The 72089-nt window shown below is 43.8% G+C and overlaps 1 protein-coding gene across 5 annotated transcripts; it reads left to right on the forward strand.

The window, feature by feature from the left end:
* Window positions 1-15106: 15106 nt before the first annotated feature.
* Window positions 15107-59154, forward strand: MED12 (mediator complex subunit 12). 5 transcript variants are annotated; one of them, XM_072124964.1, is made up of 44 exons: window positions 15107-15290; window positions 23417-23521; window positions 23614-23805; window positions 24241-24400; window positions 24486-24658; window positions 24739-24849; window positions 24927-25181; window positions 25318-25464; window positions 25794-25893; window positions 26789-26925; window positions 27049-27180; window positions 27269-27398; window positions 27997-28226; window positions 28333-28413; window positions 28665-28829; window positions 31145-31289; window positions 31363-31481; window positions 33197-33340; window positions 33434-33597; window positions 34727-34858; window positions 36524-36751; window positions 36845-36989; window positions 37121-37241; window positions 39131-39232; window positions 39324-39437; window positions 44374-44537; window positions 44652-44831; window positions 45454-45525; window positions 46652-46809; window positions 46898-47059; window positions 47318-47429; window positions 47942-48031; window positions 48726-48835; window positions 49365-49506; window positions 49623-49784; window positions 50637-51014; window positions 51128-51272; window positions 51495-51688; window positions 51777-51854; window positions 52609-52832; window positions 52918-53062; window positions 53162-53326; window positions 56757-56838; window positions 57045-59154. In XM_072124964.1, the coding sequence occupies exons 1-44, from the start codon at window positions 15192-15194 to the stop codon at window positions 57086-57088; spliced, it is 6438 nt and encodes a 2145-aa protein (XP_071981065.1). In that variant the 5' UTR covers window positions 15107-15191; the 3' UTR covers window positions 57089-59154. The 5 variants fall into 5 exon arrangements, with proteins under 5 accessions (XP_071981065.1, XP_071981066.1, XP_071981064.1 ...); XM_072124965.1 differs by having other exon boundaries at window positions 51780-51854; window positions 53159-53326; XM_072124963.1 differs by having other exon boundaries at window positions 15108-15290; window positions 53159-53326.
* The last annotated feature ends 12935 nt before the right edge of the window (window positions 59155-72089 follow it).

Raw genomic sequence — 72089 nt, forward strand, 5'->3', positions numbered from 1 at the left:
TTACTCCTCCAACTCCTCTTCTCCTGTGGCAGTCCTGGTATCCTGTGGCAGTCCTGGTATCCTGTGGCGGTCCTGGTATCCTGCCTGCCATCCGAGGTCCTGCCTGCCATCCGTGGTCCTGCTTGCCATCCATGGTCCTGCCTGCCATCTGTGGTCCTGCCTTCCCGTGGTCCCCGTGTCCCTACCTTGGCTGCCGCTGCTGGACTAGTTGCAGCTACGGAGTGACCTGGTGGCTCCCCTCCTCAGCAAGACCATCACGCTTTGCAGCGGCTCTGGCAAAGACCAGGAGTTCACTTAGACTCCGCTCCCGGGTTATGGCTAGTATTGTTATCTCCCGCGGTGGTCCAGGGAGTCCACTGACTATTCCCCTGAGACTGTGACAGCCAGAGTCCCAACGTGCAACAATTCACTCCCCTCACTGGCCTGACTCTCCATTTCCTCCTCCAACTCCTCTTCTTCTGCCCATACACGCTGAACAGTTGAAAGAAACCTACCATTTCAAATGGTAGGGGTAAGCTGTAAATACCGAGTACCAGCTCAGGGTGAGCTGGTGCCAGTGCTTACTTTCGTTAGTGTTATAAACCGCTGAAATGGTAGGTTTCCTTTAAGGACTGAGCAATGGTTCCCTCTTCTGTGTCGCCAACATTTTCCTCCTTTTCCTCCTCATCCTCCTCCACCTCCTCTGATACGCGCTGAGAAACAGACCGGAGGGTGCTTTGGCTATCAACAAGGGAATCTTCTTTCCCCGTGTCTTGTGACGAGCGCAAAGCTTCCGACTTCATGCTGACCAGAGAGTTTTTCAACAGGCCAAGCAGCGGGATGGTGAGGATGATGATGGCGGCATCGCCACTGACCATCTGTGTTGATTTCTCAAAGTTACTCAGCACCTGACAGATATCAGACATCCACGTCCACTCCTCATTGTAGACTTGAGGAAGCTGACTGACTTGACTACCAGTTCTGGTGGAAGTTGACAGCTGGCAGTCTACAATCGCTCTGCGCTGCTGGTAAACTCTGCATAACATGGTTAATGTTGAATTCCACCTCGTGGGCACGTCGCACAACAGTCGGTGAGCGGGCAGTTGGAGGCGGCGCTGCGCTGCCCTGAGAGTGGCAGCATCTTTTGTCGACCTTCTGATATGCGCACAGATGCGCGCACCTTCGTGAGCAAATCAAGCAGATTGGCGTATGTCTTGAGGAACCGCTGAACTATCAGATTTAACACATGTGCCAGGCATGGCACATGTGTCAGTCTGCCGAGTTGCAGAGCCGCCACCAGGTTACGGCCGTTGTCATAGAAAACCATGCCTAGCTTCCGGTTCAGTGGTGCCAGCCACAGACCGGTCTGCGCCGTGATACCCTGTAATAGCTTTGGGCGGTGTGCCTTTTATCGCCTAGGCTCAGCAGCTTGAGCACCGCCTGCTGTCACTTAGCGACGGCACTGCTGCTGTGCCTAGAGCTATCGACTGATGGTGCCATGCCCACGGATGGTAATTCTGAGGAGGAGGTGGAGGAGGGATGGGAGGAGGAGGAGGCATTGTGGGCCTGAGAGACCGTGACCGAGGTAGGCCCTGCAATCCTCGGCGTCGGCAGAATATGAGCAGCCACAAGTTCAGACTTGGTCCCAGCCTCCACCAAGTTAACCCCATGTGTCGTCAGCTATATATAGTGGCTCTGCTCGGCAGCACTCGTGCACGTGACTACTCCGTGGTTAGGTGGACCTTGTTAGAAACGGCGTTGGTCATGGCACGGATGATGTTGTCTGACATGTGCTGGTGCAGGGCTGGGATGGCACATTGGGAAAAGTAGTGGTGGCTGGGGACCGAATACCGAGGGGCAGCCGCCGCCATGAGGTCGCGAAAGGCCTTGGTCTCTACCTCGCCCCGGGAGCTTCTCTATGTGAAACATTTGGCGCTGATTCACCAGCTCTGGCCCTGCCTCTCCATCTGGCCCCACCTCTTCTAACCTGTTCTCGTGTAGGACTCGCCTCCGTCTCAGAAGCACTGTCTTCACCCAGCCTATCAACCCAGCTTTTGGTCTGTCACCTCATCATCCTCCGATCCCTCAGTCTGCACCCCCCTCAGACTTCCTACCCTTACAACAACTTCACCACTATCTGACAACCATGTCTCCTCATCGTTCTACACCTATTTACAGACTTCTTCCACTACGTCAACAATAAAATCAACACAGGAAAAAAAGGGGGACAACAGAGGACGGCACCTTGGGTAATAACGTCTTGGAAAACCAGCTCAGGAATAGGAGAAAGAGGAGGTGCTCACCTGATATGTTCTTTTGCGTAGGCTCATAGTGCCTTCCTCCTCCTTGTCAGGGGGTATTAATCCTAGGCTAGCAAGGGGTATCTGTAGGGGATGTCCCTGTCTATGCAGTTCCCACAGTCTGGATAACCGGCAACACCACAAGGAATCCGGTGAGAAAATAGAGAGTAAAGGAAAAATGTACCAAGACTATCGTGGGGCGCTGACAGTACACGTTCCCAAAAAACTTCAAATACCTTTAACTTGCAGGAAACTTGTAAATTTTAATCCTTTTGTTAAAAATACATATACATAAAAATGCCCAATCGTGACGCATTTCGGGTGTACAACACCCTTTCTCAAACATAGGAGAATACACTAACAGCCCAATACAGATCTTAAATAGCATGGTGATAAACAGATAACAGGTGACTTACATTAATCAGCGTTTCGGGAAGCCGACTTCCGTCTTCACGTTAGAACGACCTGCGAAAGGCAGCGGGCCATTGCGCATATGTGGTTGCCACTCACGGGCCGGCTGTTTAGCTGGCGTGTCATGGCAACACACACATCGCTCACATGAGTGGAGCATGTGTTTGTGAAAAAGGGGGCGTGCTTTCCTGATGACAGAAGAAGATCACTCTGAGTAGTGGATTAGCTACACTGCGATCACGGCCCATGTAAACAGGTGGGATAAAACAATATTGAAAAATATAAGGATAATTTCATCACACTATAACATAATAATGCATATATATAAATAAATGCATAAAAAATTAAATAAATAATCAATAATTGCATAAAAAAACACTATTAGACGACATGGTATAATGGACATAAAAAGACGATACCAGTGTCCCAGCATAATTAATGTTAAGAAATATATATATATTATAAAGTTGTACTATATGTATAAAATAAATACCTGAAAAAATAAATATATAAACACAATAAAATATATACGCAAGAATGTAACTGTGTCAATGTATGTACACATACAGCATTCACCTCCAAGATGAGGAATGATATAAACAAAGTACAATATGATTCAGATCCTAATTAGCAGCAAAGGAGAATACTCTAGTAGATGTTCTCCAGACTTTCATTTAGCCCTACAGGTACCAGACTCTGAAGCTTAAATATCCAGTACATCTCTCTTCTTTTGAGGTGGTTAAACCTCTGGGGGACAGTGTGGTTGATGTGTTCTATCGGGAGTATGCTGAATTCCTTGATGTTACAGTTGTGGTGGGCAGCTGCGTGGCGGGACACACTATGAAGAGTGAAACCATTTTGGATATTGTGCCTATGTGTATTAAGCCTTTCTCTTAAAGGTTGGATGGTTCGCCCGATATATATTGCAATTTACACTCGCACTCTATTAGGTAAATAATATAATTAGAACCACAGTTTAGAAAACTTTTTATTGGGTAGGTTTCTCTCATTATGTTAGACATAAATGTATTTTGTCTGTGTTTAATCATTTCGCAGCATTTACACCTTGCGTGTCCACACTTAAAGCTGCCCAAGACTTTAGGGAAGAGAGATACTAAGAGATTTTTAACTACCTCAGGTCTCAACCGACTCGGGGCCAAAATATTTTTAAGTTTTTGGGCTCTCCTGAAGGTTAGACGTGGGTTTTTATGAATGATACCTTTCAGGTATGGGTCGTGTAACAGTATGTCCCAATGTTTTATTAGGGTATTCCTGATTTTATTGCTATCAGAGGAAAAAGTGGTAATAAAATTTATATCAAATGATCCTCTTTCCTCTAATTTCTCCCTAGGTTGTAGGCACTCTTTTTGTGTGAGTTTGCCAGCTTTCTTATTTGCCATATTAATCAGAGTGGGTGGATAGCCTTTTGCTCTAAACCTTTTGGTCAGGACCTGGCTCTGGAGAGCATAGTCTAAGTCATCTGTACAGTTTCTTCTGATTCTTTTATACTAGCCATGTGGCACGTTGGTCAGCCATTTTTTGAAGTGGTTACTATCAAACCCTAAGTAGCTGTTACTATCTACCTGTTTAAAAAAAGATTTGGTCTTAATTACTCCTTCAGATGTGTGAAACCCTTCTACATCCAAAAATTCAGCATTATTCTTAGTGATGTTGCATGTAAACTCTAGCCCCCACATGTTTTCATTAATATCTCTAGCTTCGTCCTCACTCCCCTTCCAGATAATAAATACATTGTCTATGAATCTTTTATACAGTTGACACTGCCCAAAATCTTTATGCTGATAGATCACCTGCTCTTCAAACAAACCGACATTAAGATTTGCAAAACTTGGAGCAAACTTGCTCCCCATGGCGGTCCCCCTGTTTTGCAAAAATATTTTATTCAAGAAGGAAAAATAATTATGTTTGAGAATGAAATTAGTAGTCCTCAATATAAAGTTGGTTTGGACATCAGCAACAGTTGGATCATTGTTTAAATAGTGGGAAATGGCATGGATCCCAAGATCATAAGGGATATTGGTATAAAGTGAGCTGATGTCCATTGTAATGAATAGCCACGAATTGTTCCATTTTTGCTCAATTACATGTTTTATTAGATCCGATGTATCTAGTAAGAAAGCATCTAAACCCCTAACGTGCTTCTGGAGGTGTAGATCCACATAGTGGGAAAGGTTGGACGTTAGGGAGTTAATTCCCGAAATAATGGGCCTTCCGGGGGGGGGTTTATCTGGTCTTTGTGAACCTTAGGTAAGTGATAAAAAAGGGCCATTGCTGGCTCCTCTATTTTCAAGTAATGATATTCTTTGGTATTTAAGATCCCCACTGCTAGACCCTCATCCAGGAGTTTGTGGAGTTCGGTCTTAAACTTTAGGGTGGGGTCGTAATGGCAAATTAGACAGGGACCGGAGAGATTATGGATTTAATAACATAAAATACTGGTCTAAAATACAAATAGAGAGGCAGTAAATACAAGGACATACCCATCACATGATAATAAAGGACAAAGTAAGCACAAACAAACAGTCAGAAATAGGAAACATAATATTTATTCAGATTCCCCAAGCGGCCCTATTAAGGGACTTAATAAGAGATATCGGAGAAAGGCTCAGGTCCCAACCAGAACCTTCAAACCTTCCTCTAATAAAACAAAACAAGAATCTAAATTGGAAAAACACCATATAGCGAACCCAGTACATGAATATAAACTTAAAAGCCCCACCACATCTAGAAACTGTATTCTCACAAACACTGATTCAAACTGCGGGTCAAATAGATGTAAATCAGCTTTTGGAGAATTAACCTAAACTTGCACTTCCATCAGGCAAATATCCCACTACCGATCCTAATGACTCCATACTAACGGTTCATGATACCAGCCCCTCTCCTACTAGTCCACGCGTTGAATATAACCAGCAATTTTTTACACCTTCAAATGGGAGCAACACAAAGAAGGCATCACTGGATTATACACAAATTGGGGATGTCCCCCTACTTAATGACACTGTGTCTTTTTTAGGGCTTCTAGGGGGAATAAAAAAAGACCATTACATCCGTATGCCTTAAAAATGGTCCTAAAAGAAACAGTCTTCCGGCCCCCCCTCTGAGCCTAAAAAGAAAAAACACCATAAGAGAGGTACACTCACCGGCCACTTTATTAGGTACACCTGTCCAACTGCTTGTTAACACTTAATTTCTAATCAGCCAATCACATGGCGGCAACTCAGTGCATTTAGGCATGTAGACATGGTCAAGACAATCTCCTGCAGTTCAAACCGAGCATCAGTATGGGGAAGAAAGGTTGAACGTGGCAGAAACTGCTGATATACTATGATTTTCACGCACAACCATCTCTAGGGTTTACAAAGAATGGTCCGAAAAAGAAAAAACATCCAGTGAGCGGCAGTTCTGTGGGCGGAAATGCCTTGTTGATGCCAGAGGTCAGAGGAGAATGGGCAGACTGGTTCGAGCTGATAGAAAGGCAACAGTGACTCAAATCACCACCCGTTACAACCAAGGTAGACAGAAGAGCATCTCTGAACGCACAGTACGTCGAACTTTGAGACAGATGGGCTACAGCAGCAGAAGACCACACCGGGTGCCACTCCTTTCAGCTAAAAACAGGAAACTGAGGCTACAATTTGCACAAGCTCATCGAAATTGGACAGTAGAAGATTGGAAAAACGTTGCCTGGTCTGATGAGTCTCGATTTCTGCTGCAAGATTCGGATGGTAGGGTCAGAATTTTGCGTCAACAACATGAAAGCATGGATCCATCCAGCCTTATATCAATGGTTCAGGCTGGTGGTGGTAGTGTCATGGTGTGGGGAATATTTTCTTGGCACTCTTTGGGCCCCTTGGTACCAATTCAGCATCGTTGCAACGTCACAGCCTACCTGAGTATTTTTGCTGACCATGTCCATCCCTTTATGACCACAATGTACCCAACATCTGATGGCTACTTTCAGCAGGATAATGCGCCATGTCATAAAGCTCGAATCATCTCAGACTGGTTTCTTGAACATGACAATGAGTTCACTGTACTCAAATGGCCTCCACAGTCACCAGATCTCAATCCAATAGAGCATCTTTGGGATGTGGTGGAACGGGAGATTCGCATCATGGATGTGCAGCCGACAAATCTGCGGCAACTGTGTGATGCCATCATGTCAATATGGACCAAAATCTCTGAGGAATGCTTCCAGCACCTTGTTGAATCTATGCCACGAAGAATTGAGGCAGTTCTGAAGGCAAAAGGGGGTCCAACCCGTTACTAGCATGGTATACCTAATAAAGTGGCCGGTGATTGTAGAAGAGGAGGCAGAAACAGACACAGACACAGCTTCGTCCCAAGAGGACTCCCTAGTAGAGACCCCCAAACACAAAAGGAACAGATAGCTGAGAAACCATCATTGAGTACTAGCAGCAAAAATAACCTAGAATTTTTAATTTGTCTAGCCATTCTCTATTGACGCAGGAGACCACATTTCTGGAAAAAGGGCTTTCGTACTGCCCAACGTCTAGATCCAACGAATTTGAACTATTTGTCGATTTGAACAAATTCATTAGAAAATTGACTCTGAAAAGGCACTTTAATCTAACCAACAAGGATAATGGCGTACCTCATTTGATTACTCCAGAGAAGGATTATACTTCTTCTCTATCACCCTCTTCACTACCTGAAATTGACATAGACATACCGCTAACACATACAAACTTAAAACCAAAGTCCACTTTTTATCCGGTACACCATAAAGGTAACTTCGTGGAGACTTTCTACAGCCTAGTGTCCACTGAATTCCAGAACTTGTATACTGTAAACAGTTCAGAATCAGTGAAAAAACAAAAATAATTTATCTTTTAAAGAAAGGGCAGCACTTAAGGATCTTGCAACCAGGCAGGATTTAGTAATAAAATCAGCTGATAAAGGGGGGGGGGATAGTTATCCAAAATAGGACTGATTACGTCCTTGAAGCAGACTGCCTTCTTGCAGATAAGGTATTTTACTCTAGGTTACATTACGACCCCACCCTAAAGTTTAAGACAGAACTCCACAAACTCCTGGATGAGGGTCTAGCAGTGGGGATCTTAAATACCAAAGAATATCATTACTTGGAAATAAAAGCCAGCAATGGCCCTTTTTTATCACTTTTATCACTTTTTTTATCACCCCCCCCCCCCCCCCGGAAGGCCCATTATTTTGGGAATTAACTCCCTAATGTCCAACCTTTCCCACTATGTGGATCTACACCTCCAGAAGTACGTTAGGGGTTTAGATGCTTTCTTACTAGACATATCGGATCTAATAAAACATGTAATTGAGTAAAAATGGAACAATTCGTGGCTATTCATTACAATGGACATCAGCTCACTTTATACCAATATCCCTCATGATCTTGGGATCCATGCCATTTCCCACTATTTAAACAATGATCCGACTGTTGCTGATGTCCAAACCAACTTTATATTGAGGGCTACTAATTCATTCTCAAACATAATTATTTTTCCTGCGAAACGATTAAACACAGACAAAATACATTTATGTCTAACATAATGAGAGAAACCTACCCAATAAAAAGTTTTCTAAACTGTGGTTCTAATTATATTATTTACCTAATAGAGTGCGAGTGTAAATTGCAATATATTGGGCGAACCATCCAACCTTTAAGAGAAACGCTTAATATACATAGGCACAATATCCAAAATGGTTTCACTCTTCATAGTGTGTCCCGCCACGCAGCTGCCCACCACAACTGTAACATCAAGGAATTCAGCATACTCCCGATAGAACACATCAACCACACTGTCCCCCAGAGGTTTAACCACCTCAAAAGAAGAGAGATGTACTGGATATTCATGCTTCAGAGTCTGGTACCTGTAGGGCTAAATGAAAGTCTGGAGAACATCTACTAGAGCAGCGATGGCGAACCTATGGCACGCGTGCCACAGACAGCACGCAAAGCCGTTTCTGTTGGCACGCGTACCGTCGCCAGTAAGCCTCTGCCCGCAAAAATTTGGTCTATGCGAGCGGCGGAACTACGCGCCGCTCCATAGACAGAACCGCAGAGTTTTTGCGCATGCGCGGTAATTTGGGAAGCGCTGAAAGTTTCAGTCGCTCCCATAGAAACCGCGCATGCGCATTAATTATCCCGGGCCGCTCCGCTCTGCTCCCTCCCTGTCCGCTCTACTCTGTCCCGGTCCGCTCCGCACTGCTTTGCTCCCTCTGTCCCGTTCCGTAGCCCCCCTCTCCTCCGCTCCGTAGCCCCCCTCTCCTCCGCTCCGTAGCCCCCCTCTCCTCCGCTCCGTAGCCCCCCTCTCCTCCGCTCCGTAGCCCCCCTCTCTTCCGCTCCGTGGCCCCCCTCTCCTCCCTCCGTAGCCCCCCTCTCCTCCGCTCCAGGTGGGAGTGGAGAATGCATACAGCGTAACCTGCATGCATTCCTGGAGAACCTTCCTGTAGAATAAAAGAAAAAAAAGTAAGTTTATCTGTGTATATGTATGTAATATGTATATGTATGTAATGAGTATATGTATGTGTATATGTATGTAATGTGTATATGTATGTGTATATGTATGTAATGTGTATATGTATGTGATGTGCATATGTGGGTGTATTTGTATGTGATGTGCATATGTAGGTGTTTATATGTGTATACATATATATATAATATATATATATATATATATATATTCTGTATGTATTTTATACTACATGGCGATAAGCTGTATGCATTTTATACTACTTGGCGGCATTCTGTATGCATTTTATACTACTTGGCGGCATTCTGTATGCATTTTATACTACTTGGCGGCATTCTGTATGCATTTTATACTACATGGCGGCATTCTGTATGCATTTTATACTACATGGCGACAAGCTGTATGCATTTTATACTACATGGCGACAAGCTTTATGCATTTTATACTACATGGCGACAAGCTGTATGCATTTTATACTATATTACGTATATGGGGGGGGGGCGTCTCTCTATGGCGCGTTTTCTCAATTAAAACCTTGTTATTCTAGTTAAATTTTTGTGTTGGCACTTCACTTCAAGTCAGAAGGGTTTGGGTTGCATTTTGGGCACTCGGCCTCTAAAAGGTTCGCCATCACTGTACTAGAGTATTCTCCTTTGCTGCTAATTAGGATCTGAATCATATTGTACTTTGTTTATATCATTCCTCATCTTGGAGGTGAATGATGTATGTGTACATACACAGACACAGTTACATTCTTGTGTATATATATATATATATATATATATATATATATATATATATATATTTATATAAATATATTTTATTGTGTTTATATATTGATTTTTTCAGGTATTTATTCTATAAATATAGTACAACTTTATAATATATATATATATTTCTTAACATTAATTGTGCTGGGACACTGGTATCGTCTTTTTATGTCCATTATACCATGTCGTCTAATAGTGTTTTTTTTATACAATTATTGATTATTTATTTAATTTTTTATGCATTTTTTTATATATATGCATTATTATGTTATAGTGTGATGAAATTATCCTTATATTTTTCAATATTGTTTTATCCCACCTGTTTACATGGGCCGTGATCGCAGTGTAGCTAATCCACTACTCAGAGTGATCTTCTTCTGTCATCAGGAAAGCACGCCCCCTTTTTCACAAACACATGCTCCACTCATGTGAGCGATGCGTGTGTTGCCATGACACGTCGGCTAAACAGCCGGCCCGTGAGTGGCAACCACATATGCGCAATGGCCCGCTGCCTTTCGCAGGTCGTTCTAACGTGAAGACGGAAGTCGGCTTCCCGAAGCGCTGATTAATGTAAGTCACCTGTTATCTGTTTATCACCATGCTATTTAAGATCTGTATTGGGCTGTTAGTGTATTGTCCTATGTTTGAGAAAGGGTGTTGTACACCAGAAACGCGTCACGACAGGGCATTTTTATGTATTTTTAACAAAAGGATTAAAATTTACAAGTTTCCTGCAAGTTGTAGGTATTTGAAGTTTTTTGGGAACGTGTACTGTCAGCGCCCCACGATAGTCTTGGTACATTTTTCCTTTACTCACTACGTCAACAATGTCATCATGACCCACAAACTGCGACCGTTGGAAAACTTGGGTATCGGGAAAGAGCTCAGCAGCAACCGGACAAGTGGTTTGTGACTCTCGGAAGGGTCCAGAAAACAGTTCCTCAGAGTATGCCGGCTCAAATGGCAAATTTTCCTGGGAGGGGGCAGACTGGGGGGAAGGAGGCTGAGGTGGAGGAGCTGGAGGAGTGCTCACTTGGGTAACATGCGTGGACTGCGTGGAAGACTGATTGGTGGACAAATTACTTGAAGCTTTGTCCGCAATCCACGACATCACCTGTTCGCACTGCTCTGGCCTCAACAGTGCTCTAACTTGAGACATGAACCTAAGGAGTGTAGCTCTGCGGCGTTCCCCTGCTCCCTCATCAGCAGGTGGTGTCTCACCCCGCCCAGGACCACAGCCTCTGACCCCTGCAGTAATTGGATGCCCATGCCCACGCCCTCGTCCTAAAGTCTATTTTTTTTTTTTTTTGCTCTTTTTTTTTTGTTTTTATAGAACAGCAACCTCAGAAGATGATTGCTATGGCTAGTTTCTAACCTACACTGACAGCACACAAAAGGATTTTGTGCTGTGACTGTCACTTAAACCTTTGAAACACACTAATGTAGCCCTAACAAGGGCTCTTGGGTTCTTGGAGAATCACTCCTGCCTAACAGTGAGGCTGGTGCACACGTAACGCTTTGTCTGCGTTTGCAAACGCAAACGCAGAAAAAGCCGCACCCACCGGTGCGGGTCGCGGCCTGATCGCATCGGCGTTTCCATGTAAACGCCTGCGATCAGGAACGAGCCGCCGGTGTTTTGCATTAAATTAACGCAAAACACCAGCGGCTCGTTCCCGATTCCCGGCCATAGAAACGCCGATGCGATCGGGCCGTGGCCCACCCTGGTGTATGCGACTTTGTCTGTTGAGTTCACTCCCGCGGTGCAGCGTTTGGGCCGTGCGTTCCCGGCAGCTTGCGTTGCGAGTGTGATGCGAGTTCATCGCATCACACTCGCAAGTGTGGAACGGGCCTTATGCTTCAAGCTCGGACGAGTGTGTTCGCTCATCTCTAGTTGATTTGCCTAATTACATTACTATTTACATTTGTTAATGCATTTTGTAAACGCAAATGTTAACTGTAATGTAATTAGGCTCTTCAGCTGTTGTAATGTGTTTTAAAACGCAATGAAAACGCAACCAAAGCGCAACGTGTGAACACGCCCTTAGATGGTGGCACAAGTGGCCTTAAAACGGGTAAAAAACGCCACATGTGCCACCATCTAAGGGCGGCTCGTTCTCGATCGCAGGCGTTTCCATAGAAACGCTGATGCGATCGGGCAGCAGCCCGCCCCGGTAGGCGAGGCTCTGTCTGCGGTTTTAAAACGCAGACAAAGCGGTGCGTGTGGCACCAGCCTAAGGGTGATGTCAGACGTGCCGCTTTGTCTGCGTTTGCAAACGCAGACAAAGCCGCACCCACCGGGACGTGCTGTGGCCCGATTGCGTTAATTTAATGCAAAACACCACGGCCCATCCTAGTGGGTGCGGCTTTGTCTGCGTTTGCAAACGCAGACAAAGCAGCACGTCTGGCATCACCCTTGGGCCGTTTTTAAGGAGTCTATTAAAAAACACATGCATTTTTTGAAAACGCATCAGATTTTTGACAATTTTTGTCCCTTTTCCAATAATTGGGAAAAACAGTCAAAAGCGCATGTTTTCAAAAAAACGGCCAGCTTTTAACGACCTGCTTAAAAAAGGCCTAAAAACGGGTTCAAAACACCACGTGTGACACCATCACACGTTGCGCTTTGGTTGCGTTTTCATTGCGTTTTAAAACGCATTATTACAACAGCTAAGGAGAGGTTGATTTGCCTAATTACATTACTGTTAATATTTGCATGTTAACGCATGTGTTTTGTTAATACATGTGTTAACATAGCGTTAACAAATGTAAATAATAATGTAATTGTGCAAATCAACCTCTCCTCAGCTGTTGTAATGTGTTTTAAAAGCAATGAAAACGCAACCAAAGTGCAACGTTTGAACGCACCCTCAGGGTGATGGCACACGTGGCATTTTGAATGCGTTTTTGGCCCGTTTTTAAACAGTCCGTCAAAAACCGTATACGTTTTTGATCAGTTTCAATGAAGATAACTGGTCAAACCCATGCGTTATTCAAAAACAAATGCGTTTTTTGACAGATTACTTAAAAATGGGCCAAAAAAGTGTTCTAAACGCCACGTGTGCCATCACCCTCAGGTCGAAAACATGTGGCGTTTTTGAACGCATTAAAAATGCATATGTTTTATATAGTTCAGTTGTTTGCGTTCTTAAAACGCTTTAATTGAATACATCTGAGTCTCTTGGAATTTGTAAAACGCATCTTGTTCTCCCTGCTGTTTGTCCATGTAATCGTATGCGTTTCAAAACACAGACCACAAACGCGTGTTTTTTCAAAAACAATGACACAAAAAATGCAGTGAAGAAAACACAAAGTTTAAAGGACATCTACCACCAGGATGAAAGACTGTAAACCAAGTACTTTTACATACTGGTGTGTGCCCCCTCTGGCAGGATCTGTTCCTCTTTAACCCTTTAAGGACCTCGCCCTTTTTTGTTTTTTCATTTTTCACTCCCCACAATCAAAAATCTATGGCCGTGGTCACACGTTCCGCTAGGCGTCCGTTCATAATGCGACGCTAGTGCACATGAGGCAGTCCTCAGCCAGAACGCACATGCATTTCCAGGCAAACGCATGCAATTAGCTTATCAATCGCATGTGTTTCCCTGGAAATGCATGTGCATTCGGGCAGAGGACCGCCCCCTGTGTGCATGCGTTGTGCTATGAACGGACGCCTAGCGGAACGTGTGACCGCGGCCTTAGGGTGAAGACACACATGGCGTTTTTGGTCCGTTTTTACTAAGTGCGTTTTCAGATCGTTAAAAACGCATGCGTTAAAAAACGCATCCGTTTTTTAAAAACGCATGCTTTTTTTGAAAACGCATGCGTTTTTGTCAGTTTTTCATTGCGCAATTTCGGAAAACCGGACAAAAACGAATGCATTTTTAAAAAAACGGATGCGTTTTTAACGATCTGAAAATGCACTTAGTAAAAACGGCCCAAAAGTTTTTAGTCCGGTTTTTACGAATTTGCACAATTAAAAACTGACAAAACGCATGTTTTTTTTTTTACGATATGAAAACGCACTAAAATCGGCCCAAAAACGTCCTAAAAACGCCATGTGTGACATCAACCTTATACATTTTTTTTTACACGTAAAGAGCTCTGTGATGGCTTGTTTTCTGCATAACAATTTGCACTTCATAGTGAAATTGGTGAAAAAACGCATTTGTTGGCATTTTCTTGCGGGCTTGGAATTTACGGCTTTCACTGTGCGCCGCAAATAACATGTCTACTTTATTCTTTGGGTCGGTGCAATCACAGGGATACCAAATAGGTTTTATAATGTTTCATACATTTACAAAAATTAAAAACTTGTGTAGAATTTATTTTTTTTGCCATCTTCTGGCGCTAATAACTTTTTTATACTTCGGTGTACAGAGCTGTGGTCTTTATTTGCAACTTTTGATTAAGTTTTCAATGCTATGATTTTTAGGATTGTACGACCTTTTGATCACTTTTTATAGATTTTTTAATATTTTTCGAAATGGCAAAAATTGCCATTTTCGACTTTAGACGCTATTTTCCGTTACGGGGGTTAAATGCAGTGAAAAACGATTATATTTTGATAGATCGGGCATTTTCGGATGTGGCGATGCCTAATGTGTCTGTGAATTTTTACTGTTTATTTATATTTATATCAGTTCTAGGGAAAGGGGGGTGATTTGAATTTTTAGGTTTTTTTTATTATAATTTTTTAAACTTTTTATTTTACTTTTACTATTTTTCAGACTCCCTAGGGTACTTTAACCCTAGGTTGTCCGATCGATCCTATCATATACTGCCATACTACTGTATGGCAGTTTGTGGGGATTTTCCTCCTCATTCATTACAATCTGCAAATCGCACATTGTAATGAAAGGGATAAAAAGAGACAGTCTTCCTCTACAGAAGACCCGAGACTGTCATGAAATCACAATCTTTTTGAAGCCGCCGGCACCTTTGCTGGCGGCGATGTGCGGGATAACACCTGCGATTGGTGCCTGCCCCATTGCGATATGCAGCAAAGACTGAAGAATAAATACACGACGCTGTTCCTATGTGAAAAACTTGAGAGCTTTCCAAATTCTCTTCTCAAATCCATAGCAAGAATGGGCAGACAAGACCGGCCAGGTTTAAAGATGGCGGCCGTGGAGTCTCTGTGGTGACGTAATCAGCGCGCTCCCTAGACGGGGTTTAGGTCACGAATAGTTGTTTCCTTCATACGTCATCTCATGCGCGCCCCCTAGGAGGGAAGGAAGATGGCGGCCTTCGGTATACTAAGCTACGAACACCGGCCGCTGAAAAGACCCCGGCTCGGGCCGCCTGATGTGTACCCACAGGACGCCAAACAGAAGGAGGCGAGTAGAGCGGGAGGCAGCAGTGCCGGGTGTAATGCAGGAGGGGAGGGCTGCGGTGCAGAGTGTGGGGATAAGAGGATGCCACAGAGAGCTCAGCCACTACGGGGCTTACGGGGTACATCCGGAGACAGGGATGGGGCTCAGGGAGTTCAGGCCTATATCATCCTGCAACACACATGAGATCGGGGACAATGGCCAGAGACGCCCCCTAGCTGCCACTAGAGGAGAGACATAGGGGCGGGGCTTATGCTGCCCTACTATCTTATCTATGTCAGTGTAAATATAGCACCCGGCGGACAGTATGAAGGGTGTGTGCCTAGCGCCCGGCGGACGGAATGAAGGGTGCGTGGCTAGCGCCCGGCGGACGGAATGAAGGGTGTGTGCCTAGCGCCCGGCGGATGGAATGAAGGGTGCGTGGCTAGCGCCCGGCGGACGGAATGAAAGGTGCGTGGCTAGCGCCCGGCGGACAGTATGAAAGGTGCGTGGCTAGCGCCCGGCGGACAGTATGAAAGGTGCGTGGCTAGCGCCCGGCGGACAGTATGAAAGGTGCGTGGCTAGCGCCCGGCGGACAGTATGAAAGGTGCGTGGCTAGCGCCCGGCGGACAGTATGAAAGGTGCGTGGCTAGCGCCCGGCGGACAGTATGAAAGGTGCGTGGCTAGCGCCCGGCGGACAGTATGAAAGGTGCGTGGCTAGCGCCCGGCGGACAGTATGAAAGGTGCGTGGCTAGCGCCCGGCGGACAGTATGAAAGGTGCGTGGCTAGCGCCCGGCGGACAGTATGAAAGGTGCGTGGCTAGCGCCCGGCGGACAGTATGAAAGGTGCGTGGCTAGCGCCCGGCGGACAGTATGAAAGGTGCGTGGCTAGCGCCCGGCGGACAGTATGAAAGGTGCGTGGCTAGCGCCCGGCGGACAGTATGAAAGGTGCGTGGCTAGCGCCCGGCGGACAGTATGAAAGGTGCGTGGCTAGCGCCCGGCGGACAGTATGAAAGGTGCGTGGCTAGCGCCCGGCGGACAGTATGAAAGGTGCGTGGCTAGCGCCCGGCGGACAGTATGAAAGGTGCGTGGCTAGCGCCCGGCGGACAGTATGAAAGGTGCGTGGCTAGCGCCCGGCGGACAGTATGAAAGGTGCGTGGCTAGCGCCCGGCGGACAGTATGAAAGGTGCGTGGCTAGCGCCCGGCGGACAGTATGAAAGGTGCGTGGCTAGCGCCCGGCGGACAGTATGAAGGGTGCGTGGCTAGCGCCCGGCGGACAGTATGAAGGGTGCGTGGCTAGCGCCCGGCGGACAGTATGAAGGGTGCGTGCCTAGCGGACGGGATGAAGGGTGCGTGCCTAGCGGACGGGATGAAGGGTGCGTGCCTAGCGGACGGGATGAAGGGTGCGTGCCTAGCGGACGGGATGAAGGGTGCGTGCCTAGCGGACGGGATGAAGGGTGCGTGCCTAGCGGACGGGATGAAGGGTGCGTGCCTAGCGGACGGGATGAAGGGTGCGTGCCTAGCGGACGGGATGAAGGGTGCGTGCCTAGCGGACGGGATGAAGGGTGCGTGCCTAGCGGACGGGATGAAGGGTGCGTGCCTAGCGGACGGGATGAAGGGTGCGTGCCTAGCGGACGGGATGAAGGGTGCGTGCCTAGCGGACGGGATGAAGGGTGCGTGCCTAGCGGACGGGATGAAGGGTGCGTGCCTAGCGGACGGGATGAAGGGTGCGTGCCTAGCGGACGGGATGAAGGGTGCGTGCCTAGCGGACGGGATGAAGGGTGCGTGCCTAGCGGACGGGATGAAGGGTGCGTGCCTAGCGGACGGGATGAAGGGTGCGTGCCTAGCGGACGGGATGAAGGGTGCGTGCCTAGCGGACGGGATGAAGGGTGCGTGCCTAGCGGACGGGATGAAGGGTGCGTGCCTAGCGGACGGGATGAAGGGTGCGTGCCTAGCGGACGGGATGAAGGGTGCGTGCCTAGCGGACGGGATGAAGGGTGCGTGCCTAGCGGACGGGATGAAGGGTGCGTGCCTAGCGGACGGGATGAAGGGTGCGTGCCTAGCGGACGGGATGAAGGGTGCGTGCCTAGCGGACGGGATGAAGGGTGCGTGCCTAGCGGACGGGATGAAGGGTGCGTGCCTAGCGGACGGGATGAAGGGTGCGTGCCTAGCGGACGGGATGAAGGGTGCGTGCCTAGCGGACGGGATGAAGGGTGCGTGCCTAGCGGACGGGATGAAGGGTGCGTGCCTAGCGGACGGGATGAAGGGTGCGTGCCTAGCGGACGGGATGAAGGGTGCGTGCCTAGCGGACGGGATGAAGGGTGCGTGCCTAGCGGACGGGATGAAGGGTGCGTGCCTAGCGGACGGGATGAAGGGTGCGTGCCTAGCGGACGGGATGAAGGGTGCGTGCCTAGCGGACGGGATGAAGGGTGCGTGCCTAGCGGACGGGATGAAGGGTGCGTGCCTAGCGGACGGGATGAAGGGTGCGTGCCTAGCGGACGGGATGAAGGGTGCGTGCCTAGCGGACGGGATGAAGGGTGCGTGCCTAGCGGACGGGATGAAGGGTGCGTGCCTAGCGGACGGGATGAAGGGTGCGTGCCTAGCGGACGGGATGAAGGGTGCGTGCCTAGCGGACGGGATGAAGGGTGCGTGCCTAGCGGACGGGATGAAGGGTGCGTGCCTAGCGCCCGGCGGACAGGCAGCTCCTCTGCTGCTACATGCCGTCTGGGCACCTTCCGACAAGCACGGCCGTCGGCGCCCGGTATGAAGGGTGCGCGCCTGGCGCCCGGTATGAAGGGTGTGCGCCAAAATGTCATCTTTACTACCCATCCTAAATATGTTTTTAGGGTGCATTCACATGTGGCGTTTGTGTTGCATTTCGCCCAGTTGTATCTGTGCTTTCCAGTGAAATGCATGCAGTCAGCAGCAAGCACCTGGTGTTTAGCATTGTGTACAGGCAAAGCACCAGGTCCTGGTTACCTGTCGCATGCGTTTCACTGGTATTTGCATTGCATTTGTAAGGCTGGTGCCACACGTACCGCTTTGTCTGCGTTTGTAAATGCAGACAAAGCCACACCCTCCGGGGCGGGCCACGGCCTGATTGCGTCAGCGTTTCTATGGAATGTTTTGCATTAAATTACCGCCAATGCGCACCCAGTGGGTGCGGCTTTGTCTGCGTTTGCAAACGCAGACAAAGCGTCACGTGTGGCACCAGTCTGTGGGTGATGCCACACAACGTGTTTTTTGGACCATTTTAAAGCTTGCGTTTTCAGTCCATTTAAAGATAAAATGCATGTGTTTTTGAATGTTTACCATGCGTTTGGCTGCTTTAACCCCTTAAGGACGCAGGGTTTTTTCACTCATTTCTCGCTCTCCAACTTCAAAAATCCATAACTTTTTCATTTTTACGTGTACAGACCTGTGTGAGGGCTTATTTTGTGTGTTACAAATTTTACTTTCCCGTAATGTTATTTATCTTAACATGCCGTGTACTGCGAAGCTGAAAAAAAATTCCAAATGTGGAAAATTCTTGTGGGCTCAGTTTTTACGACTTTGACTGTGCACTCAAAATAACACCTCAGCTTTATTCTTTGGTTCGGTGCGATCGCGGTGATACCAAAGGTTTTTATTGTGTTTTAATACATTTTCAAAAATTAAACGAATGTGTACAAAAAAGAAAAAACATTTTTTGCCATCTTCCGACAATAATAACTTTTTCATACTTTGGCGCACGGAGATGTGTGAGGGGTCATTTTTTGCGAAATGAGCCGACGTTTTCATTGCTACCATTTTGAGGTCTGTGCGACATATTGATCATTTTTTATTTCATTTCTTATGTTATGTAAAAAGGTGTAAAAGTCGCATTTTGGACATTTGGGCGCCATTTCCCGTCTCGGAGGTCACTGCCGGCCGTAACAGTTTTTATATTTTGATAGATCGGGCATTTTGGGACGCGGCGATACCTAATGTGTCTGTGATTTTTACTGTTTATTATGTTTTATATCAGTTCTAGGGAAAGGGGGTGATTTGAATTTTTAATATTTTATTAATTTTTTTTTTTTTTTCCACTATTTTTCAGACCATCTAGGGTACATTAACCCTAGATGGTCAGATCGTTCCTACCATATACTGCAATACTTCTGTATTGCAGTATATGGCATTTCTGCACACTATACATTACAATGAGCCACAGGCTCATTGTAATGGATATGCAGAAGCCATGTATCCTCGGGTCAAACGAAGACCCGAGGCTATCATGGCAACCGATCGCCGCCCCCCCGATGACATTTGGGGGCGCGGCGATCGTAACAAAGATGGCGACGCCCGCGCGCCGCCGTCTTCTAAGTGCCGCCGGTGACTTTGCTGTTGGCAACGGAGGGGTTACTAGCCGCGATTGGTGCAAGCACCGACCGCGGTTATTAGCGGTGGGGGTTTTCTGCAATATGCAAAAACCCCCACCTTTGTATGAAGAGGACTCAGCCTGTGAGCCCTCTTCATACTTCCCTTATACCTCTACGGAGCTACGGTGCAGAGCATTAAGGGGTTAAACCTGTTTATCTTCATTTCTAGAAGTGGGCAGCTGTGAAACAGACTAAAACCAGCCAAACACATGGTGAACATTCAAAAACGCAGCCGTTTAAAACGGTCCAAAAACTCGACGTGTGGCATCATCCTAAGGCCGGCGGCACACGTGGCGATTGGAACCGTTTTGGGACGTTTTTAAGCAGTCCGTTAAAAACATGCATTGTTGAAAATCTGATCCGTTTTTGACCAGGTTTACCAATTATCTTAATTAAAACGTGTCAAAAACGGCTGCGTTTGCAAAAAAACTCATGCGGTTTTTAACGGACGGCTTTTTAATCCAGTTGTGTACAAATAAAAGAAATCTGTTTTAGTTTAGAAGAGTATTGAATGTTTGTGGACACAGTAGAGGAGACTTGATTTTCCAGGTGGCCGCTAGGTTATAAAAGGCCTCTGGCTGAATTCACATGGTTGAGTTCCAGTTGGATTGGCTTTCTGAGGGTGCAGTGACACATGGCGCTTGCGATGTGTTTACAAGCGCAGTGTAAGCACCCCGGGGCAGGCCTCGGCCTGGTCACATGCGATCAGTAGGAGCAGGAGTCTTTCATTGTTTGAAATGCAAGACACTGGGTCTGGTTACCAGATCCAAAGCGCCACAAGTGACTGCACCCTTATATGTTTTATTAGCAGACACAGGCCCTCAATTTTTCAGGACAGTTTCGAGATGCTTTATATATAACACTAGGACTGGTATCTTTCCAGGGCTGTTGTATATTTTTTGTTGGTGAATTGGATATCATGAACTAATATAGTGCGGCTGTATGAAGTGACATCCCGGTGAAATGAGATCTTATTGTCCAAAATCATTACACACTTCTTGTAATTGTATCCAGTGAAATCAAGTTGGTTATAGTCAGATTCGCAATTGGTAGAAATGTAAGACTCTGACTTTGGATTGATTGAGTTGATTTGATTTTAATAAGTGATTATTCTGAAATTGTTACCACTTTGCCACCATCCAAAGGTTGTCTGCTCACAAATAACACAGACCGTCCCCAGGTTATGTACAAGATGGGTTATTTAGTTGAATTTGTATTCAACTCGGAACAGGAATATTTTACAAAATGCAAAAATACCACTCCCACTACAATCAGTAGCCAGATCACCCAACCTTCTAGTCATTCCGGGCTGCACGCCTCACGGCCATCTCCTGGTGCACGAACATAGTTCCATCCATAGCCGACTGGTACAAACGAAGAAAATAGAGAAAAACGAACCGGCACAACAAAAGGAAGTCCACGGCTGTGCTGTGCCAAACTATGCCTACTTTGAGTGACAAAATGCTAAAAACAAACACGAGGAACAATCGGTTAATGCGTTTCGACAAAAAACGTCTAGCTCCAGGTAAGCGTTTTTGTTCCTGTCATTGGAACAGGGGTTATTTTAAAACTTCATTACAGACACGGACTAAAGGAAGCATCCAGAGAGCTTCACCACAGGTCACAGCCGGCAAAGAGGGTCGTCTGTAAGTCAGGTGTCCTTAAGTTGGGGACCATGTATTTTGAGAAGATCAATGAAGGAGGATCTGACCAAGGACAAGTATATATTATATTATATTTATTATTCTCCGTCTTTCGTCATCAAGAACAGGCACAATAAACCTTATTCAATCCCCTCTGTGCCTTTGCCTACTCACACCAACACAATCGCTTCCCAAACCTTTTTAACCTTTGTCTATGTTTGCTCCACCCACCGCCAATTGGACCCACCCATTGTAGGTTGCGTGAAATGGTGATAAGCTCTACGGTTTTGCAAAACGCAATGGTTACTGTATATGTTAACGTGTGTTAATATTGTGTTAACACATATATTAACATTGCAGTAACAGTTGCATTTTGTAAATGGAAATGTTAGCAGCAAATATTTCTTCATCTGTTTAATGGGTTTAATGTGTTGTTTGACTGCACCCTCTGAATCTTCTCTACATATTCCCATCAGAAAACCAGCTGTAATTAAGGCACGGTGTCTCAGTGGCAGATCATTTTAGGTGATATAGGAAGGACTTTCAACCATTTACGAGCAGGTATTACTTATGTGAGGGTTAAGTTTCTGTTAAAAGGTCTTTAACCCCTTGGCTGAGTCCTCTTCATACATAGGTGGGGTTTGTTGCATATTGTAGCAAACCCCCCACCACTAATAACCACAGTCGGTGCTTGCACCGATCGCGGCTATTAACCCTTCCAATGCCGCCATTAAATCCGCCTTTAAAAGATGGGTGCTGCCTTCTGATCGTCATCGGGTGGGATGGGGGGGTTGGGTGCCGATAAGTTGCCATGACAGCCTCAGACCCAAGGCTGCATGGTTTCTGCAGGTTCGTTACAATGAGCCAGTGACTCATTGTGCTGAATACTGTACAATGCCATATACTGCAATACAGTAGTGCATAAGGCTACAGTCACACGTTGCGTTTTGTTTGCGTTTAACGCATCCATTTTCAAACCGCTGTAGAGGAGATTTGCCTACTTGCATTGTGTTAACATTGCACTGTGGAGAACAATTTAATTGAGCAAATCTCCTCTTTAGCTGTTTGAAAATTCATGCGCTAAATACAAACAAAACACAGCGTGTGACCGCAACCTAAGAATGGATGAAGATCGACGCCGGTCGCACATGCATCGAGTGCTCTATTCATCTCTATGGCATTCACAGAGATTGCCTTGCGCCGTACTCTGTCAGCTCCGTAGACCCCCTCTAGTCAGCAAGGTAGCCCCTTTTCTGTGGCTAGGGGCTAACCTGTATGTGGCTAGAGAACACCTTTAAGTGTTGTGTAACAACCTATTGTTACCCAAGGGAGTGAGACTGGGACCCTGCTTCCTAAATTATAAAGAATCTGACTTGATCTGTAGAATTTCTGTGCATAGACGTGAACTGTTAGTTGGAGATTTATTCGGACTTGTACATCAGTTTTATCAGAGTTATAATGAGCTCTGGGAAATGCAGTCATCCGGGACAACCTTTGAACTGTTAGGTTATATTTGTATGGATATAGTCAGATGTACTAAATATGTCTGAATAATCTGAATGGCAAAAGCAGAAATCCAAGTTTGCAGCTTATTGGGTCCTTCTGGCTACTTTGACACTACAGAGCAATGGTGGTGAACCTATGGCACGAGTGCCTGAAGTGGCATTCGGAACCATCTCTGTGGGCACCCTGGCCATCACCCAAGGACAGAGTTTACCTGACAGCTTGAGTGACTCGGCCAGGATGAGCAAAACTTCCTGGGACTGTATGAGAAGGAAAGAGGTGTGGACTGGACTGGATAATAACAATTCTTCCTGTTAGAGGGGAAACCCTGGAGGGAAGCTACAATGATTATTTGCATTTCACCTCGTTCTTTCAATATAATTGAAAGCTGTGGCAGAGCAGGGAGCAATAAGTTGTAAAATTATGTCCACACTTTGTGATAAATACGTTTAGGCTGCACTTTGGGCTCTAAAAGATTCCCCATCACTGCTATAGAGTGCCACTAATATTATGAAATCAAGAGAAACAATTGCGATTTTCTAAAACCACATGATTATTCCTGGGGATTTATGTAACTTTTGTTTATTCGTCATTTTTTATCCTTGCAGGATGAACTTACAGCACTAAACGTAAAGCAAGGATTTAATAACCAGCCAGCTGTATCAGGAGATGAACATGGCAGTGCCAAGAATGTCAACTTCAACCCTGCCAAGGTGCCCCATCTGCATGACTGAATTTTGTATTTGCTTTTTACTTTTCTTTACTTGTTTGTCATTTAATTGTGTTTTTCATTTCTTGCTTTTAGATTAGCTCCAATTTCAGTAATATTATGGCAGAGAAGCTGCGTTGTAACACCCTACCTGACACTGGACGAAGAAAGCCCCAAGTTAACCAGAAGGACAATTTCTGGCTGGTCACTGCACGCTCCCAGAGCTCTATCAATAACTGGTTCACAGATCTTGCAGGAACTAAACCTCTTACACATCTTGCCAAGAAGGTGACCATTGCTAATTTTGTCACTGCCTAATGGGGTACAACATCTAGCACCCTAACTCATAATCTGCCCTCAGCATCCCATCAAAAGAGAATGGGGCAGAAAGCAGACAGCTCCGTTCTCTGTGTGGTGGCCGAAGTCAAATGAATCGGAGCTGATCTGCAGTTCCGATGTCTGACCACTGCTCAGTGAACTGAGCTTATCCGCCTTTTGTATCATTCTTGATAATTAGCTCTTGAAAACAGTTGATCTGCATGGGCGCGGGGTTTTGGACCCCCACCAATCTGATACTCAGGCGCTATTCTATAGTATGTTATCAATATTTTAGCCTGGAAAACCCCTTTAAGACTATTATATTGTGGTTTATTAAAAATATAATGTTCTACAGAACTGAATATCTCCCTTTGTGCTCATACCTCTACTTTTTGTGCCTGACAGGTTCCCATTTTTGGGAAGAAGGAAGAGGTCTTTGGATTTTTGGCTCGTTATTCTGTGCCAGTCATGCGGGCAGCTTGGCTTATTAAGATGACTTGTGCTTATTATGCTGCCATAACAGAAACCAAAGTAAAAAAAAGGCACGTCATGGATCCTTTCATAGGTAAAATTTTGCCTTACCCTTCAGTTTGATTAGTATTTGAGGAGCATAAATATTTTAGTTTGCTGACATGTTCTATTTCTTGCAGAGTGGACCCAAATTATCACTCGCTATTTATGGGAGCAGCTTCAGAAGGTTGCAGAGTATTACCGACAAGTAAATGGAAGCACTGGATCCTCATCTGGACCTATGCCTCCAGAGGTGGAGCTAGCTCTCAAACAGTGGGAATATAATGAGAAGCTAGCCATGTTCATGTTCCAGGTAAGAACTGTCTGAGATTGTGTAATAAGATTGATAATCCCAATGCATAGCTGCAGATAATTTAATTTTTCATTGTAAAGGATGGGATGTTGGATCGCCATGAGTTCTTGACTTGGGTCCTAGAATGTTTTGAGAAGATCCGTCCAGGGGAAGATGAACTTCTGAAGTTGCTGCTTCCTCTCCTCCTTCGTGTGAGTGTAATAATCCAGTGGATATTTTGTATAGACTTCTGTTGCATTTGACTTACCATTTTCTTTTATTCCTACAGTATTCAGGTTCTTTAGTCCAGTCTGCGTACCTGTCACGGCGGCTTGCCTATTTCTGCACAAGGCGCTTGGCACAGCTGTTGGAAAGTAGTGGGGGACATACAGGGCATCTTCTTACAGCACAGACTGGTACAGCTCTGCCTCCAGCACCAGCACCCCCTCCACCCTCAGGACCTGCTCCATCTTCCCCATTTAGTGATCTCCTTCAGTGCTCACAGCATCGACCGCTAGTGTTTGGGTTAAGCTGCATGCTGCAGGTACTTATGTCTGGCATGTGTTTCTCAGAGAGTGCTGCACAATATAGCTTTTATTTTTTAACATTTTTCCCTGGTAGATAATTTTAAAATCCTCTCTTTAATTAATGTATTTTTGCTTTTTCACTTTTCTTTGTAGAGTATTGTTCTCTGTTGTCCCAGTGCTCTTGTATGGCATTACTCTCTGACTGATAACAGAATTAAGACTGGTTCTCCTCTGGATCATCTTCCTATTGCTCCTTCTAGTCTGCCCATGCCAGGTGGTAATTCTGCATTCACACAGCAGGTAAGTGAGGCCTGCATACTGCTTAGAAGTAGACACTGGCGGATGATTTACTAATCAAAATTTTGTTAGAATTACTGCTTATCAGTAATCTTCAAAAAACTGGCATACCAGCCTGTATGTAAACACTTTATGCCTTACTTGACAAGATGGGCGTAGTATAGAGCAAATTTGCTTGTGGCTTATAGAAATGCCTATGTGATAAAATTTGCACGTTTGCCAACTGTCAGGTCTGACTTTACAGCTTTTTAATATTGGGTAGGATTGTAAAATATCTAACTTTGTACTCTGTATTTATACCTATATTCTTATCGGTGGTATGTATGCATTAGGTTCGAAGGAAACTTCGGGAAATGGAGCAGCAGATTAAGGAACGAGGGAGAGCAGTAGAGGTCCGGTGGTCATTTGATAAGTGTCAGGAAGCCACGGCAGGTACTGTAGAACAACTTAAAATGAGCTAATTAGACTGATGTGCTACTGTAGACCCTCTATATCCCTCTCCCTGCTGTTCCTTCAGCACTTGTGCAGTGATGATGATACATTTCCTTTTAAAGGGGTATTCCCAAAATAACACATTCTCTGTTAACAAAAATGCAGCATTTCACAGATAGAAGTCCAACCTGTCTCTATCAGTCCTGGTGTACACAATTTCAGTTGCCCCTAGACATGACCCTGTAAATCCCGATTTCAGGTCGGGCCACCATCTTGGATGAAATTGTGCAGAGGAGCTTACTGTCTTTCTCTGCTGTGTGCCTGTAGCCATACCCTTCACAGAGCTCACACTGCTGCAGAGAGAGAGGCTGCAAACTACAAGGAGATGAGTGATCCAGGGGAAGGGGGTGACGGGCACATATAGCCATGAGATGAAGCAGAACTCGCAGTGTAACAGTGTAAAAGTCTGTCAGCCTCAATGTAATCATCTCATGCATCTCTGATCTGTCTCATCAGAAGGCAGATGAAAGTGCATATAAACCCTGTACCCTGATAATCTTAACCACATTGTCACCCCACAAATCTAGATGGATAATCCAATAATGTATCTGCTCAGAGAGGCCCCTTCCACATCCTGGGATTTTATGCTGAGCAGCATAGGCAGTGATAGGAGCTAAAACAGCAATTGTAAAGGAAGGGGTTAAAATGATCTCTATTGTGTTGACATCACTAGGGCATTGGAATATGAGAATTTTCTTTTGTGGGAAAACGTTTGTTTTCTTATGAATGAATGTAATGTTTATAGGTTGTCCAGTCTAGGATTGTGTGTACGAATAATTTCCCAAAAGGGATCAATAAAGTTACATGCTAATGTGTTTTTTTTTTTTTTTTTTAGGATTTCCCATTGGACGTGTTCTTCATACCCTGGAGGTTTTAGACGGCCATAGCTTTGAGAAGTCTGACTTCAGTAACAATTTGGATTCTCTGTATAATCGTATTTTTGGGTTGGGACTGGGCAAAGATGGTCATGAGGTGATGAAACGGTCTCTTTCCATTCTGTTACTGCATTCTTTTTACTATGTTGACATACTGTTCTCTGCTAGCCCTTGTGCATGCAGCTGATATTAGTCTTTTGTGCTGTCTCTCGTTTTGTAGATCTCACCAGATGATGATGCTGTTGTTGCACTCCTGTGTGAGTGGGCAGTCAGTTGCAAGCGTTACGGACATCACCGTGCCTTAGTGGTAGCTAAACTGCTCGAGAAGAGACAGATGGAGATTGAAGCTGAGGTATTGACTCTTTCTGGCTTCTTTTAGTTATTTACACTCTTGATAATGATATTATTGAGATTGTTATTTATGCTAATATTCTTTACAGAGATGTGGAGACTCAGAAGCCGTGGATGAAAAGGGATCTGTGTCTTCAGGGTCGTTGTCTGCGCTTAGCTCACCCCCTGTATTCCAGGATGTCCTCCTTCAGTTTCTTGATACACAAGCCCCAGTGTTAAGTAAGTATGAGCTCCCCAGCTATGATACAGTGCTAGTATTCAATGTCACAATATTCTGAATATTCTACACATTGCCATCCAGCAACGATCTTATGAAGCATTGTCATCTAATAGAAATTTAAACATGGACTGGTACATTATTGTATGCCTGTGAAATGTGGCCAGCGCATGCAGTTCTTGCTGTAGCCCTTAGATACATCTTTTGGATTATAGCAGTGATATCTAACCTTTTAGAGTGCCCAAACTTATTTATTGCAAACTGCCAGCACAGCAATTTAAGCCGTAATTTATTTTTCCTTGTTCTTTGACAACTTTCAATCATTCAGACTCCTAAAGACACCAACACAGTTGAAAGGAGGAGGGCAAATTCCCCTATCATTGTAGGAAGGTTCTGCAGGAAGATTCTTTGAGTCCTGTCTGGTGAACCTCATGCTGGGGCGATGTCCTGGGTGCCCACAGAGAGGGCTCTGAGTGCCGCCTCTGGCACCAGTGCCATAGGTTCGCCACCGCTGGATTATAGTATTGGGTCAATGACTTGGTATTACAATTTTATAAGCATATGAATAAGTGAATGTGCCATTTTTGTTTTCTTACACAGCGGACCCTACCAATGAGGGAGAACGAGTAGAATTCTTTAATTTGGTGTTGCTATTTTGTGAGCTTATTCGACATGATGTCTTTTCGCACAACATGTATATGTGCACCCTGATATCAAGAGGTGACCTGGGACTGGACCCTCATGCACCTCGACCTCGTTCCCCATATGAGGATGCAGCAGATGAGACAGACCGCAAAGAAGGAGAGGCAAACAATAGCATAAAACTAGAGGTGTGTAACCAAGAAACATTGGGACTATGCTTACCTACTTGCAGTGACTTTGATGTCATTGGATTTGTACCTCTTGATTGATGTCAGTGGAATGTCTATATTTTAGGAAACAACACTTTCAGAAACCATGGATATTGACCACAGTTCAGGTGCTTTATTTGATGACATGGAAAAAAGTGACTTTCAGGTAAGTTTAATATACTTTGGGTACAGCTCCCAAAGCCACCCACCCACCAACCTACCTACCTAAGATGCAAATTGTGAGCCTTAATTATACAAAATTTGCAACTAATAGGTGAAATAAATTAATACTAGAAAGTGACACCCCTAATACAGCCTCTGCTTGCAGGACTCAATATACTTGATTAGAGAGGAGGAGACAGATAATATTTATTACAGGACAGCAGTTGAATCTGTTTTTCTTGGATATCATTATAGATGTTCTCGCCTGCCATGCGTTGTGAGGGACGGAGCCCAGGCCCTGATGAGGGAGAGAGTGAAGGCAGACGGCCAGTGAAAACTTCAGGTGGAGATGGCCTGCTTGCTTCCCTGTATGATCAACCGCGTCACATTCAGTATGCAACTCATTTCCCTATCCCACAGGTACGTTTTGACTTCGTTTCTTTTCTTATATCAGATTGAGCTTTATTGTAAACTTTTTGTGCAAATTAAAAAAGCAAATACAGAGTATATACTCTATATCCTGGAGGCCTCTAAGATATCAACCCATGTGGATGTCCAATCGGTGGAAAAAAACACTTAAAACTTTACAGTTATTGATATACACTTTAAAAATAGATCCAAGATGTACAAATAAAATTGAATAAACGGCCCATGACAAGATACACCATACATTGAACAATGACGCCTAAATTAATAATTTCATTGTGGCATCCTGGAGCCTCTGCTTCAGTATTGTTATAGGGAACTGTCAGCAGTACGCTGAAAGCAAGTTACCAAGTGGGCACCCTACATTAGCCATGTCAAAGGTCATTCTATAAGGAACATTGTTTAAATCTCCCGCAGTCCAGCAAGGGGTGCTTGGCATCCTATTTCACCACTTATTTAAGCACACCAGTCGTATAGGCGTAATATATGCCAAGACAAAGGAAAAGGACCAAATCTTACAAAACGGGCAAATCTATAATCTTATTCATGCATTCAAAGGACCAGAATGCTTTCACCACTGGCATATCAAGAGTACATTGCATGGTAGGTACATCTAATTTAGGGTTTGGACAAGAACTGTATCCAGTTATCAGACATATGTGACAGTAAATACCAGGCTGGGTTTGTGGTAAGTATTGAAAAATTCCTAGCCATTCAGATATCAAAACTGCATACATGGCACACTGAACCCGAGTCCCCAGACGGTCATCAAGATTCTGCATCCTAAGCATGAAGTTGACCTTCATGTTGATCAAGCCACTGCAGCGCCAAACTAGGATCTTTTGAAGCAATGGGTACTACCTACTACCACCACTACCCTTAGCCTGGGAACAGAATTGATCTGGAAAGATTCAATGTCTTATATCCATAAACTTATCTCTTCTCTGTACATCCAGGGAGTTATCCGGAAAGACAGATACTTTGGGGGAGATTTATCAGGTCTGACCTAGTTTTGCCTGGCGTATGATAAATCTTCCTTTTTGGGAAGGTCACGGTTGTCTATCTATCCTTAAAGGGAACCTGTTAGGAGAAATTGACCCAATAAACCACTACCAGCATGTTGTCAAGCAGATGAACGCCTTTGAGACCATGGGGTTTTTTTTGTTTTTTTTCTTTTGCATGATCCAGTGTGGTGGCATCATCCAGAAAATCAACTTTAAAGGGAGATGTGAACTGTTCTTATAAAGTCAAGGCGGCAGAGAGATTAAGTCTGAAGTGAAACTCTCCCTGCTTCAGAATGCCTCCTTCAATGTAATTGATGGTAATGCATCAAGAGACATAACTAACCAGATCTCCTGAAGTGCTTGATATCAATCACAACGTAGGATGCATTCTGAGGTGGGAAGAACTTGACTTCAGCACTAAATACTCCGCCTCCATGACTTTATGCAACCATTTTGCAGCTTGCTTCAAAAATGATTTTCTGCATGGAGCCACCACGCTAGGCCTTTGAAAGAAACATGATCTGAAAGTTTTGCAGCTAACTTACAGCAAACTGGCATTGGTATTTAAGCCCTTTTCTGATGACAGGTTCCCTTCAAAATGAAGCAAGTATGCCAGAATTGCTCTAGGCGGGGAGCCAGGTGGTAACGGCTGGGTTGGGTCCCCGTATATGCCATTTCAATGGCAAATAATGAGGATAAGTTTTCCTTCCCAAACTTCTGCAGTAGCCAGCCCTCAATAAAAGCTGTAGGAACCTGCCCTTCTTCCTTCAAGTATCCTAGCAGCTATTATTTATCATAATTATTGCATCCCAGAGCTGATCGCTTTGTTGCATTAGGAAATCTCCTTCATGACATCCCTGATCATATGCTCCTCAGCCAGCTTCGTAGTCTCTCCAGCGTCCATGGTGCCTCGCATCTCCTTTGACATGTCCATATCACCGCCCGGGTATGTACCAGTTTCCAGTAGGAAAGGCTGGTTGGTCACCTCATATGCTGCTTGCCTATGTACAGCGGGAGTGAAAGTAAGTTCCTTGGCAACATCTTGGACGTCCCGGCTGCAGGTGGATTTTGCGTTCTTGGTACCTTTTTAGAAGGCATTTTCAGCGACAGGAGTGGTGTTGTCTAATGCCATGGATCAGCAGCATGTTTCAGGTAGATAAGCAGGCTAATTAGTGGGAGCAGCTACCACACACTTCTTATTCCATGCTCGGCTACACCACGCCCCCCCAACTTCGTTTCATTATTGCATTTTTTTTTTTCTTCTATGGTTACATTTGTATTAAGCTTTTATCTTCTTCCCTCTAGGAGGAATCTTGTAGTCATGAATGCAACCAACGGTTGGTTGTTCTATTTGGGGTTGGCAGGCAAAGAGATGATGCCCGCCATGTGATCAAGAAAATTACTAGAGACATTCTTAAGGTACTGAACAGGAAGAGCACTGCAGAGACAGGTTAGTACTCTCTAGTTGTATCTTGATAATTTGTAGAATTAACAGGATGAGAAATAGTCATTGTTTCTTTTAGGGTCAAACGAAGGACAACGTAGACGCAGAGTAAAGCCTGAAGCTTTTCCAACAGCAGAAGAAATTTTCCATAGGTTTCAGCAGCTCTCACATTTTGACCAGCATCAAGTAACAGCTCAGGTAACGCTCACAGTGGACATTGATGTGGTGCTAGTGGACTAATAAATGGCCACAAAGCAATACTATTCTAAGTTTAGTTTAATTAGTTTTAGTTTGAAATGGTAACTTTTCCTAATGAAAATTGTATCGCTATCCTAAATAACTGATTGTGGTTAAGTCAGACCTTAAATATAATTATACATCTTGTTCAGTGAGCAAACACACTTCCTATGTGCACTGCCTCGTGTTTACCATTAGACGATAACTAGGCTGGCAATACACATCAGAACTGTGATCTATCCAATGACTTGTTATCCCGTCTTCCCAATACTTATATACTCCAGTGGTCAGTTAAGGAAAATTCTGTCCAATCTTTATCTACTGTCTGTGAAGAGTATTTTGGGTCTCTGCACAATTTGCTCATTGATTGTTCCTGCTGACTAATTGTTTGGCTCCATTATGTGTGAATTTATGTGGTTTGCTAGCTTTAGTCGTTAGTATCTATTACAGTATGTAATCTGGCTTTACCTTATTTATCCGCTCCTATTGTGATTACTTGAGAATTCTGGATATAACCGAAGATAATGCCTATTACTAATATCTACAATCCTAAGGGCGCGTTCACACGTTGCGCTTTGGTTGTGTTTTCATTGCGTTTTAAAACTCATTTCAACAGCTGAGGAGAGGTGATTTCCCTAATAACATCACTATTTACATTTTAAACGCTGTGTTAACGCATGCGTTAACAAAACACATGTGTTGACGCATGCGTTTTGTAAACGCAAATGTTAACAGTGATGTACTTGGGCAAATAACCTCATCTCAGATGTTGAAAACGTGTGAACGCGCCCTTAGACATGTCACGGCTTAAGAATTAAGAATATTAGGGTGGTGGCACGTGTGCCGTTTTGTCTGCGTATGCGGGCGGGCCATGGCACGATCAGGAACGAGCCGCCGGTGTTTTGCATTAAATTAACGCGAAACACCGGCAGCTCGTTCCCTATCGCAGGCGTTACCATAGAAACGCAGATGTGATCAGGCCGTGGCACGCCCCGGTGGGTGAAACGGCCCGTGTGCCACCACCCTAATATTCTTAATTCTTAAGCCGTGACATGTCCTTTCAGTTATTTTACAATTTTTAGGCAGCGTGGAAATTTGGGAGCAGATTTATGGGGGAAAAAGACTAATATAGAAGTATATTAGGGGACATACAAGACTATGGAAGGGTCACTCATTGTACTTGCCAAGGTAAACTTTCTATATGAGCTTCTGATGGGTGAAGCCATCACTGTATGCACAGAAGGATATAGCTGTATGTAAATCTGCTGAAATACATAGTTTCCTATAGCCATTTCTTATCCCACATGGCAATAGGTATTCTAGATCCCATCCATTTACAATGAATTTGATAATCGATTCACTAATGATAATCAAACATGCAGCATCGAGCAACACGACTGTGTGTGGTGTGTTATGCCTGTGTACGATGGACTACATGGAAACTGCACGTGCCCTATTATGGGTCTCTCTGTATTAAAGAAAATTGCAGGATTCCTTTTTCGGAGGCATAGACATGGATGCTGTATTCTACATTTCCATATTATCTGCAAATTTCAGAAGTTACCACATATATGACAAATCAATGTTGAGGATGTAACGCTGATAATTCTTAATACATCTGTTTTAGTCCACTCTATGTACAGTCTTAGATTAAGGTATAACTCTTTTGCTCTCAGGTTTCTCGAAACGTCCTGGAACAGATTACAAGCTTTGCATTGGGTTTATCCTATCACCTTCCTCTGGTGCAACACGTCCAGTTCATCTTTGACCTTATGGAATATTCTCTTAATATTAGTGGTCTCATTGACTTTGCCATTCAGGTTTGCGTTATTGTTTTTTTGTTTTATTTTTAATTTAATATCATTTTTTTCTAACCTGTTTAATTCTGATTTCCTTTTTCTTTTATTTTGTAGTTGCTGAATGAGCTGAGTGTAGTTGAAGCAGAGCTCCTGCTAAAGTCTTCTGACCTTGTTGGTAGTTACACAATGGGACTGTGTCTGTGTATTGTGGCTGTCCTGAGACATTATAACACCTGCCTAATTCTCAACCAGGAGCAGACAGCGCAGGTGTTCGAAGGGTGAGAGCAATGCAGGGAATGTGCAAGTAGCTTCAGGGTGCGGTCGTGCGCTTGCGATGTGTTTTTAAAGACTGTGCAGAAATCTATGCAGGTTTACATGTTACCATGCGTCCGGCTAGTTTGATAGGAAAAGGAAAAAAAAGGAAAAAAAAGCTTTCAAACCGGCCAAACGCATGGTAACATGCTTCTACAATGTCTATAAAACCACATCACAAACGCACCTTGTGACCGCACCCTCAAGGTTTAATAAGTAATATGTAATATGTAATAAGTAATTTTTTTTTTTTTTATTGCTGCCATGGGGCTAGATAAGGGAGGAGAGTAGCATTACACACATGCATATATAGGACGTCTCCCTATTTTTTTGTATTATTTATACAGTTGCTTGTCTTTCTGAAACTCGTGGGAAACCGTTTAAAAAGATCTGAGCCCATTTACAGCAAATTTGGTAAAATTGATAGTGGTAATTTCACTTGTATTTCCTCCTTTTAAGGGATAAAATAGAATAGCGTAGCTGGCCCATGCATCATGGACCTGCAATAGCTGGTATTCACAGGACAGGACTCCCAGCATCAAATTGATATATGCAAGACCGTTCTGCTCCATTAATCTCTATGGAGCTGACGGAGATCGCCGAGCGCAAGACCCCCACTGATCAGCAAGTTAGGCCCTGTGGATAGGGCCTGACATGTGTTCTTGGGAAAACCCCTTTAAAGATTTAGGGTGGTAGCACACGTTAGCGTTTTTAACCCGTTTTAAGTCTGCTTTTAAGCAGCCCGTTAAAAACCACATGCATTTTTTACCGTTTTTTTTACGGACTGCTGAAAAACGACCTAAGAACGGGTTCAAAACGCCACGTGTGCCACCACCCTTAATGGTGATAAATTGGATCTAATAAGCTATTTAATTAAATGTTTTGTGTGGTCTCTATTGTTCCCTCTCTTATCCAGAGTGAAGGAGCATTCATTAGAATTTGCCCTATGTAATTCTTTCCCCTAATGTAACTTCACCTGGGTGCAGTAAATACTGAGGCTTCTAGCAATGGCACACTTCATGATCAGATTATTGGGAAGCAGTCGAGCAGTAATCTTAAGCAATATTTCTATCTTTTCCCTTTGTTTTCTTACAGTCTGTGTGGAGTGGTGAAACATGGCATGAATCGGTCAGATGGTTCCTCTGCTGAGCGCTGTATTCTTGCTTATTTGTATGACTTGTATATGTCATGTAGTCATCTCAAAAGCAAGTATGGGGAACTATTCAGGTAAATCGAACTAATTTATGCTTCAATTTTATTTTTCTTGTACTGTTCTAAATGGTATTGTAAGAAATCTACAATCAAAATTAACCATGATATACCAGTGGCTCTTGGGCATCATGCATCCAGGCACTGTGACTGCGGTAGTCTTCTTAAATTTGCTATCGAGGGTCCCCTTTTTTTTCTAAAATCAATTTTTATAATTCTGCTTATTAATCAGAAGGGCTCTTGAGTGCATTACTCCTCCATGTGTTAGCTTCTCAGGCTGTTACACTGTGAGGAGCACTCCCCCCTCATCTCTTACAGAGGAAGTTTCTGCACACAGTGGGGAAGTGCTGAGGGGGCAGGGGGGTGGGGGACAGACAGTGTTGCAGTCTGTGAAGCCCTTCTGGCTCTTTTTAAAGTTTATTTCAGAAGAAAAGTGGCCATGGACACCATATAGAAGATTACCACAGGCACAGAGCCAGGATTCATGGATAAAGCCCTACTGGTGTATTATACTTTATTTTGAAGGGTATTTTATTAAAAAGAAATCAAAGTCATGACTCTCCTCACACTCCATCACGCTTAAACATTGTGCAGCTCTTTTTCAACAAAAGTCCCCAAAAAGTCGCAAATCTCTCTGAACCAATTTCTACATTTTCTAACTCTGGGAAACCCTGCAGAAAACTTGCCATGGCGAACTTTGAAAGGTTGTTTGTAGGCGCAAAAGAAGTCACAAAAGTGCACATGGTAAAAAAGGTTAGAAAAATACACCAGTCCATCAATTCCAACCTATACATTATATAGCGTTGATCTAGAAGAAGACAAAAACCCTGCGAGGCGGATGCTAATTGGTCCAAACAAGTAAAAACATTCCTTCACGGACCCAAATATGGTGGTCAGAGTAACTCCCTGGATCAGCAGAAACTACTAAAATAAGTTCTATTTCTGAACAATGTTATATTCTTGCTCTCCAGAAATCTTTGTCTATGTTGATGGTAGAATCGCCTCTCCTCTAGGTGTAGAGGATGCCCCCTGTCTATGTTGATGGTAGAATCGCCTCTCCTCTAGGCGCAGAGTATGCCCCCTTGTCCTGGTCACAGGCCTAGGTATAAAAAGATCTTTGGAGAGATCCTTGTAATGACCGTTCAGTTAATTGTACATTGTAATAAGGTCTCCCCTCAGTCATGTTTATACCTAAACTGAATAATCCCAAATTTTGTAATCTGTTATTGTATTCCCCCCCCCCCCCCCCCCCCCCCCATTCACCAAATAATCTGGGTTGTTCGCCTCGGCACCTGTTCCAGTTCTATGTCCTTTTTATAATGTGGCACCCAAAACGGTATCCCTGTTGGAGCAGGAGGTTTTGAGAGGGCTGTAAGTGTCCTATCTACAGGCAGCATGTTATAGAGCAGGTGTATTGCTGGTTTATTGATAGGATAACACCATGACTAGAACAAATAGAAATATAAATGATTAAATGACAAGTTATTGTTATTTCATACAACATGGTCACTCACCTGTAGTGTGGTCTGTTTATACAGACTGATCACAGTGCAGTGGATGGGACTCCATGCATCATATATGATACAGAGTCCCTCCTTCCCCATGTATTAGCAGTGCTGATTTGGCATCTTTATTGTATTACAATGTGCCTTTTCTGTTTACTATTTTGTTCTTTTAATCTAGTGATTTCTGCTCCAAAGTAAAGAACACTATATACTGTATTGTGGATCCGTCTGACTCCAACATGCTGTGGGAACAGGAGTTTATGTTGGAAACCATCTCCAACCCCACAGAACACAATTATAACTTTGGAATGCTGGGAAAACTGCTGAGAGATTCTCCTACCAATCGCTACAGCTTTGTGTGTAACGCCCTTGTACATGTGTGCGCGGGAGACCATGATACTGATGGGTAAAGATATGTTGTATATTTGAGGGTTATGCCAATAGGGGCAGATATAGAATCTTTATTTTTTGTATGACATTATTTTTTTTATTTATGCAGAATTAATGACATTGCTATTCTGTGTGCGGAGCTGACTGGATCATGCAAAGATCTGAGCTCTGAATGGCTGGGTGTGCTGAAGGCTCTGTGCTGCTCCTCTAATAATGGCACTTGTGGCTTCAACGACTTACTGTGTAATGTAGATGTGAGTTTCTGAGATATGTACATTTCTATATCATCTTTGATATTCTCTTTTATGTTCTTATTTACATTGCCTAACAGTGTTTGCCATGCAGAGTTCAGCTTTAAAGTTTTCTTTTTCCGCAATTATCGTAGGTGAGTGATTTATCGTTCCATGATTCGCTTGCAACATTTGTTGCAATTCTTGTTGCCCGCCAATGTTTTCCACTTGAGGATCTGATCCGCTGTGCAGCCATCCCATCATTACTTACAGCAGGTGAGTCAAAGTTTAGCTATCCTTAGAATTTCTACAAATAAATATATATATTCCAAAGCAAGGCAGCACTCCAAAAATGGAGGAAAAATGGTTATCTATACTTCACCTCTTGCAACGTTTCAGCTGCAAGGCTTGACAAAGGCTGGTTATATGTAATACAATAATAATATAATCTGTGTAAAGGGTTTTAATTTGACCACTGCTGCTGTGTTTGGTGTTACCCTTTCCCTGCTAAAGATACATCTTAAATGTCCTTCTAGGAAAGCAACTTGTCTGCAGTTCATCCTTATTTAAACCAGACTTAACAACTTAATAACTTGCTGTGCAACTTACTTTATTCAGAAATGTGTGGCTGTTCCACTTGCAACTTTTTGGACAAGTACAGGGCGGCAGTGTTAAAGGACATCTACCATCAGATTAGCTGATGGTAGATGATTACAACTTACCTCCCTATCCCATCCCAGGTAGCACTGATCTTCTTTTATTATAACTCGCAATGGTCGCGTTTAGGAGGAATTTAACTCTCTTGCTAATTTGCACATTTTTAAAGTTGGATTTTTCCTATATGCGGCCAATGTAAGTTGTAATAAAAGAGGATCAGTGCACCATGGGACAAGGAGGTGGTTTTAATCATCTACCATCAGGTAATCTGATGGTAGATGTCCTTTAATGTGTACCCATATTAGGGTATCAGAGCAGATAATCTAATGGTGATCCTCTACCTCCAGTACTGAAAATGAACGAACACTCAATATATAACAATCAGAGCAAAGATGCTCTTTGATGGTATATTTCCTTTAACCCTCTCATACCCAGAACCATCAAACTCAAGCATGATAAACCGGGGACACACATTCATAGATTCAGGCACTGTGACTGTGGTAATCTTTTGCTGGGATCTGGCTTTACATGCCGTTATGCTGTCTCCTACTCCCCATGCTTCCTCAGCAACCACTTTGTTTTCTTATGAGAAATAACACTGACAGGTCGCAAAGTGTTCCTTAACTGAAATGTAAACCTAGATGTGAACAAGAAAAATAGCTGTATCTAATGTTTTACTTTGTAGTATCTTCTGAATGATTCTGTAGAAATCCTGCAAAGAACAGAGGTATCAGGCTTCTTAAAGTAGATTTGTGAATTGAAAGGGTTTGCCAAAATAGTGGATAACGTGTAGATAATTGGGGGTCTAAGCATCTGCTCCAGCAGGGGTCCTAGCAACATAAATGCAAAGTGTTGGTCACATTTTCTAGGGATGAAGAAGGTAATACACTGCACTTTTACTCTATTAACATAGGGGATCTAAGACATTTATAATCGCTAGACCCTTATTCCAACAGTATGCTGCAGAAAGACATCTCTAGCCAGTTGTCTTACAGTTAGGGTGAAAAGTGTAAGGCATGGCTAACATTTCTTTATGGAGATATCTTAGTTATAACAGTAATATGAGACTGTAGGATCAAGGAAATGAGATAAAGAGAGAAAATGTTGGGCTATTTATTTAATTTGCACATTTTCTGTGTATGATGTTCCTTCTTTGTAATCTGTTCTTTCACATCGTGTTTGATTAGTTGAAAACCATTAAGGCGCAATCTCTGCTGAGTCCCTGTCGGTGCGCACTTACAACGGTGCTATGCAATATTCTGTAGAGAGTGGGAAGTGTAAAGAGCAGCTGATTGAGAATTTAATGTAAGGTGCTATGTGTACAGTGACACATTTCCTAATTACTTTACCATTGTTTTGTACTTGCTTGATATGGATGATACTGTTCGCATGTAATATTGGGCCGCAGTTTACTTTAGGAACATACTGGATGAAGATGTATTTTCTTTCCACTTCATCTGTCGTCCGTTCTGTTTGCGAATGTAACATCTGATCTTATTCCGCTGCAGCTTGTAGTGAACAGGACTCAGAATCTGGAGCACGTCTCACTTGCCGCATATTGCTTCATCTGTTTAGAACTCCTCAGTTGAATCCCTATGAACCAGACAGCAGTAAGTTTACAATTTTTATGGCTTTTGTATGAGTATTTGGTACACTAAAGTAAATATGAACATATATATATATACTTTTTTTCCACTTCAGATAAAGCAACATTTGGTATTCGTTCTTCTTGTGACCGCCATCTTTTAGCAGCGGCTCAGAATCGCATAGTACCAGGAGCACTTTTTGCTGTGCTAAAAGCTATATTTATGCTTGGTAAGTTGTATGACTTAAACTCATAGTAAAGATGTACACAAATACTGCCTTCTCTGTAAGGGTAATAATATTAATGCACACCTTTTAAGGTTATACCAAGTTGTTAGGATAAAGCATATTTACTTCATAACTGATAAATGTCCTGTTGGTTGAGGGTCAACTTTCTAGAGCCCTCCCTGATTGCAGGGAGGAGGGTCCTGATCCACTATTGGCCCATTTTTTCCTAATAGCTGACCTTCTTTTCATCAGTCCCATAGAGATGCATGCTAGCATTCTCTCTTCATTCATGCTGGGGACATAAGATTAATTTAAAAGGTTTGTCCCAAGATTTTAAGTCATCCCCTACCCACAGGACAAGGGATTTAAAAAAAAAAAAAAATGACCGGTTAGTGTTTGACTGCTGGTACCCCCTTGATCACTAGAATACCTTCGCCCTCCCCTCCGCAATTACAAAAATTATATAGCAAACCTGTAGTCCATATATAGCTGCCCCATTCCTATTTATGTGATCAGCGGCGGTCACAACAGTCACCATTTTGTTTTGTTTTTTTATCTCCTATGGATAGTTTCCCTGTTGCTTCCATATTGTAGTATGTTATCATTCCTGGCAGCTGATGATGTGATTTCATTCTGTAAAACTAAATTGTTTAGGATCCTCATAATAATTCCAGAACATGAAAGTTAAATGCAACCACCACCAGAGATCGCGTTAACGCCTCACCAAGCGTAATAGACACATGAGGCGTCATTACTCCCCACAATAATTGCCAAGCGTAAAAGAACACTTGGCAATTATCCCTGGCTGTAGTGCGTGGGCTGAGCGGTCCTGCGCGTGCTGCCATCGTCTACAGCACATACCATCAAAACGGCAGCGCGCTGGCCGGCTCTGCTCACTCAACACTACATCGTTGGTCCGGGTAGCAGTGATCTCACTAGAGGGGGCGGGGCCTCCTAGCAGTGCAGGAAGTAGAGCTGTATTGGCTGCCTGCAAGTAGAACTGGGGACTTTGTGTATACATGTGTATGGAGGTGAGGGGGCTCCACAGGAGGGGATATGATGGTTGTAAGGTCAGGGAAGACATGTATGTTACATAGGACTGCATGTGTGGCAGGTGCTGAGGTGACATGAGGTGTGTGTTACATGGGACTGCATGTCTGGCAGGGGTTGAGATGGCATGAGGTGTATGTTATATGGGACTGCATGTCTGGCAGGTGCTGAGGTGACATGAGGTTTATTTTACATGGGACTACATGTCTGGCAGGGGTTGAGATGGCATGAGGTGTATGTTACCTGGGACTGCATGTCTGGCAGGTGCTGAGGTGGCATGAGTTGTATGTTACATGGGACTGCATGTCTGGCAGGGGTTGAGATGGCATGAGGTGTATGTTATATGGGACTGCATGTCTGGCAGGGGTTGAGATGGCATGAGGTGTATGTTACATGGGACTGCATGTATGGATAGTGCTGAGGTGGCATGAGGTGTATGTTACATGGGACTGCATGTCTGGCAGGGGTTGAGATGGCATGAGGTGTATGTTACATGGGACTGCATGTCTGGCAGGGGTTGAGATGGCATGAGGTGTATGTTACATGGGACTGCATGTATGGATAGTGCTGAGGTGGCATGAGGTGTATGTTACATGGGACTGCATGTCTGGCAGGGGTTGAGATGGCATGAGGTGTATGTTACATGGGACTGCATGTCTGGCAGGGGTTGAGATGGCATGAGGTGTATGTTACATGGGACTGCATGTATGGATAGTGCTGAGGTGGCATGAGGTGTATGTTACATGGGACTGCATGTCTGGCAGGGGTTGAGATGGCATGAGGTGTATGTTACATGGGACTGCATGTCTGGCGATTTATATATTAGTATTACTCCTAATACTATAATATAAAAAATAGTAAGAGGAGTATTATTACCCATCTAGAAAAATGTTAGTGCGACCTTTGACACCACACTGTCTTATATGAGGCCATAGTGTGAATTCCAACAATTTGGAATGCATGGAGTATTTTTTCAATTATGTACTTAATTGTGAGATTGCTCATTTAGGATTATTATTGCTGTTCTCCTTTTTTCTGATTGTAATTTAAACTCGATTGGCCTTTTTTTTTATTTTCAGTAATCATGTAGAGGCATATGGTTAATTCATTTGGTGCAGTAATGATCCGCAAGATAAGTCATAGCGAACCATCCTGATAAGAAATGTGTTTAGTGCCTTAAAGGGGTTACCCTTTACTTTACAAGTTTACTAAGGAGCTAAAACAGCCATAAAACTATCACTCTCTATGGTGCTCAATGCAAAATCCCAGGCTGTGGACGGGGCCTCACTAAGCAGACTCATTACGGTATTATCCATCTAGTTCTGTGGGGTGACAATGTGGTTACATTATCAGGGTACAGGTGTATATACACTTTCATCTGGCGTCTCACATTGTACTAACACAATGACACACAAAAAGAGATGAGACAGATCAGAGATACATGAGATCCATTAGATGCCTATTAGAGTCAGCGCTGCTGCATCTCTGTTCTCAGTCTCACAGAGATGTGCCTGCCTCCCCCTTCCCCCGGATCACTTATCTCCTTGTAGCTTGTAGTTTGCAGCCTCTCTCTCTGCTCACAATCTCCTGCCAGGAAGTGAATCAGTTTATGTGCCTGTGAGCTCCGTGCTAGGACTGCAGGGGGCGTGGCTTCAGGCACAAGACGCAGTAATCTCAGCAGCACGATCTTGCACAAAAATCCAAGATGGCGCCCGACTCCAAGTCTGAAGTTACAGGGTTGGATCTAGGCGCATCTAAAATTGTGTACAGCAGGGCTGATAGAGACGGGTTGGACTTATATCTGTGAAATGCTGTGTTATTTTGTTCTGCTAAGTACGTATAAGAAACTTGTCTTCGTGGGAATATCTCTTTTAAATCAAGCTTGTATGTGTATGTTTAACCATTGGAGTTATTATACCGAATCTAAAGGCGTTTTTCCACTAAGCAAGTTAGTCCCTATCCACAGGGCCTCCAATCTCAGTCAGCTCCATAGAGATGAACGGGACAGCCAGCACATGCGTGAGCGGCTGCTCCGGTCATTTCAGGGTGTGACAGGGGTACATCTAACTCTCGTGATCCATGGGGGTCCCACCACTGGAACCCCACTGATTTAGCAAGTTAGGTGTTATCATCCTTATTTCCACTACATTGGAGAAAATATCTAGTTTTATAAGTATTTTTATGATATACCCAGCAGTGATTTTGTATACAGCGCTGCAGGTTATGGAAGCGCTATAACCATCACTATGCATAAAGGTTCCATACTGCTATAACCACTGCTATAAGTTAAAGTGATCCGACTGAAACTAACAAAAGTAATATCCTTCGCATACAAAGTTGCTTGCCCTAGATGCCGTTGCTTCCAGTGCCCGGGGCTGCGCGATCAGGGGCGTGTCAGGGGCATTTAGTTGGTATCGGACCCTCCCCGCAACGCTTTTTTTCTTTTCCTCCATACATTAAAGAGTTAATAAAATCTCATCAATAACCTACAGATCCACTAAAATGAAGTATTTGTAAAGTGCATCTCATGTCACAAGAAATAAGTCCTTATATGTCCAAATTGCCAAAAAAATAAAGATTGTATAGCCAATAAAAAGTGACAATGAATAATCTGCTCTGAAGGCGCAGCTCCCTTCGATGCCCTGGCGTGTGCCCATACAGCAGGTTACCACCACATATGGGGTATTGTTATACTCGGGAGGGATTGGGTATCAAATTTTGTGGAGCGTTTTGGTATTTTATCCACTGAGAATTTGTACATTTTATAAAAAACACATTAATTTAGTAAAAAAAAAATTAATTTCAAAATTGCATCCGATTTTGTTTTAACCCCTGTAAAACAATTAAAGGGTTAACAAACTTCATAAAAGTTGTTTTACGTACGTTGAGGGGTGTAGTTTCTATAATGGAGTAATTTATGAGGTTTTACTTTTATTTAGGTCTCTCAAAGTGATTTGAAACCTGAGCAGGTCCCTCAATAGCAGGATTTTGCGTTTTTTATGAAAATGTGAAAAATTGCACCTGATGTTCAAAGCCCCATAACATCCTACAAAAATAAGAGTATGCATAAAAAACCATGTCCACATAAAATAGACATTCGGTGAATGTTAGTTATTACGTTTTTTGGTGTTATGACTCGTGTGGAAAAAGTAGAACATATTGAATTTTTCCAAATTTTCACCAAATATCTGAATTTCTCATAAATAAATGCAAAACATACCACCAAAAATTTTTCAACTAACCTGAAGTACAATTTCAAAATCACTTGGATATGTTAAAGTGTTTCAAAGTTATAACCACTTATAGTGACACAGGGCAGATTTGAAACAATGGGCCGTGTCAGGAAGCTGAAAAGTGGCTTCAGCGTTAAGGAGTTAAGAGGCCTTAGCTGACCCATCCCCTAATGACAACCATTATATATCACTGCTACCATAATAACACTAATGGCTTCTATCTGGAGGCCAACCCAAATTCCATCGGTTTCCTAGTTGACCAGACGGATTAATAATACATGCAGCAGTTGCCTTTAATAATGGTATCTCAGAAAATGTAAAATAAAAACTGGGATTTATGGTTACAATCCATCTTTAGAGTCTGCACTTGAGGGTTAATTTCCCCTAATTAGTCCTGTAACTAAGTACTCGGTGCCATTGTAATGAATTGTATGGATTTTTAGCTTGCCTGTAGTTCTAGTTCTTGATATTTTGTTGTATGTTCTGATTTTCTATATGTTACTATTTAGGACATTTTATTTATATATGAAAAATTATGTGCCAAAACACAGTGATCTGTATGTATGTACAACTCTAATTGTATGGATATTGGCTCTAATAACGTTTTGTAAAAAAAAAAAAAAAGTGTTCTACATCTTAAATATTGTATTTTCCAGGTGATGCAGAGTTGCAAGGCTCTGGCTTTTCATTACCTGCAGGTTCAGAAGATATTACTGATGAAGATCTGACATCCAACAGGGCAGGTGGTCGCTCTGTATCTATAGAAACTGCAAGTTTGGACGTCTATGCCAAATATGTTTTACGCAGCATCTGCCAACAGGTGAATGTTTGTTAGCACAAACAAATAGGGAAGAGGTATTTTAGCAAAGTAAATGCATACTATGTAGCATGCTATTTCTCCTCATATACACCTTCTTCTTTGTTCCCTTTTCAGGAATGGGTTGGGGAGAGATGTGTTCGTTCCCTGTGTGAAGACTCTATCGATCTTCAGGACCCAGTCCTCAGCAGTGCGCAGGCACAGAGGCTAATGCAGCTGATTTGTTATCCACATAGATTAAGTGATGCAGAGCAAGGGGACAACCCTCAAAGACAGCGTATCAAACATATCTTACAGGTATGCATGGTGTGAAAGATTAAAAGATTAATCTAGGGTTGCTTAGAAAAAAAAGTATAAAATGTTTTTTGAAAAATATGTGTACGAGAAAACTTCATTGTTTACTAGCAGTGGACAGATGGTCACACAGGTGCACGGCTCATTAGGTCACCTAGGCCAGCTTTCTAGTGTAGAAGCAGGAAAAGTGCCTATGCCACCTCCACACCACTTGGGTGTAGGGGGGGCGGGCGGGCGCGGCGGCCTGTGTAGTTGGTAGGCACGGGGCGCTCCCACCTATGATTGTGTTCTTTTGAAAAAGCAGCCAACTTTCATTTGCTGTTTTTTACGCAAAAAACGACGCCACTTTCTTATAGTTTACATCTTCCCCAGTGTGTGTGTCACAAGGGTCTACCTGGGGCCTGATAATGAGTGAGCCCCTGGATAATGTTTTCTAGCCTATGTAACCGCTGATCTGATTATGTCCCAATGCAACACTTTGGCTAAGTTGGCTCTGTACAAATGTTGCTGCCTATCCCTTTCTTGTACTTCCTTTTAACACCTATGGGCTAAGTGTTCAGTTTCCCCCCCAGCACCATCTGTACACACATCTATACTTCAACTGTTGCTTTTTTTTTTCTAATAGAGTCTGGATCAGTGGACAATGCGTCAGTCAGCACTGGAGCTTCAACTAATGATCAAACAAACGTCAAATAATGTAAGAAGTAAAGGAACTTTACTTTTTATGTGAATGTTCTCTTTTTACAATGTTGAATGGGCGGCTAGTGGTTACTACCATTAACTCTTACCTGTTTGGAAGCATTCATGAATTCCTTTGACTGATGCAGCAGATATCCAGTCTCAAGTGTTCTCAAGTGACAGCTGAGGCCAGTAGTTGGCTGTAGCAGTCATGTAGCATATTGTTGGCATATTTAATAAAAAAAAAAGGGCACTTCTAGAACAAGATTGTAAAATGGGGAAACCGTGTATGTTTGATGGTTGAGGGCTTCTTAGAAGGTCAGTGGTTATCCCCTATGTCAGTGGTGGCGAACCTATGGCACGGGTGCCGGAGGTGGCACTCAGAGCCATTTCTGTGGGCACTCAGACCATCACCCCAGGACAGAGTTCACCTGACAGGAACAAATCCACTGCATCTTCCTGCAGTCCCAGGCAACTTATAAAAAGCTGCTCGAAGCACTATTTTAAAGTGACACTTTATTGGCTGTTTGTAACTGCGGGAAATGTGAGAAGGTGTGGATAGGGCTGCATTATCTTTGGAGGTCGTCCTGCTGGACCTTTCATTCTTCCTGTACAGAGAGACCCTGGAGGGAAGCTACAATGAGAGTCTGAATTTTCCCACCTTCTTTCAACTGTATTGGTTGCATCAGGGGGCCGATACGATTGAAAGATGTAGAAGAACAGGTAGCAGTAAGTTATTGCTTAAAATGCCATGTTGGCACTACACGGTAAATAAGTGGATTTTGGTTGTATCTTGGGCACTCGGTCTCCAAAAGGTTCGCCATCACTGCCCTATGTAAACACTGGACCCAACACTCCCGGCAGCTATAGGAACTCAGTTGGCAGTGATCGTGTGATCTACAACTGAGCCATTCCGGTAATGAAAGTTGATGACTGATGGATACCCTTCATGTGGTGTCCACAATTAGAAAAACCTTTTCTACTTTCTTCTCCAACAAACGGCAGGTGAGGTATTGTGGTTTGCTGTGGACAGTGGTGGTGCTTTTTTATTTTTTTTTATCCTAGACAACCCCTTCACATGTTCACAAAACATGTGAACATTGCTATAACGTGTATTTGAATATTTTCTATTTTTCCTTTTATAGGAAATGAATTCACTGCTGGAAAATATTGCTAAAGCTACAATTGAAGTGTTTCAGCAGTCTGCAGAGAATGTCTGTGCGCCCCCTGCTAACGCTGCACCCCCTAGCAGTGCCCCAAGTAGCAATGCAACTCCCAATGCTAAATCTAAGCCTGTGCTCAGGTAAATGAAAATGGATGTATCTAACCTTGACGTGTCAGGGCATATTTAGAAACTGCTGCCTCTTATCTTCCACTTGGTCTCATTTCAGTGCTTTGGAGAGGTCTGGTGTTTGGCTCGTAGCTCCTCTGATTGCCAAGCTGCCAACATCTGTGCAAGGTCATGTACTTAAAGCGGCTGGGGAGGAGCTGGAGAAAGGACAGCATCTTGGATCATCTTCTCGTAAGGAGCGCGACCGTCAGAAGCAGAAAAGGTCAGTGGAAATGAAAATACAGTTATGGGGAAAATGAATGAATAAATTCAAGGTGGCAGTAAACGGAGACCTTTCCCTACAACAGTTGAAGAATTTTTAAGCAGTTGCGTAGATTTAATTTCACTTCTAATTCATGTCAGGTGCAGTGTTTTCACTGTAGATTTTTTCTGTTACATCTCAGCAGTCATGGATGTAAATTGGAGCAGTTTTACTTGGTTTATAATTAAATGTCTGCTATTTTCCATTATTTCCCGGCAGTATGTCTCTGCTCAGTCAGCAGCCATTCTTATCATTGGTGTTAACCTGTCTAAAGGGGCAAGATGAACAGCGGGAGGGGCTGTTGACTTCTTTGTACAGTCAGGTGCAACAGGTAAGTGCAAGTAATCACTGTACTGCAGGCTTTTCTACAGTTTGGTTGTTTTTATTATGAGCATTCACCTAAAGTGACTTGTTGGGGATACTTTTTTTTTTTTCTTTGTGTTTTTTATTTAAAAAAAAAAATTTAAAATCAAAACCAGCGGTTTAGTAAAGGTCACTTCTCTTTTATGACCTGAAAGCTTATTATCACTAAATGGTATCTGACTAGCCCACTGGTCTGAATCTGGATTGCTGTGCAGGGCTAAATGCAAGTCACTATGAAGATTGTGCAAAGTTCTCCATGTGCCATCAAACATGTATATCTTATATAGTGGTATATCCCCCTCAAGCACCAGTGCTGGTTCAACCCGTCCATTATTATTTGTTAATTGGTAGGGGACAGACCTCCATTAGTCAATAAAATGAGAACTCTGCTTTCCATTTTCAGAGTGAATAGGGGGATGACTTAAACAATCAATTAATCTGTTTCTGAATTGTTATTGATTTATTGTATATTTATTTTAGATTGTCAGCAACTGGCGAGATGATCAGTATCAGGATGACTGTAAAACCCCTCAGCTTCTCCATGATGTATTGAAACTGAGACTGAACCTGGTAAGTAATTCTATGGCCGTGTTTTGATGAATGATAAAACATGCGCATAATGTTTTATTTGCAAGTACCAGTATCTCAAATTGGAAAACTACCAAATAGTAGAAGAAAGCCATATGCTGCAGTTTTTGTGACTGGTCATTGTGTCCTCAATTATAGGACTATTACGGAGATTTTCCCAACTCGGTCACTAAAATAGCTACTACCAGAAGTCCCTGTGTGGATGGAATTTTAGTGTACACTCATGATCTGATTTTTTTTTTTTTTTTTACGATAGACAGATGGTATGAAAAAGAAAGAAAAATAACTTCCTTAGGGGTGCTTTTACCATCTGTTGGAGTTGTGGCCTGTATTAGGCTTTAGTGGGTGCACACTGTTGTGGGGGGGGGGGGGAGAGAGGTAAGTACAAGATATTTGTTTTAACGCCATTTTGAGACCATAAAGAACTGCTCCTTAAGCAGTGGTCACAAGTGCACGGCTGGTCTATTCTCACAAAGGACTTTGACCAGTGTCCTATGCCCTGTGTATAATGTGCTGAAGTTGATAGATTGTAAGGGCTATAGTATGCTCCAGGGGATACCAAAATACGGAATTCTGTTGACATAAATACAAATGTGGATATAGATACATAGTGTGTACCATCTACTATTTTGTAAATTGCTAGTGATTGTATTTGCTTTCTATTTCTTCTCTACAGGTGGGTGGAATGTTTGATACAGTTCAGCGTAGCACGCAGCAGACAACAGAGTGGGCTGTACTTCTCCTGGATATCATCAGCAGTGGCACCGTGGACATGCAGTCTAACAAGTAATAACTTTGCAATTGCAGCCTCCCATTTACTTCATCGGATTCTCTTACTACTTCATTACACGGAGCCAATGGCTTCTTCCTCATTGTTGTGTTAGACCCCAAAAGTTGAAGGCAGGGACTGGTTTCCAGATTTCCACCGATTAGATATTGATGGCCTTTCCATACGGATAGGGTTAATTTAAAATAATGGACGGCTCCTGTAAATGGTCATTAACATTTCGCCAAACCTTGTATAAATTAATATTGCAAGTTAAAGTTAAAAGTGCAATACATAAAGTTTTGTACTTCATCTTATCCACACAAAGTGTTCTTTTTCCATAAATACCGCCCATATTATCCTCTTTTTCCTCACTAATGTTCCCTTTTCTTTTCTGCTACATACCATCTTGCATGTAAGATGCATAGAAGTTTACAGCTCTATGGAGGATGGAAGTGTGTGTGTGTGTGTGTGTGGGGGTTATAGGTAGTTTCCCTTCCCTGTACAGTATTCTCTGTGTACCATTTACATTTCCCTCTTATTTTGCAGTGAGCTCTTCACCACTGTGCTAGACATGCTGAGTGTTCTCATAAATGGAACTTTGGCCGCTGATATGTCCAGTATCTCACAAGGCAGCATGGAGGAAAACAAGAGGGCATATATGAATTTAGTGAAAAAGCTTCGGGTAAATGTAAATTTTTTAATATCTTTTTTTTTTTTTGCCATATTTGACTTCTTCTCTCTTGATTTACAATGACTGCTTCCCTGTCTGTCTTTTTTGACGTTTTGTTTTCTGTGCTCTTGCAGAAGGAACTAGGTGACCGCCAGTCAGAGAGTCTGGAGAAAGTACGCCAGCTGTTGCCCTTACCAAAGCAGACACGGGATGTAATAACTTGTGAACCTCAGGGATCTCTTATTGACACCAAAGGAAACAAGATTGCTGGCTTTGACTCCATCTTCAAGAAGGAGGTGAATATCATTTATTAAATATTTTAAAGCAAAGAAATCCATCTGGAAATAAAAAGGTGGTTAGTATTGATAAAATGACTTTTTTCATACTACCTCCTTTTCTTTCTTTTATATTTTTAAAAGCTTTGTTCAAATGTAAAAAAAAATACCCAAAAGGAAATGCATGGTTTTTGGTGTATTTTTTTCATGTATTTAGTTTTTTACTGCACTGAGCCTTGCTACAGAAGCCAGCATATGAAGTATTTGCTGCTCTGTGAAATGGCTCAAGACATGACTTTTATTCCGAGGCAGACGTCTTACTAGAGAAGCTTTAGATGACTGTTTTCCGTGTGACTGGAAGACACAGTCACCCTGACTTGCACACCTGGAAGACAGAACCTCTGCCTCCATGTTAAAAAAAATAATTAAAAGCATATCTTTTAATTCTTCAGTGTCCTATCATAGAATATGGTAATTGTGGTTGTAGTTTTGTTGAAGGGCATCACGTTTCTTGTTTTCTGTTGCGTAGCCTTAAAGGTCAGATGATAACATTCTAGCTGCCTGCAGCTGCCACTATGAAAATATATTGTAACATTAATTAACAGAGAATTTAAGACAGTTTTACAAGTTAAAGAAAGGACCAGAATGTGTCACATTGGTTCAGGTGGTGAATTTTGAAGTGGACCCTGTTCAGTCCGTGCACCTTTTCTGTCTTCCTGGATGATTTCACGCATTTTTACTATCTGTAATGCTTTGCACAAGCATAAAAATGTAAATTTGGCTGAAGAACTTGTCAACAGTGCGTCATTTTGTAGAAAATGTTATACCCTACTTCTTGCTACAATAAGTTTCCTTTTCAAATTTTTATCCCAGGGACTTCAAGTTTCAACCAAGCAGAAAATTTCTCCTTGGGACCTTTTTGAAGGTCTAAAACAATCTGCTCCTCTTTCATGGGGATGGTTTGGCACAGTGCGTGTAGACAGGCGAGTGTCTCGTTTGGAGGAGCAGCAGAGACTACTTCTGTACCACACACACCTTAAACCTAAGCCACGCACTTACTACTTGGAGCCATTGTCTCTTCCTCCTGAAGATGAGGAGCCACCAACTCCAACTAGTAGTGAGCCAGACAAGAAGCTCAGTGAGCCACTAAAGGTGGACAAGAGTGGAGGAAGCTGCACAGGTGCCAGTGAGGACAGAAAGAAACAAAGCAAGAAAAGCAAGAAGGCTCGGCAACCAGCCAACAAAGGAGAGGTACATAAAACTGCATGGCATGAATATATAACTGCTATTACAGACATTCGCTAGGTAGCAGTGAAGATGATTTTAAGGAGTGTAAAATAATAATTTTGTGGGCTTTTATTTAGGATTATGGGCTTGGTGGAGGACGTTCAATGCCTTATCAAATGGGAGTTCCGGCTGACCTTCTGCACTCTCAAGGAACTGGGTCCATGTCTCGTCTGCCTTATGGAGCACAGAGCGTGTACACTCAGAATCAACCCTTACCTCCTGGTGAGTTTTAAAGATTGGCTCCAGTCATACCAATGTTTAATAATTTTTACACTTCTGAAAGATAAAATTGATGGATTTTGTACCATGCAGAAGCATATTTAGTGGTATAAAGCATATATTTCTATACTGGCCCACAGCATCGAAACAATTTTATTGATTGCTCCTTTCCTGGCAGTCTGGTTTTATGGAACTTGTCTTACCTCCTCTCCACTTCTAAAACAGGTGGACCACGCCTGGACACATACCGACCACCTCGCATGAACATGGTGAAGGTAGTTCAGACAAGACCTCCCTATGGAGGTGGTGTTCCACCAGGCGTCGGCGGGATGATGGATCCGTACAAGCCTATTATGTACAGGCCGCAGCCTCCTATTCCACAGGGTCAGTTACTGAGACAACATCTACAGGCCAAATTGGTGAGTGATTTATAATTACGGAGCTAATTTAGAGTAAAAAAAAAAAAAGTAATCATTGGTATTTATAATTCCATATTTTCTTTCTCAGCAGACGCAAGGTATGATGGCCCAACCTGTTCGGCAGATGACACCTGCACCTCCATATGGATCTATGCAACCCTCCCAGGTATACATGTTTAGTAACTTATACATCTTTTTTAATACTGAGTGTTTGACCAGATCTGCAGCAACTAGGTGTGAATCTCTCGACCTTCACACTCCATCACAAACTTTTTTTTCTGGTGGCAGGCCCCCAAGCCCTCATTGTTGATTTTCTCATTGCTTGAATTCAGATCCACTTTCCATTTCAAGAAGGTCAAAGTGTAAAGCAGAGTTCAGTTGACCTTGAATACTCCAGATTATCTCTCTGAAGCCACGGTTTACCACTCAGATAGGATCTTCTCTATCAGGACCCGTTTTTGTCAACCAAGTTTATCTACACCACCAACCGAAAATTTGGCTTCAGTCAGAATCTATAACCATACTTGAAAGATCTCCTCTAGAGCTAAAAAAAAAAAAAAAAAAAAAAAAGCTTAATCCCATGCTTTGCCAGCCTTTCTTTTTCAACCCCAGAAGTCTGAGGTACCTTAGCTCCTTTATATCAGTTTCATATTTATCATATTTCAGCACATCTGTTAGGTCTTCTTTTGGTGGCCTTCACTTCTAGCGTTGGTGAGCTTGTCCTGGTTGTTTGAAAGACCATAGTAGTTATTGTTTCCCCAGTACTCGCCCAGTAAAGAGCGCTCACCCCTCCCTCCTTCTCCTCCCAGCCGTCTGCTCATGTGGGATCTGGCCGAGCACACGGCTATGTGATTGAGCCCTTACTTGTCTTTCTCAGCTACATGACTTTATAAAACATTTTTTTTCTCATTTTGTTTTAGGGTTATACAACATACACTTCCCATGTGCCGATGCAACAGCATCCCCCTCCATCACAGACTGGTGGTTTGGTGCAGTCTGCATACAACACACAGTCCTATCCCGGTACTCTTCCACCCCCTGGGGGAACAATCCTTGAAACTGTGCGTCAGATGCCACAGAGGCCAAGTGGTTACGTCCATCAGCAAGCATCTGGTTACAGTCATAATCCCCAAACAGGACAGAGGTATTTGAGTTTCCTAATTTCATGTAGGTTGAGTTATTTTTACCCTTTATCTTTGTTTTAACCAGTTTTTTCTTTCCGCCACCAGATTCCCACACCAACAAATGCAACAAGCTGGCATGATGGCTGGCATGGGTCATATGACGGCACAGAATGTTCCTGGTGCAATACGGCCGACTCAGATGTTGCCAGACCAGCAGCAACAGCAGTATCTGAGACAGCAAATGTTAAGAGTAAGTGCAGAAAACATGAGAGGAACAAAAACGATCAATGTTTTCTGCAAAGAGTTTAGAGTCCTAGTATGTCACATGTCCTTCTTACTCTATTAGCAGCAGCAGCAACAACAGCAGCAGCAGCAGCAAGCTCAGGCACCTCCACAGCCCCAGGCTCCACCTCAACCCCAACCTCCCCAGCAGGTAGCAGCAGTACCACAGGCCCAGACACAAGGACAGCCCCCGGGACTTACCATGCAAACACTGGCACCACAGCAACCTATGGTATGTTAACCTTATGTTCCATTTATTTATCTATAAATATATGTATTTTCTAACCTTAGGACAGTGGTGGCATGGGTGCCAGAAGTGGCACTCAGAACCCTCTGTGGGGGAACCCAGATCATCGCTCCAGAAGAGTTCACCAATCTTCCTGCAGTCTTGGGCATCATAAAAGATGATGCTCTCAGCGCTATGTTAAAGTGACACATCTTTATCTTCTTGGGACTGCGGGATGAGTGAGAAGGCGTGGACAGGGCCAAATTATCTTTGGAGGCCTTTCTGCAGATCCTAAAATTCTTTCTGTACAGAGGGATTCAGGAGAGAAGCTACAATAATACCCCAAATTTGCCGCCTTCCTTTTTTTAATCTTTCAAAAGAGCTTTATTGAATGTCAAATCAAAAGGAATTGCAATCACTGTGACTTAGTGACAATAAGTCTTAACATCAACAACAAAGAAAACATTGGGCAAAAAGTACATGATGCAGAATGACTAGTGAGGTACTAAAAAGTAACGTGTGTCGGGGTGTAAGGTAGTACTCTCAGGTCCACTGCCATTAAATGAAGGAGTCAAATTTAGGTGACTTCTGAAAGGGTTGGGGGGGGGGGGGGGTTCGAGCCCAGTTATCTAAAAACAGTGCATAGATAAATAAGAGAGAGTGCGGGTGGGTGTAGCAGGTTTTTCGAATTCAGTTAAATCCCTGTGGTGTTTGAGTCCTGCCTGGTTCTGTTGTGGATAAAGAAGGGGTTGGAAAGGAATCCATTTACACTATTCTGTGCAGCTGGATTGTGGTAAAGAGCTTTAATCTTGGAAAATCATGCCCAAACCCAAATGGTCCCAGGCCATATGATCAAATGCTTATTCTGCATCTATAGAAAGCAGCACGAAAGGTTGGTTAGACCACTGTGCATGATGGATAAGGGAAAATGTTTTCAGGGTGTCGTCTCTAGCTTCCCTAGTTGGGGCAAACCCCACTTTGTCATGATGGATTAGGGTTCCCAGGAGACGAGCCAGGCGATTAGATAAAAGCTTGGCAAAGATATTAGCGTCAGAGTTAATAATGGAAATGGGCCGATGGCTGGGGCAAAGCTGTGAGTCTTTCCCTTTTTTGGAAATGACTGTTATTTGGGCAGGAAGGAACATGTGGACAGGAGTGGGTACTTCCCGAAATTGCATTGAAAGTTGCTAATAAATGGGGGGAATAAACCCTCTAACAAGAGCTTGTTAAAGGGGACTCCAGGCCAGGCTCTCCCCAGATGGCTTCACCTTAGCTATGCACGGGTAGAGGAGGTAGTGCTATTCTATCCAAGTAGCCTTGTAAATCCCCAGCTATGGTTGGAGGAAGGTGGTGGGGTGTAAGTTATAAAGAACACTACAGGACTCATGGAAGGCGGATGCCATTTCCTCCATCTTGTGAACCTGGACCCCATCAGAGTTCTTCATAGGCAGGGTATAAGATTAGGATATTCTGTCGCGCAGCACTCTAGTCATCATAGTGCCAGGTTTGTTGCTTTATTCATAAAAGGAACATGCACAGAGCTGATGTCTCCTCTGACCTATCTCAAGGTGGGCTTGCAGATTATTGCAGATCTGCGTGAGCTCACGTAAGGTCTCCTCTTGGCGAGATTGCTTGTGCTTGGCTTCCAGCTGTTGTAGGGAAGGCCAGAAGGGCCTGGAATTTGGGACTACTTTTTTCTTAATGCAAAGCACTATGTTTTTATAAGTGCACCCCGGGTATGCCCTTTGATGTATCCTATCTATAAGGGGTGGAGTAGAAGATCATGGCATGAGAATGCGAAAAATCTCATATAATGTTATGTAATGCGGTTTGTCTGTGAGCGCTGGGTTGTGGAGTGCAGCAAGATAGAGCAAAAGATAGGAGCATGGTCAGAGAGGTAAATTGAGACAAAACTATGATAGAAGAGTCTGTGGCCCATCAGGATATAGTCAGTATGACTGTAGACACTGTGAGGGGGAGAAAAGTAAGTGTAGTCACTTCTGTCAGGATGCTTCTGGCACCAGATGTCACACGGTTGCATATAATGCAACACTTTCTGAAGCTGAATGATTTTGTTGCATGATATGGAGGGGCGCCCTGAGGAGTTGTCAAGGAGCAAATTCAGAGACAAGTTAAAGTCCTCTTAGAGCACCAGGGAATCCCGTGCGACTTAACCCACATGCCGGTGCATAGAGACTGCTTTAGACATGGTCTCTGGGTTGGTGCCTTCCTTCAAATGTGTTGGTTTCCTCAAGAGGCCGATACAAATTAAATTCCTTTGTTTGTACATTGCGATGAATAAGTGGTTTTTGGTTTGCAGTATGGGCACTCCGTTCCCCATCGCTGCATTTGGATAATGAATGATCACAGTGGACTTGATGGGACATCCGCCATTATTGATTTCTATGGCTGATTCCGAAAATACTTTGCAGCACAGGGGGGACTTGCCGTCTCCTGTTCTAACATTTGTCAGCCCAGTTTTTATAAATGAGCTTAATAGGAAACCCCTGGGTTGGATGTTATTCAGATGTTGCTCCTTCCTCGTGTCTCGGCGGCGTTATTGTTGCGTGTAGAGGGAATCCTTCTGGTTAGTTCCAAGACATCGCTGCTACATCAAGTGATGCTCAGAAACTTGGATAAGTCAAAACTAAGTTAAGAATGTCAGCTTAGTTTAAACTAAAGTAGGAAAGACCATCAAAACCAATGTGAATAATCCTGTATGGAATCAGAATTACCGCACTGCGGAGTCTTTATATAGCACAGAAACAGGATCATGTACCCAACCCTGAGGAAGAGAGCCGAAGCTCGCGAAAACGCTTTAGGTGGCAGTGATTCTTGCTCCATCCAACTCCCCGTACCAAAAAAATGACGTCACAGGTACCTCCGACATTGCCAGTGAAGCCGCCGGCTGAGGCTTCTTCATGGTAGCTGCTTCAGGAAAAACCATTAAGCAAAGACTAGTATTTGAGAAGATCTTAACTTGGTTTTGATTTATCCAAGCTTCTAAGCATCACTTGATGTAGCAGCGATGTCTTGGCACTAACCGGAAGAATCCCCTCTATGCGCAACACCGCTGAGACACGAGAAAGGAGCAACATCTGAATAACATCCAACCCAGATTAGTGCTAATATCGTCATATTCCGCGTGATTTTCTTTCCACATAGTAGATTATTAATAGCCAGCACAGGTAATTCATATTAGTCACTTAATGAATATAACCATGGTTATAGTGTCAGTATAAGGGCATACTGTCATTACCAGCAAAGGCAGTCCATAACGCCATATTCACTCGTACTCTAATTGCGCCAGTGTGTTTACCCCATTTAATTCCAGACAAGTCCACAGACATTATTCATGGAATCATTTCTTACTTTTGATAAAGTTCCTTCCTGTTGCATTCATATTTGTAACAGATCTTTCATGCTTTACTCTTAGTTTCAGAGACAAGGTCTGCAACAAACTCAGCAGCAGCAACAGACAGCAGCTCTTGTACGACAACTACAACAGCAGTTATCCAGTGAGTATTCCCTGTATGAGTGCTTGTTCAATTTAACCTTGACTTCTCTCTATATATCTTGCTGTTCCATAAATAATGTATGTTCACTTAACTACTCTACAACAATAAAATCTCCCAGTGTGTGCAGCACTTTGTGCTTTACTTTTCCCCTTCCTGTGCCGGAGCCTGCAGGTACAAAGTATCTAATCTTCTTGTTCTCTTTCTAGACACACAGCCACAGCAAGCTTCCAATCCGTTTGGTCGTTTCTGATACATGGCTTGCGCCTATGGGTGATGGTTCTGTTAGGGATCCCTCCGGATACAGAAGACCGAATAAAAGTGTTACTGGACTGTGGTGAAGTCAATTACCAGGTGTTGGGATGCACAGAATTAGAAAACCTGGACTCTTGTATAATGCCGGGGAACCAGAATGTTACATGGATCCCTTAAGTTGAGAGCAAGGGCTTTTAAGTCTTGTGGACCTTTTACCTTTCAGAAAAAAAGTTTTTATTATTTTGATAATCAAATGATGAAATTGTCATTTTCTAACCTATTTATATGGCAACCTGATCTCAGGCACGTGTATGAACATGGTTATAGATACTTCCTTTGTTCTTTCCCTGTTCCTAAGTAATTAGAGACCCTTAAAATACTCCAAATGAGTGGCATCCATTTGATCTATATAGATTTTTCCAGTAAGGGGGGGCGTGTTTGGGATTTTAATAGCATTTATGATGATTTTTTTTTTCACTTTCCTCAGTATTTTGGCTTGGTGTATTTGTGCACATGACATTTGGATTTTGTGCATGTGCCTATTTTCCTTGAAAATCGCTGTTCTTGTTCGTCCCCTCCTACAGCCATCACAATCATCCGAAGTGGTGCAAAACAAACTAACACACAAAGAGGAAAATTAGTATTTCAATGTGTGAAATTAAAACCAAGCTTTCTCAATCAATATAATGAAGCTGATGTAAAAATATACCAGGAGAACTCCAAACACTTACTGATAAACTGGCATCAGATACCTGATGAATGATAAATTTGCATTAATGAGTGTTGCTTATAATTTCCATAAAGTATGATATAGGCATATCACTACCATAAATTACTTGTCCCACGTTTATCTTTTAACTATTTGATTTTATAAAGCATAAATCTACACAATAGGTAGTAGATGTACATGGGAGGTCTAGAAGGACCATAAAGGCAGGACTAAAGTTTTCCTCTGAACATCAAGGTATATATGCATGCAAGGCAGCTGTTTGCATCCGTGGTACCATGCTAGTTTATCAAATGCATTATCGGCAGAAGAACTTGATTGTAAACCATGGCAGTGAAATGATTATCACGTGGGGCTGCTTTACATGCTGGCTACTATATTAGCATTCACTATGTACTTGAGGTTGGAAGTGAATGAAAACGGTAGGAAAAGGGTAACATTGGATAAGAAGGTTTGGTTTGTTTCCCTCCGACTTGTCTGTTCCACCACAAAATAACAGCCAAATGAAAGCTTCAGCAGCCGATGTGCTGTTTTCAGCTCATTATCAAATAAATTAAAGGAAATCTACCATAAAAATCAAGCATGATAAACCAGGAACACTTACTCATAGATGTAGGCACCATACCTGCAGTAATTTTCTTATATTTGCTATCCATGGCCTCCATCCTTCTAAAATCTACCTTTTAAAATGATGTACCTGAAGGGCTGTGATGGGTGTTACCAGAGCCCTTCCGTTCTGCAGTTTCACAGGCTGTTGGTGCGCAAGAAGTACTACCCTCATGTGCTGAAACTTCCTCTGCTGCTGAGATTGTATCAGACTGGGGGAGGGGAAGTCCTGAGGCATCAGAGTGGGAGGGGAAGACAGTGTAACAGCCTGTGACTCCAGAGCACTGAGGTACTTTGGCAACATGCCTGCACAGATCTGATGAATATGGTCTAAAATGAGCAACATGTAACAATCATTTGCTCAACTTTTATTCAATGTGTACTTCTGCACATACTAGCATACAAAGATTACTGACAATTGGTTTATGTTACTTTCCTGTTCCGATCCAATGAATCTCTGAGAACAGATCGGGCTTTGACTTTCCGTATTGAGTACTGTGCTTCAAGCAGAGTTCCGGGTCCAATAACGATCCACGGTTATTAAGTCTATTTTTATTGAGAGATCTAAAAAATAGTTACAAACCAACATGCTATGACATGTGTAGCATTCGCACGGCATACATGTTTCTAAATAACTCCTTATTCATGGCTAATTAGTATAAGGAATTATTCTGAAGCGCGATTTGGAATGCTAAAATGTCATAACATGCTGGTTTGTACCTATTTTTTTTTTAATAAAAATGACTTTTCACAGATTATTGTGGATTGTTTTTGGAGCTGGGACTCTAGTCACATTAACTTGTTTAGTAAAATGAAACCTGGGCTGTTTCCCAACCATGGCTATGTCAATGGAACTCTGCAGCATAGTGTGTTATGAAGCAGTGACATCGATTGAAACTGGGAGAGCAGTAGAGTAGACTTCCAGCCCTTCCAGAGCTCACTGTGTCATAGTGAGTTATGAATTTGGTGTACACAGCCAGTCAGTCTGGGCAATGCCTGAGCATGTTCCTTGAATTAAACACAACTGAGTGAAAGCTGCCAATCACGTGCACATGCGCCAGGTCCTTGCCTCACAGGACTGACCTGACGCAAGCTTGCACGATGAAGTCATTGTGGAACCGCACGGGAAGGGAATGAAGGTGGCTACAGCAGCATAGAAGATAAAGTGACAGGTGAGCATAAACTATTTTTTTTATTGTAAATCTACACTGTGGGAACTAATTCTACTAGGGGCATGCCTGCTAGCTACTGGTGATAATACTACTGGCAACAAGAGGCATGACTGATGACTACTGGGGGCCTTATTGTATCATAGCATATAAGGCTAGAAAAAGACTCAAGTCCCACCTTTAAGAATTAAACAAATGGTTTTTTTTTCCCCATAACCCGTTATATTTTTGCTCTCCAGAAATGTATCCAGGCCTCTCTTGAACATGTACATAGAGTCGGCCATAACAACCTCCTGCGGCAGAGTGTTCCACAGTCTCTCTGCTCTTACAGTAAAGAATCCCGGTCTATGGCAACGGTAGAACTGGCTCTCCTCTAGGCGTAGAGGATGCCCCCTTGTCCTGGTCACAGGCCTAAGATCTTTTAAGAGATCCTTGTACTGCCCATTCGGGTATTTGTGCATTGTAATGAGGTCTTCCCCCTCAGTCGTGTTCTTCTATATCCTTTTTATACACTGGTGCCCACAATATTAAGTTTACCTTCCACCAATATCCCCAAGTCTTTTTTTCAGCTGCAATTTTACTAATTTCTCTGCCTATTCCTCCAGCTTCCATAAATCCCTCTCATGCTATACCATTGGCCTCAGTATTAATTACTTTGCACAGCTTAGTATCATCTGCAAATATTGAAGCTGGACTGTGTAGACCCTCTAGGTCATTAATAAAACTTGAAAAGAAGTGGCCCCAATACTGACCCCTGTGGTGTTCCACAGGTGACATCAACCCAATCTGAGAATGTGCCATTAATGACGGCCCTCTGTTTTCTATCAACCCCGTGTCCAGTCAGGAACTTACCTCCACATAGAAGCCTATCAGATTAGTTTGACCGGACCAATCCCTCATTACATGCTGATGCTTGGTTATGTACAGTGAGATACTCCAGGATAACCCTCAAATATTTTCCCCACATTAGAGGTTAGACTCACAGGTCTGTAGTTTCCAGGATCTCTTTTTGATCCTGTTTTGTGTATGGGCACCACATATGCTATGTGCCATTCTCGTGTAACAGAACCAGGTCTCAAGGAGTCTTCAAATATTAAAATTAATGGTCTGTATAATTGTACATAATTAATGCACTACCCAGGGATGTATACCATCTGGGAATGGTGATATGTCTATTTTAGTGGTTGTTAGGCGGCGCCAGACCTCTTACTGGATTAAACTGTTGACATTGCAAAGAGAATTTACATTATTCCTCATCATGTCTTCCACCATGGGATTTTTCTGGGTAAGGACAGTTGAAAAGGCAACATTTAATAGATTGGCCCTTTCCTCATCTCCCTCCACCATGACCCCCCAGGCCCCACACTCTCCATTTTTAGTTTTTTATCATTTATCATTCCTTGGCTAGTCAGATCAGTTCTATTCCTTGGATTATGGTTCGGTGTGGCATAATGTGCATAATAGTATTCATTCCAGGTACTGAGGCCGCACAGTGCTACATTAATGTGGTATGGCCATTTCAACAAAGATGTTTTTCAATGTGACCAGGCCCCATGTTGGTCATATTACAATGAGAAACCTAAATCTCCTACCATGCCCCTTCAGTGTTTACAGATAGAGATGAGCGAACACTAAAATGCTCGGGTACTCGTTATTCGAGACGAACTTTTCCCGATGCTCGAGTGCTCGTCTCGAATAACGAGCCCCATTGAAGTCAATGGGAGACTCGAGCATTTTTCAAGGGGACCAAGGCTCTGCACAGGGAAGCTTGGCCAAACACCTGGGAACCTCAGAAAAGGATGGAAACACCACGGAAATGGACAGGAAACAGCAGGGGCAGCATGCATGGATGCCTCTGAGGCTGCTTAATCGCACCATTATGCCAAAACTATGGGCAACAGCATGGCAATGACAGAGTGACAGAATGAAGCAAGATAGCATCTAAAACATCCAATAATTGACCCTGACACTATAGGGGACGGCATGCAGAGGCAGCGGCAGGCTAGAGAGTGGCATGGCGACATACCCTAAATGGACTCAGGCTTCAAACCAATGGGAGGCAGAGAGGAACCAAAGGAGGTGAGCAAGAGGCGCTCAAATAATATCGGTACATGATAAGTTTGCCAGTATATTTTGTGGATTACACAGCAGGGTGGCGACAAAGTTAACATGGAAGCCATGAAAACAACCCAAAATTCTGCCTGACACAGCTCATTTGATAAGGGGACCATGTATGGAGGCAGTGAACTAGTAGTAGATTAAAGGTGCTGCAGTTAAAACTATGTTAGTTGGATCTTGGCATGGAGCTGGCGCTCCGCTGCCAGGCGAGCTTTCGCCAATCCAAGCCCCTGTCTCTAGGCTACTCCCCAAACAGCACTTCTAAGAACCTTTTGTATAAGATCAAGTGTAGTAGCGTTCTTATAAGTTTGGGATATGGCGGGTGAGGGGAATGTAAACAGATGCGCAAGAAGCGCATGATGCGCATGGAGCTGGCGCTCCGCTGCCAGGCGAGCTTTCGCCAATCCAAGCCCCTGTCTCTAGGCTACTCCCCAAACAGCACTTCTAAGAGAACCTTTTGTATAAGATCAAGTGTAGTAGCGTTCTTATAAGTTTAGGATATGGCGGGTGAGGGGAATGTAAACAGATGCGCAAGAAGCGCTGAAATAATATTGGTAAATGATAAAAGTTTGCCAGTATATTTTGTGGATAACACAGCAGGGTGGCGACAAAGTTAACAACTTTGATGTGGAATCCATGAAAACAACCCAAATTTCTGTCTGACACACCTCGTTTGATAAGGGGACGATGTATGGAGGCAGCTATATGGATGACTTTTGGAGGTAGCAATGGAGACAACGTGTGGAGGCTGCTATGGAGACAATTTAATTTGGATAGTGCCTGTATGTGGCAGTCCAAAAAAGTTTTCAAACCAGAGGAGCAGGTAGGTGGTCCTCCAGAAAAATTAAATAGATTGAGTGCCTGTATGTGGCACTCCCAAAAATTGTTTAAAACAGAGGACCGGGTAGGTGGCCCTCCAGAAAAATTAAATGCATAAAGTACTATAGCTAGAGCCAGTGGGCCCTGTCAAAAAATAGCCAGTTTCCTCTGCTTTAGTGTACAAAGAGGAGGAGAAGGAGGAAAATAAGGAGGAGGAGGAGTGGATAAATTATTCAGGTTGAGCTTCCTTCACCTGGTGGAGATTGGAAATTATGAGAAATCCAGGCTTTATTCATCTTAATAAGCGTCAGCCTGTCAGCGCTGTCAGTCGACAGGCGTGTACGCTTATCGGTGATGATGCCACCAGCTGCACTGAAAACCCGCTCGGACAAGACGCTAGCGGCAGGGCAGGCAAGAAACTCCAAGGCGTACAGCGCCAGTTCGTGCCACATGTCCAGCTTTGAAACCCAGTAGTTGTAGGGAGCTGTGTGATAATTTAGGACGATGGTATGGTCAGCTACGTACTCCCTCACCATCTTTCTGTAAAGATCAGACCTACTCTGCCGAGACTGGGGACAGGTGACAGTGTCTTGCTGGGGTGACATAAAGCTGGCAAAAGACTTGTAAAGCATACCCTTGCCAGTGCTGGACAAGCTGCCTGCTCGCCTACTCTCCCTCGCTACTTGTCCCGCAGAACTACGCCCTCTGCCGCTAGCGCTGTCAGAAGGGAAATACTGTTTCAGCTTGTGCACCAGGGCCTGCTGGTATTCATGCATTCTCACACTCCCTTCCTCTCCAGGGATGAGAGTGGAAAGATTTTGCTTGTACCGTGGGTCCAGGAGAGTGAATACCCAGTAATCGGTGCTGGAATAAATTCTTTGAACGCGAGGGTCACGGGATAGGCAGCCTAGCATGAAATCTGCCATATGCGCCAGAGTACCAACGCGTAAGAATTCACTCCCCTCACTGGCCTGACTGTCCATTTCCTCCTCCTCCAACTCCTCCAACTCCTCTTCTTCTGCCCATACACGCTGAACAGTGAAGGACTGAACAATGGTCCCCTCTTGTGTCTCGCCAACATTCTCCTCCTCTTCCTCCTCATCCTCCTCCACCTCCTCCGATATGCGCTGAGAAACAGACCTAAGGGTGCTTTGGCTATCAACAAGGGAATCTTCTTCCCCCGTCTCTTGTGACGAGCGCAAAGCTTCCGACTTCATGCTGATCAGAGAGTTTTTCAACAGGCCAAGCAGCGGGATGGTGAGGCTGATGATGGCGGCATCGCCACTGACCATCTGTGTTGACTCCTCGAAGTTACTCAGCACCTGACAGATATCAGACATCCACGTCCACTCCTCATTGTAGACTTGAGGAAGCTGACTGACCTGACTACCAGTTCTGGTGGAAGTTGACATCTGGCAGTCTACAATTGCTCTGCGCTGCTGGTAAACTCTGGATAACATGGTTAATGTTGAATTCCACCTCGTGGGCACGTCGCACAACAGTCGGTGAGCGGGCAGTTGGAGGCGGCGCTGCGCTGCCCTGAGAGTGGCAGCATCTGTGCTGGACTTCCTGAAATGCGCACAGATGCGGCGCACCTTCGTGAACAAATCAGACAGATTGGGGTATGTCTTGAGGAAACGCTGAACTATGAGATTTAACACATGGGCCAGGCATGGCACATGTGTCAGTCTGCCGAGTTGCAGAGCCGCCACCAGGTTACGGCCGTTGTCACACACAACCATGCCTGGCTTCAGGTTCAGCGGTGCCAGCCACAGATCAGTCTGCGCCGTGATGCCCTGTAATAGCTCTTGGGCGGTGTGCCTTTTATCGCCTAGCAGTTTGAGCACCGCCTGCTGTCGCTTAGCGATGGCACTGCTGCTGTGCCTAGAGCTACCGACTGATGGCGGCATGCCCACGGATGGTAGTTCGGAGGAGGAGGTGGAGGAGGGGTGGGAGGAGGAGGAGGCATAGTAGGCCTGAAAGACCTGGACCGAGGTAGGCCCCGCAATCCTCGGCGTCGGCAGTATATGACCAGCCGCAGGGTCAGACTCGGTCCCAGCCTCCACCAAGTTAACCCAATGTGCCGTCAGCGATATATAGTGGCCCTGCCCGGCAGCACTCGTCCACGTGTCTGTGGTCAGGTGGACCTTGTCAGAAACGGCGTTGGTCAGGGCACGGATGATGTTGTCTGACACGTGCTGGTGCAGGGCTGGGACAGCACATCGGGAAAAGTAGTGGCGGCTGGGGACCGAATACCGAGGGGCGGCCGCCGCCATGAGGTTGCGAAAGGCCTCGGTCTCTACTAGCCTATAGGGCAGCATCTCCAGGCTAAGCAATCTGGAGATGTGGACATTAAGGGCTTGGGCGTGCGGGTGGGTTGCACTATATTTGCGTTTCCGCTCCAGCGTCTGGGGTATGGAGAGCTGAACGCTGGTGGATGCTGTGGAGGATCGTGGAGGCGACGATGGGGTTTTTGTGCCAGGGTCCTGGGCAGGGGGCTGACTATCAGCTGAAACAGGGGAAGGAGCAGTGGTGTGCACGGCCGGAGGTGAACGGGCTTGGTGCCACTGAGTGGGGTGTTTAGCATTCATATGCCTGCGCATACTGGTGGTAGTTAAGCTAGTAGTGGTGGAACCCCTGCTGATCCTGGTTTGGCAAAGGTTGCACACCACAGTCCGTCGGTCATCCGTTGTTTCCTTAAAGAACCTCCAGACTTCTGAAAATCTAGCCCTCGCCGCGGGAGCTTCACTACGTGACACATTTGGCGCTGATGCACCAGCTCTGGCCCTGCCTCTCCGTCTGGCCCCACCACTGCCTCTTCCAACCTGTTCTGGTCGAGGACTCTCCTCCGTCTCAGAAGCACTGTGTTCACCCGGCCTCTCAACCCAGCTTGGGTCTGTCACCTCATCATCCTCCGATCCCTCAGTCTGCTCCCCCCTCGGACTTCCTGCCCTGACAACAACTTCACCACTGTCTGACAACCGTGTCTCCTCATCGTCGGACACCTCTTTACACACTTCTTCCACTACGTCAAGAAGGTCATCATCACCCACAGACTGCGACTGGAGGAAAACCTGGGCATCGGAAAATTGCTCAGCAGCAACCGGACAAGTGGTTTGTGACTGTGGGAAGGGTCCAGAAAACAGTTCCTCAGAGTATGCCGGTTCAAATGCCAAATTTTCCTGGGAGGGGGCAGACTGGGGGGGAGGAGGCTGAGGTGCAGGAGCTGGAGGAGTGCCGATTTCGGTGACATGGGTGGACTGCGTGGAAGACTGACTGGTGGACAAATTGCTCGAAGCATTGTCGGCAATCCACGACATCACCTGTTCGCACTGTTCTGGCCTCAACAGTGCTCTACCACGAGTCCCAGTAACTTCAGACATGAACCTAGGGAGTGTAGCTCTGCGGCGTTCCCCTGCTCCCTCATCAGCAGGTGGTGTCTCACCCCGCCCAGGACCACGGCCTCTGACCCCTGCAGTAGTTGGACGCCCACGTCCCCGCCCTCGTCCTCTACCCCTAGCCCTCGGGTTAAACATTTTGAAAATGAAAGTTATAACTTTAATTTTTTTTTAACTTTTTTTTGTGTTTTTTAGTTTTTTTGTTTTTTTTTGTAGTTTTTTAGTTTTTAAAGCCAAACAATGCTATCCTATTGCTATGGCTATTTTCTAGCCAAGTATGAAAGCACACTGCTATGCCAGATGAGATGACGCTGAGTTATGAAAAAATAAACGTAAAATAAAAAGGAAATGGCAGACTGTGCCTAATTGAAATCCAACCCCTAATAAATTTTCCCACTTCGGACTTTGCGATGGATATGTGCGTCACTAAGCGCTAAACACAGCGGTCGCAAGTCTCACTCCAAATTCCTGACAATTGGCTAGTATATGCACTGCAGCAAGGACAGCCACCAGCAGATCAACCAGAAATAAAATATATATAACGCTATTGTAGGCGTAAGTAAGCCGTTTGGATTCTCCTTTGGCTATTTTCTAGCCAAGTATGAAAGCACACTGATGAGATGACGCTGAGTTATGAAAAAATAAACGTAAAATAAAAAGAAACTGCCAGACTGTGCCTAATTGAAATCCAACCCCTAATAAATTTTCCCACTTCGGTCTTTGCGATGGATATGTGCGTCACTAAGCGCTAAACACAGCGGTCGCAAGTCTCACTCCAAATTCCTGACAATTGGCTAGTATATGCACTGCAGCAAGGACAGCCACCAGCAGATCAACCAGAAATAAAATATATATAACGCTATTGTAGGCGTAAGTAAGCCGTTTGGATTCTCCTTTGGCTATTTTCTAGCCAAGTATGAAAGCACACTGATGAGATGACGCAGAGTTATGAAAAAATAAACGTAAAATAAAAAGAAACTGCCAGACTGTGCCTAATTGAAATCAAACCCCTAATAAATGTTCCCACTTTGGTGTTTGAGGTGGATATGTGCGTCACTAAGAGCTAAACACAACGGTAGCAAGTCCCCCTGCAAATTCCTCACAATATGGTACTAGCTGCAAATAAAAAAAAAAAAAGTATAACGTTATTGTAGCCCTAAGAAGGGCTGTTGGGTTCTTGTTGAATCACTCCTGCCTAACACTATTTTAATAGAACACCCTAACGCTTTCCCTGACCAGCAGCAGCTCTCTCCCTAGCGGCATTCAGACACAGAATGATCCGAGCAGCGCGGGCAGCGGCTAGTCTATCCCAGGGTCACCTGATCTGGCCAGCCAACCACTGCTATCGACGTGTAAGGGTACCACGTCATGCTGGGTGGAGTGCAGAGTCTCCTGGCTTGTGATTGGCTCTGTTTCTGGCCGCCAAAAAGCAAAACGGCGGGAGCTGCCATTTTCTCGAGCGGGCGAAGTATTCGTCCGAGCAATGAGCAGTTTCGAGTACGCTAATGCTCGAACGAGCATCAAGCTCGGACGAGTATGTTCGCTCATCTCTATTTACAGACTTTTCTACAATCAAGCACATCTGGGACATCGGTAGTCCGCAATTAAAAAGGGAACTTTGTGTAACTATATTTATGCCCATGTGCATTCAGCATGATAGAACCTTTCCCCAGGGAACCAAATTGGTAGCAGGCCTAGAGGTATAAGCATGTGTGTTTATGTGACCACCTTCCGATGAGTCACGCTACACTGGAAGTGACGTCAGCGGGTTTGAAAATGGTGCATGCTGATCTGAGGTCTAACAAGATTTCCAACAGTGGGACACCAACGCTGATTGTTGAGCACACTGCTCTGAGGTCTCCAAGGATTTACATCAGCGGTTGCAGATCTGATCAGAGGCACTTCTGACCTGGTGGGGTGTAAGGTATCAAACCTTTTGGGGTGTAGCCCTTAAAGTTTCTAAAACCTTATTTTTGTCAAGCAAGTGCGGTCTTGTCTACTGCAAGGTTCCGTATAAGGTCAGGATTTTTCTTCCTGTTGTATTCATGTCTTTTAGAAATAATCTAAATGTATGATACTCTGTTTAGATTGGAAGCATGGAGTCCCTGGCTATGGATATAGAGTCGTTTCGGGGGTATCTGGGCGGTCGGGGGGGTTATCCTCCTTTCACCAAAATTCTACATAAATGTCCGATCTCCATCTCTTTAGCAGGATCCTAAAGAAAAGGAGAAAACTAAGGAGGTTGAGAGAAAGAAAAGATCTTGTAGATGAAGTATGTGTTATAACAAACTGCCAACAAGTTACAAAAAACCTGTGTACAATGAATGTATTGATGGATTAATGCGAGAAGAGAGAACAACATTTATGGATGAAATGAGAGGGTTCATTAAAAGCGGAATCGAAACGTCAGTAACCTCATCTGTTTCTGCGTTTAATCCTGCAGATACAGCCACCTTGTAAAACACCTAGAGTAATAGAATCCTCATCAGAATTTGATGCAGAGCAGGCTTTTACATCTAATGCCATTTGCGATTGAAACACCTCCCTCTTCCTCAGCAACTAAGATGGAATCCAAATACATGTTTGTTTCCGATGATCTAGAAGCACTTATTAAGGCTGTCCGAGATACGCTCAAAATTGAAGATATTGAGTCAAAATCAGTTCAGGATAAACTATTTGGCATCCTAAGAACCAAGAAAAGAGTATTTTGAGTCAATGAGACATTAAAACCGTTAATCCTAGAAGAATGTAGGGAACCGGAGAATAGGATCTCATTATCCTGAGAGTTCAAAAATAGATTGATTTTTGACAAACAGGATTCTCGACTATGGGACAATTCTCCTAAAGTGGACATACAAGTAACAAAGATTGCAAAAAAGACAGACCTCCCATTTGAAGACGCAATACAGTTGAAGGATCCGCTAGATAGGAAGGCAGATAACCTGCTGAAAAAAAGCCTGGGAATCAAGTATGCGGAACCTTAAAGCAAATATAGCAACATGGAACTCCAAGAGAGGTACTTCTGGATGCAATACCCACCTTGAGATCTGCCACAGCGTTTATAGCTGACGCATTGGCGGAATGTGTAAGGTTTAGTGCAAAAGAGGAAGCACTATCAAATTCGACCAGATGTACAATGGACAAGACAATGGCTGAGACAATGGAGTGGGGTCTTTCGTCCCAAATCAAAATTGTGTGGTATTCCATTTCAAGCGGAGTATGTTTTTGTACCGGATCCAGGCGCATTTCTAGAAAAAGCTGCAGATAGAAATAAAGGGTTTCCCGAAGCAAAAAGTGTTCCGAAGAAGCAAGTCTTTCGTGATACAAAAGAGAGGAGATTCCATTATAAAGGGAAAGGTAAGCATGGAAGATGGAGCTATCCTAAAGGAGGAAAAGTAAGAGGATTCCTCCTTAGTTCCAGCAACACAACACAGCCATTCAGGAAATAATGAAGCCAGAGTGGGGGGGGGAGACTCCTTGGATTCTACCAACAGTGGACTCGGATAACGAATCTGAATCTCTTGGAAAGTGGCTACAAGTCGGAGCTAACAACTCTTCCTCCAAAGAAGTTTATAGTGATAGTTATAACTCTCTCTTCAGCTATGGTGGAAAGTCATTAAACTCCGAGACATGGGGGTAATAGTACCAGTACCAAAAAATTCTGCATTGGACGGACATTATTCCTGATAATAAACCCCAATGGCTCCTTCCAGCTCATTTTCAATTTAAAGTCTCTAAACCAATTCATCCTGTACAGGAAATTCAAGATTGAGAAGATAAGTTCAGCCACCAGCCTCATTCCTCAACATGCGTTCCTATGCAACATAGACCTAATGTATATTGCCATGTACTAATTTATCCACCATCCCAAAAATACCTCAGGTTTGCGGTTACCTCTCGAGAAGGAATAATATACAGTTTCGTCAAGGGCCAGTATGTCAACTAATACACTGAAGGTACAGATCTCAGCTTTAGGGGCATTCTTTGATAGATCTCTCGCAGACCACAGATGGATAAAGAGGTTTGTTAAAGCTATCTCCAGGTTGAGACCTCAATTCAAACAAAAAATTCCAACCTGGGATCTCTCCTTGGTCTTGAACTATGTAGCACGTCCCACACAACCGAAAAAAGAAAGAACTAGCCCTTCACTAAAATACAACAGAAAAAACTCAATTGGGAGAAATACAGGCCCTCTCCATTAGAGAACCCTATTTAAAAATATCTAGTGACCGAATAACTCTAACACTTGACAAAACTTTCATCCCAAGGTCTCGACTTATTTTCATCGAAATCAAGAGATCATCCTGCCTTCCTTCTGCCAAGATCCGAAAAATAAAAAAGCAATAGCTTGGCACTCATTGGATGTCAAAAGAGCTTTATTGCAATACCTAAAGCAAATTGAGTCTTGTTGGCAAGATTGTAACAGTACAGGGGCAGGAACAAAGGCAAAAAAGCATCTAGAGCTTCAATTGCAAGATGGATTCAGACGATCATCAGAGCAGCATATGCAACTCAACATATGGTGTTGCGGAAACGATTTAAGCACACTCAACTCGGGCCATGGCAACCCCCTGGGCAGAGAAGAGAGGAGCTTCAATAGAAGAAATTTGTAGGGCTGCAACCTGGTCCAGGCAAATTACTTTTGCTAGACATTCTAGACTAGATCTACAAAATACTAAAGAGTTGGGAGCAAGGTCTTACAGGAATGAAATGGTTATTTGTTATGTCTCCTAGTGGGGCTGTCATGGGGGACACTAGGGGAAAAGTTTAATTATTCTTTCCGTTAATTCCTTTTCCATTAGTCCACCATGACGGCCCATGTATATTCCCACCCTATGATATGTTGATGTTCAATTGAATGTGCTATTACCTATGCTGTATGTGATTTGAACTTATAATCGGGTTTAGTAATTGGAAGCCACCGGTATGTGGATGCGGGGGGGAGGTGTGTGATTTAACCTCTGCGTTTCCTGTCCCTGCAAGGTCAAGGGTCATCCTCCAAGTGGACTAATGGAAAAGGAATTAACGGTAAGAATAATTCAACTTTTTCATATTCAAACTACATATCATTGACATGGCTATGGATCCTGTCATTTTCGTAATTATGGTATGTAACTTTTTTTTCGTTGTGTTGCAATTTCAAAGTAAAGAAGTTTATATTCTCAGATCAAGTAAAGGAAAAAAATTATGAAATGATCATTTCTTTGCGCGTCTTTGCATTTCTAGGACAAAAACTGGCACTTTCCATTACGTGCACCATGATGGCACCTGGAGGTTGCATCTTGACCTTATGTCGGGACAGGACATTGCAAAATGTTTAAAGGGCCCTCCTCTGCAGCTTTCTTGCCAGTGTATTCCTGTCCCTAGAGTTGCAACGTCCTTCCTGGGGTGAGTAGACGTGATCGGGGGCCACTCCCCCCCCCCCTTCCAGACCTCTGGTCTAACCATACTCTCCCCCTTCTGTTGCTGCTAAACCAATGCCGGGGAGAGTTTAGCCCTGGCTGAGGACCAAGTATCCTTCTTCAGAGCTGCTTAAACAGCTTTACCTGGTTCCCCGAGCGGCATACAGCTTCAGAAATTAGTTGCGGCGGTGGTATAGCGCTGCAAGGTTCGTGCATGCCCAGAAGCATCGTGATCCCAGTAGTGTTGCTTTGGAGCCATGTTGGAGGTGCTTGGCGAATTGGCTAATAAAAGGGCAGTAAGCTGAAATCTTCTGGCTGTGTTCACTGCCAGACCACTAACGTTTCAACAAGCTGGTGTAATGCTGTGTGTCCTGTGCATTGTGATGGCGGACGACTTGTCTTCATCCCCCATAATCATTGTCTCAATGAGTGGACCCGCTCTTGGAAGGCTTTTATATTCTGATATATGATATATACTATTGTGATTGGTTGTCTCCTCCTAGGACCAGGGGAAATAGAAACTAACATAAAGATAAGGAAAAGAAAGATTGTAAAGTGGGAAAGAGAGTAAAGAACGAAAAGATAGTAAAGAAATGGAAAAAACTAAGGAGAAAGCCATGTCAAAATCGAAGATATGTATTATGTGTAATACTAAGCTAGCTGAATCGAATACCAAATCTTTGCGCAATGTCTACATAAAACTTTTCAGGAAGATAAAAACTCTTTTCTTAATGAGCTGAGAAATTCTATGAGAGAAGAA

Source organism: Engystomops pustulosus, chromosome 9 (assembly GCF_040894005.1).
Source record: "Engystomops pustulosus chromosome 9, aEngPut4.maternal, whole genome shotgun sequence".
In the NCBI taxonomy this organism is placed as follows: Eukaryota; Metazoa; Chordata; class Amphibia; order Anura; family Leptodactylidae; genus Engystomops; species Engystomops pustulosus.

What these genes read in the sequence shown, in the direction of transcription:
- MED12 (XM_072124963.1), top strand. Translation starts at nt 15,192, where the DNA reads ATGGCGGCCTTCGGTATACTAAGCTACGAACACCGGCCGCTGAAAAGA. An exon ending in TGCTTCCTCTCCTCCTTCGT is followed by an intron (nt 24,850 to 24,926) that starts GTGAGTGTAATA and finishes TTATTCCTACAG; the next exon opens with TATTCAGGTTCTTTAGTCCA. An exon ending in TGAGACAGCAAATGTTAAGA is followed by an intron (nt 53,063 to 53,158) that starts GTAAGTGCAGAA and finishes TTACTCTATTAG; the next exon opens with CAGCAGCAGCAACAACAGCA.